At 47.3% G+C, this 68,724-nt stretch overlaps 7 protein-coding genes across 8 annotated transcripts; 2 read left to right on the top strand and 5 right to left on the bottom strand.

Moving 5' to 3' along the window:
* Positions 1-11,336: 11,336 nt before the first annotated feature.
* Positions 11,337-19,991, bottom strand: LOC149278753 (glucagon receptor-like). Its single transcript, XM_089501821.1, has 13 exons — positions 19,938-19,991; positions 19,598-19,694; positions 19,292-19,399; positions 19,026-19,147; positions 17,792-17,898; positions 15,923-16,076; positions 15,535-15,688; positions 15,349-15,409; positions 13,166-13,235; positions 12,756-12,844; positions 12,522-12,660; positions 12,356-12,397; positions 11,337-11,618 (listed from the first exon to the last, which is right to left on the bottom strand). Exons 1-13 carry the CDS (start codon positions 19,989-19,991, stop codon positions 11,337-11,339), a joined length of 1,479 nt encoding a protein of 492 aa, XP_089357947.1.
* An 11,528-nt stretch (positions 19,992-31,519) lies between these two features.
* LOC149278752 (mitochondrial dicarboxylate carrier-like) lies at positions 31,520-35,993 on the bottom strand. The gene is made up of 11 exons (XM_089501828.1): positions 35,904-35,993; positions 34,417-34,536; positions 34,108-34,222; positions 33,784-33,832; positions 33,450-33,491; positions 33,274-33,317; positions 33,048-33,118; positions 32,284-32,376; positions 32,004-32,081; positions 31,776-31,832; positions 31,520-31,621 (listed from the first exon to the last, which is right to left on the bottom strand). The coding sequence occupies exons 1-11, from the start codon at positions 35,991-35,993 to the stop codon at positions 31,520-31,522; spliced, it is 861 nt and encodes a 286-aa protein (XP_089357954.1).
* A 2,487-nt stretch (positions 35,994-38,480) lies between these two features.
* On the bottom strand, positions 38,481-40,495 carry LOC149278751 (large ribosomal subunit protein bL12m-like). Its single transcript, XM_089501820.1, has 5 exons — positions 40,437-40,495; positions 39,751-39,928; positions 38,940-39,017; positions 38,708-38,845; positions 38,481-38,597 (listed from the first exon to the last, which is right to left on the bottom strand). Exons 1-5 carry the CDS (start codon positions 40,493-40,495, stop codon positions 38,481-38,483), a joined length of 570 nt encoding a protein of 189 aa, XP_089357946.1.
* Positions 40,496-42,395: 1,900 nt separating this feature from the next.
* Positions 42,396-49,332, bottom strand: LOC149278750 (hepatocyte growth factor-regulated tyrosine kinase substrate-like). 2 transcript variants are annotated; one of them, XM_089501788.1, is made up of 21 exons: positions 49,296-49,332; positions 48,826-48,910; positions 48,316-48,391; positions 47,930-48,022; positions 46,977-47,100; positions 46,664-46,716; positions 46,479-46,547; positions 46,234-46,358; positions 45,916-45,994; positions 45,559-45,657; positions 45,270-45,365; positions 45,151-45,189; positions 44,899-45,042; positions 44,551-44,764; positions 44,219-44,391; positions 43,742-43,882; positions 43,480-43,660; positions 43,268-43,395; positions 42,894-43,004; positions 42,623-42,740; positions 42,396-42,484 (listed from the first exon to the last, which is right to left on the bottom strand). In XM_089501788.1, exons 1-21 carry the CDS (start codon positions 49,330-49,332, stop codon positions 42,396-42,398), a joined length of 2,274 nt encoding a protein of 757 aa, XP_089357914.1. The 2 variants fall into 2 exon arrangements, with proteins under 2 accessions (XP_089357914.1, XP_089357916.1); XM_089501790.1 differs by having other exon boundaries at positions 42,396-42,497; positions 42,645-42,740.
* Positions 49,333-49,597: 265 nt separating this feature from the next.
* LOC149278749 (ADP-ribosylation factor-like protein 16) lies at positions 49,598-51,148 on the top strand. The gene is made up of 5 exons (XM_089501819.1): positions 49,598-49,672; positions 50,157-50,210; positions 50,292-50,408; positions 50,641-50,756; positions 50,977-51,148. Exons 1-5 carry the CDS (start codon positions 49,598-49,600, stop codon positions 51,146-51,148), a joined length of 534 nt encoding a protein of 177 aa, XP_089357945.1.
* An 858-nt stretch (positions 51,149-52,006) lies between these two features.
* On the bottom strand, positions 52,007-58,278 carry LOC149278748 (transmembrane channel-like protein 6). The gene is made up of 18 exons (XM_089501817.1): positions 58,248-58,278; positions 57,863-58,009; positions 57,434-57,539; positions 57,209-57,287; positions 56,841-57,095; positions 56,100-56,290; positions 55,802-55,946; positions 55,003-55,158; positions 54,661-54,833; positions 54,462-54,543; positions 54,174-54,271; positions 53,993-54,088; positions 53,548-53,623; positions 53,028-53,161; positions 52,765-52,941; positions 52,590-52,668; positions 52,237-52,362; positions 52,007-52,033 (listed from the first exon to the last, which is right to left on the bottom strand). The coding sequence occupies exons 1-18, from the start codon at positions 58,264-58,266 to the stop codon at positions 52,007-52,009; spliced, it is 2,166 nt and encodes a 721-aa protein (XP_089357943.1). The 5' UTR covers positions 58,267-58,278.
* A 2,218-nt stretch (positions 58,279-60,496) lies between these two features.
* On the top strand, positions 60,497-67,263 carry LOC149278747 (transmembrane channel-like protein 8). Its single transcript, XM_089501816.1, has 13 exons — positions 60,497-60,547; positions 61,684-61,740; positions 62,111-62,218; positions 63,824-63,963; positions 64,275-64,455; positions 64,821-64,972; positions 65,176-65,296; positions 65,574-65,671; positions 65,894-66,077; positions 66,376-66,506; positions 66,599-66,757; positions 66,976-67,054; positions 67,159-67,263. Exons 1-13 carry the CDS (start codon positions 60,497-60,499, stop codon positions 67,261-67,263), a joined length of 1,566 nt encoding a protein of 521 aa, XP_089357942.1.
* The last annotated feature ends 1,461 nt before the right edge of the window (positions 67,264-68,724 follow it).

Here is a 68,724-nt window from a genome sequence, read left to right as displayed (position 1 = left end):
AGGGTTAACATACGAGTGCCGTTATCAGTATCCTTATATATGTAAAATAGTTGAGTATCTCATCCAGATGGATGAATTTTCTTTTTTTTCTATTTATTTATTATAGTCGAAAGTGTTTGTCACACTCAGACATGTCTAAACCCAGGTTACTCCTTCCCCGGGGGAAGAAACTGGGAAAAGTCCGTACTAATTGAATGATCTCCAAGGATACTGGCCCTGATATAACGTGTCCTAAAAAGATTTTCCAATCTGTGAGAAATTCTCTGAATTACCAAGGATACAGGACACATCAAGCCTCCGGAACATAGAACCACGTTCGTTGCCACGCTGCGATGTCAATAGGTTTTAGCTCATAGCAAACAAACAAACAAAAGCTTGCATATGCAAGTCCTCTTCTGCGTTCGATCATTTCTAGAAAGTATTTCTGATGCCCGGTTTGCTGGTCACTATATAAAGTCCTAACTCTTAGGAATGCCAAGGAATTGCTTAACCCATTGTCTTTTAGCTACATTGTTCTAAGTATATGCGTCCCATTGTATATTGTCCGGTTGGTCAATCCCAACTAAAAAATTCTAAGATCAAGAACTTTCAGAGCGATTCTGAAGATCAGTTGGAGGTCCTAAATCCCTTCTAGGACTAATCTAGGTCTACTAGATCGTGATAACCTAAGGGGCAGGTTTTTTCCAGAAGCTCGGAAGTGAGTTCTCTCCTGTAGCCCAGTAGACAAGACCCTTCGTTGGGCATTGGTTTGAAACTGGAGTTGAGCTGGACTTCTGCTTTACCAGGTATCTCCTGCTAGCCCAGTTTCTTAAAGAAGACACGTTCAATAATCTCCTGAAGCCCAAGTCCCGAAAAAAAGTAAGTGCTCTTCTAAAAGCTTAGGTTCCAGCAGAAGGTAAATCCTCCAATGAGTCTCAGCTTCCAACGCGTGGTTCAACAGGCTTAGGTTCTAACAGCGTCTTTTTGTGATGGAGTTTAGGTCCCAGCACAAGCTTAGGTTCTATCAGAGAGTGAGTCTGGGTTCTAACAGCGTCTTTTTGTGAATTATCGTCTTGACGTATAAAAGAGGTCTCCTCGATTATCTTGGCCTAACTGTGGTAGCCTATATCTAATCATCGTTGGACCTTCTTATGAGGCGGTTTTTGTTTTTTTTTGCTCTGAAAAATGCATGTTCTATAGCAGTTAGATGAGGTGTTTTCCTTGAAGACGTGAGTTCTTCCTTGAGTAGATGAACTTAAGTTCCAGTTGCCCCCTTTACTGGAGATCCTCCTTTTTGTTTCCACACAATAAGCAAGTATACTTTATCATTATTTTACACGAAAGGCAAGCACTTATCAGATAATGTACCTGGTGGGATTGAGACATGACCTGCGGCAGACGCCCTACACCGATAATACTGATGTCTTCAGAACTTTTGACCCCCCCCCCCGAACAATCCACTCATTTCCCAGATTGCGGTCCATAAAACTAAATTAGATTCTCCCTTACAAGCTGTTTGGCTGCGGGCTGATTTAAGACCTTCAAAGCTAATCTATGGACTCATAACCCTTCACACAAAACATTAAGCTCCACTCTGAGCCGTGAATAGTGAGCTCTTTCTCTGTTTGGCTATACGGTGGGGTATGTTTATTATCATTGAAGAATATTTCCCGATGTGAAAGTCTTTGTTTAGGTTTCATAGAATGTGTGTGATCCATCTTGGCTTGAAAGGTGTTTAATTCCCAGCCGAGTCTGTACTATGTTGGAACTATTACTCCGGACGGAGAACGAGGAATACATTATCTACAGAAGAAGGATCTTCTCTAGTGATCCCCAATTAGTAGAAGGTTCTAATGGTTCCTCAGAGCGCAACCAACTAATAAAGATCTTCAGCGATTAGTTCTGTCGTCTAAAGATATCTGAATCTTCAACTAAAACATCTGAACAAAGGATTATTTTGGATTTGGAACAAATATATATTTGAAATCATAAATATTTTTCTGTTGCTATGGTCAGTTTGACGTTCCAGAATTTTTAAATAGCCAAAGATGTAGACTTTGATTCCGGGGACTTCCTGGCGACTTCATGACCTACTATAAAAAAAAAAAAAAAAAAAAGCAACTTTTCCTCTTAGGGAGAACTTTTTGGACTTAAAATATCATTTCAGTTATTAAGTGTTCCTACTTTCTATGGGCCACGTAAGGTTGAAGGGTCTTGGTAAGAGGTTTAACGTGATGACCTCTACTCTTCATCACGTGAAACCACCTGGCACCTTACACTGTACCGGAGAACTAGACAAATTAATTGGTGACTAATTAGAGTGAAATATGGTAGATAAGACCTGTTTTTACTTTTGGAATTTGCTTAGATAAGAAGAAAGACAGGTGCCAAGGAAAAAAAAAAACGGGACAAGCCTCAAATGGTGGAGACCAAGACCGAACCGATGACGTTAATGTATTTTCCATTGGGCGACTTGGAGAGTATATTCCTTTTACGAAACGTGACTCATAGGGGAAGTCTTATGCCTTGACTGAGGAGCGATAACCGAGTCAGAATGCACCTTTAACAAAGGAGGAACGACCCAGAATCTTGAAAGAGCTACTTGCGGTGTAACAAGGCATGGTTTCGCGATAAAGGAACCACCGATTGCGAGGGAGACGCCTTTTGTTGGTGGAGGAAGCACACGTGTTCCATGGAATTTCTAAAGCCTGAAGACCACGTAGAAGTATGATCTTTTAGAATGTTTTCTTTCACACACAGTGCGATACGTTGGTCGCCAGTCTGGAACCTGGGACTGTCAAGTAATCTGGAGGACATTCTGATTTTCCCAAATGTGAATTCTTGAAGAGTGGGGACCAGGTTTCTTATGCATCCGAGATGTTTCTCCAACGTCGACCATCTTGATTCTTGTAGCCCGTCCAAAGAGAGACCTTCCCAGCCTTGTTTTTGTCGGTTTCCAAGCCAATCAAGTAGCCAACCTTCAGAGCGTTAATCCATCTGGAAACCGTCTCTGTAGGACGCAGGCAGAATAATTACACGTCTAATTAATTAGTATGTGACAATTATCAAGATTAGCGAGTTTGGTTTTGCCATTCAGGGGGAGGCAGCTTTGCGAAGAATACAAATGACCCAACTTTTTTTTTTTTAGTTTAGAGTTAACCTCTTGTTTTTTATATGTGCAAACAAAGCCCAGTAACCCTTTGTATTCCAATCCATTGCTGGCCCCTTGAGGACACAGAGGGTTAAAAGTAGCAACTTTTGTATGTGGTGCAAATATCAGTTGTTCCGAGTGAAATATTAACCGGTTATAACTTATTAAAGAACAAAAGTAGCTAAATTTGTCCCTAGAGGAAGCTGGGTCTGAGAATGCGTTGCAGCAGGTGGAATCCGACAGTATTAACCAGAAGAGTAGCCAAGCTAATTATATATTGAAGGATAAGACGCTAGGGTGAGAGTATCTGAATGTTACACTGAGGTTTGTCCTTTCCTAGAGACGGGCATGTAGGAGCGCATGTTCACCTACTAAACCATGACATGGCACGTATATGTGACTGCTCAGCCACCTGGCAGAGACACCAGACCATAATCCGAGACCCTTCTGTCTCGCTGCACAATGTGACATCGTTTACTGTAGTCCTGTAAAAGTGAAGTGGAGTTTCAATGTAACGTCCGTGATAAGGGAATTGAGGGGGGATAACAATACGGGGGGCCACAACTATTTTACTGATATGGCGGAGATCACAAAGACCATAAGGGGGAGGAGCAGGCTGAACAGAATAAAGTGATGGATGAAGACTCTTTGGATGAGACAGCTGGAACATTACTATTAAGTGTTGGAGGTCTCCTAAGTCATCCAGCATCAACTGTTATAGTGCTCAGCCTTAAGCAGAGATGGCATCCGCCATGGACTGTTGGGGGGGATCATCGGCCATGGACTGTTGGGGGGGGGGGGGAATCATCCGCCATGGACTGTTGGGGGGGGATCATCCGCCATGGACTGTTGGGGGGGGGGGTGATGCGCCATGAACTGTGGGGGATCATGCACCCACTGCAATAAGATTTTGTCTTTCATGTAGGCTTTGGATTTTTAGACAATGAAGAAAATCTAGATTCTGGTGCTAATTATCCAGTCTTTTTTTTATGTGTTTAATTTGAAATATAGTACGAGAAAGACGTCGCAGCCAGGGTTCTAAAGCCTTGTGTTGGCCGAAGTTCAGCTCTACAGTAATAATAACCGGATCTTGGGACGTTGGTGCGATTTTTGGAGCACCTGGCAGCGTTAATTGGGAAAAACTGTCTCGGCTAATCTAGGATTTGTAAGATGCTGTAGAGTTTGCGACGAGGTCCTAACCTGCTGTAGATGTGGAGACCGCACTCGTTGAGGATTCACTTCAATCCTGGTCAAGTATTGGAGGCTACGATGCTGGGTTTAGTGAATAGCAGAGAGCGTAGGAACCCCATAACTTCCAAATATTATTCCTCATTTCATATTACACTGTGGACTCCGATATTTCTGGACAGAACTCTCGGTACCCCGGGGCAGGGCCGGAGGTCCTCCTGAACCCTGATGACACCAAGTCCTCTCGTTGAAGCATAAGTAGGCACAGGGGTATTGCTGAAGGGCAGTTTAGTGTGACCCCTGGGGCAGCTACCTTTCTTGCCGCCTTATTTCTGGATTATTTTTTGGGGGGGGCTATGGTTACTTCAGTGGTTTTTCCACCCCAGAATATACCTATACATGACTATTTAAATAGGGGCAGGGTGTAAAAGCGAAAAAGAACACGATAACCCATCTGGCGTAAGGTAAAAAAGACTACAATCAATAAATAATGGAAAAAAGTGTATCAAAGTTCTATCCTATAGCGATAACATCCCTTTACGACAGAACATTACCTGGGTAATTACGCCGGCCGAAGACGAGGGCTTTTTTTTTTTTTTGAGGCACTTAGAACGTTTCCGGTTATTTTTGTAGCAGATGGATGAAGAGAATCCTCGTTTGTCCTTATAGATAATTGAACGTAATTTGATGGAGAGAAGATGGACGTCGGCGAATGAAAGTGAAATTATATACTTTTTACAACTTCCTGTTCGCTTGAATGCGGAGGGCGGCCATCTTTAAAATAAATTAAGTTTAACGTGTTTGTTAAAGCGATGGCTTGCGGAGGGAACGATATCTCGTGTGTTCTGTCACAAGCAAGACTTTTAGATGCGATGTGCACGACCCTCGACGCCAACTGGTTACCAGTGCGAGTTTGATGGAGTGTACCTCCCAAGTGTCCTTGTTTAAGAATGGCAGTCCTTCTCTCAGACCCCTTTGCCCTTTTTTATTCCCAAGAATGTGCATAGAAACAGCAGGGAAATGGGTTAAAAAATTAAAGAAACACCCCAGCAGTCACATGTGTGAGCGTGTGTGTTAGTGTATGGTGTTAGCATGTGTGTATGGTGTTAGCGGGAGCGTGTGTGTTAGTGTATGGTGTTAGCGTGTGTGTATGGTGTTAGTCTATGGTGGGAGTGTGTGTGTTAGTGTATGGTGTTAGCATGTGTGCATGGTGTTAGCGGGAGCGTGTGTGTTAATGTATAGTGTTAGTGTATGGTGTTAGCGTGTGTGTATGGTGTTGGCAGGAGCGTGTGTGTTAGTGTATGGTGTTAGTGGGAGCGTGTGTGTTAGTGTATGGTGTTAGCGTGTGTGTATGGTGTTAGTGTATGGTGGGAGTGTGTGTGTTAGTGTATGGTGTTAGCATGTGTGTTAGTGTATGGTGTTAGTGGGAGTGTGTGTGTTAGTGTATGGTGTTAGCATGTGTGTTAGTGTATGGTGTTAGTGGGAGCGTGTGTGTTAGTGTATGGTGTTAGTATGTGTGTATGGTGTTAGCAGGAGCGTGTGTGTTAGTGTATGGTGTTAGCGTGTATGTTAGTGTATGGTGTTTAGTGGGAGCGTGTGTGTTAGTGTATGGTGTTAGCGGGAGTGTGTGTGTTAGTGTATGGTGTTAGCGTGTATGTTAGTGTATGGTGTTAGTATGTGTGTATGGTGTTAGTGGGAGCGTGTGTGTTAGTGTATGGTGTTAGCGGGAGTGTGTGTGTTAGTGTATGGTGTTTTAGCGTGTGTGTGTATGGTGTTAGCGTGTGTATGTATGGTGTTTAGCGTGTGTGGATGGTGTTATTGGGAGGGTGTGTGTTAGCATCTGTGTATGGTGTTAGCGTAGGATTAGAGAAGACAGATTCCATCGGGAGTGGTTTCCTGCCATTGATTGGCTACTTCAACCACCCAATCAATGGCAACAATCGTCGGACCACTGGGGAGTCAGGGAGCTGCAGCTTCTACTTAAGATAAGTACTTACACCTGTTTTACTCACCTATAAATCTACTCTATGTAATTATTACCAGACGGTGCAGGTAAGGCTCAGCTGTGTGGTGCGAAGCCCTCTGGAGGACCCCCCCCAGGGTTGTGTTTTTTTGCAGTAATTGCCAGCAATAGCTTAATTTTATTTTGTGAGCCCCTCGGGAAGGCTTTATCTGCGTCGCGTGAAACCAAATACATCGCTTAACAGTCATCCTGCCTGAATTCGATCAGACGTAATACGGCCTCGGCGGCTGCAAGCGCCCATCTCCCCAGCAATCGATAAGAAAGCGGTTAGCCTTTGTGCATCTCCTGCCTTCTCTAATTACCCCTTCCTGCATTATTAAAGAGAACGGAGGGCTGGTTATAACCCAGCCAACCAGAATGAGACCAAGAATAACCATGATGCCAACTCTCATCCTTTTTCAGCAGTTTTTTTCTGCTGCTATGGCAACATCTTTTAACTAAAAGTGCTTTTCCTAGGGTAGAAGTTGCGAGTCCATAAGATATCAACGGGGCAGAATTTGATAAAATTACCCAATTTGTAGGAATTCTAAAGGATTGATTAAACTGGGCGGAGCATGGTGGTTTGTGGGTGGTGCCACACCTCATTCTTGACGGGGGGGGGGGGGGGGTTTGCCCCTGCTGATCTATCGGTCTATTCTGCGTGTAGCTGTAGGACGGCTCTGTTTAGGCGAGGAGGTTTAGCTGTCGTCGGTTAATCCCCGCGCTGGTATAAATTTACACCTCCGTCTGGATAGTAACGCAGTAAACGAGGCGAGATATATGGCCTTCAGCGGAAATGTATACACAAAGATCCCAGGAATTCCTCCCCAGTGCGTGAGTATGTAGGACGGTCGTATCTAAAACGCCATAGAATGTGAAGCCTTGAAAGCATCGCTCTTGGGCTCCAAAAAGGGCCTCTTATAGTCTAGGGGTGTGGTTGGAGGCGTGGCCAGGGGTGGGGCTTTACCATTTTTTTTTTTTTCTATGACTTTGAACCAATGTAAGACACATAGAAGAAGAAATATATTTTATTTACGGGTTAAATGTATAAAGCCATTCCTTTTTAGGGCCGTAGAACCCTGCGATACCTTCCTACCCGGCAAACATTCAGAGCACCTAGAAAAGAGGGACTGGCCTAACTAAACAGGGACACTTAGAAGGTATGCTCCATCTTTTAGTAGGCAAGCAGTCTGTGTTAAGGGATGAGAAAGCCCTTGTGCCTTTTTTGGGGGTAATTCTGCATAATTACATGTAAAGACGACATTAAATGAAAACTCCGCTTCTATGAATGGGGCAGAATAAATTATTGGGGAGGAATAATCGGGTGAATCAACCGCATTCTTCAAGGTCGTCTCATACGAGAGCGACATTTGATATGTGAAAGGGTGATGCCTTTCTAGATTGTTCTAGCTCTTAATAGTAAAGGGAGATTGTATTCAGCTGTGATACGTGTTAATGGACTGGTATTCGACGGTGTAAAGACCTCAGAGGTCCCTTCTTTGGATGACCTCGGAAACGAGTGGATCTCCTGGCACGGACTGTAACATCTTTCTCATTATAGCCGCTTTTACAGTCTAATCAGACATGGCTGAGCCAAATGGACGTTTCCAACGATTTTCCTTAAAAGCCGATCGATATGCCGTATTCTCCTAGAAGAATAAAAAAAAAATAAAAAAAAAATCTGCGCCCATTGGAGCTTCGCTCACCAGCCAATCAGCACGCTCCGTTCTGCGTCGGTCGTGCTCAAAGCCCCCTTGCCCCTCCAAAGCATTGTACCGAATAAACAGTGGATTAACGTCCGCTGTCGGTATATACAAGAGCACTGACAGCTTTTTAAACAAACCAAAGACTGAATATCCGTGACTCGGAGAAAGTCGGAATTATTCTCAAAGAGAAATAACTTGGAAGGTCACCAAAAGTGTTAGATCAGGGGCTTCGCTGTAATGCAAGGAAGTTTTACTTTACTGAGAGGGTGGTAGATAAGTGGAACAGCCTCCCAGCAGAAGTGGTAGAAGGTAATACAGTGAGGGTATTAAACATGCATGGGATAGACATAGCTCCTGAATCTGAGACGAGACCGACGACTGATTAAGGTTTGAGCCGGCAAAGTCTGTGTCTCTATCCGAGAGAACTTTTATAAATAATCATGCTTTAATTTAATACAATTATTATAAAATAATAAAATATGCTTAATATAATACATTATAAAAAAAAAATGATGCTTAATATAATTAAAAAATGCTTAATTTATTATAATACAATTCTAAAATAATGTACGCTTTATTTTAATATAATTATAAAATATGCTTAATTTATTATAAAATTATGCCTTATTTAATATAATAAAATAATGCTTAATTTAAACATATTATATATTATTAAATAGCTTACTTGAAATAATGATTAAATAGTAATAACCTTTTCATATTTATTACTATTTTTAATATATAATCTAAATTATTGGATCATTTTGGATAATTTTTCTGTGCCTTTAAGTTATTTTTACACGTTCTCGCTCGTCGTCATCTGTCTTTTCTCACCCTTCCCGTCTTAAAGCGTTTCGTCCGCCTCCTCGCTCCATCAAACCCCCCCCCGGTTCCAACGCTTGGACGCGTCTGGGGTTCTCTCTATTTTAATGGACGGAAAGACGCGTTTCTCTTTAACGGCAGATCAATATTCCATTCTTTGCTAGGAAACCAAATTATTATTCAAATATTTTTCTCGACCCCTTCCTCGCGGTGAACGATCGATGTTCCCATAAATACCGCAGCTTCCCGTTTCCAAGGAGCGCCGCTCCTGTTTAACGCAAACGAGAGATCACACAGATATGGCGGACAGAGCTTCGATTGTTGGGAAGACCCGGGGTCGGCAGCGGTCTTATCTTATATAATGTTACAGGTCTCTGAAGGAACCGTTAAATTCCTTTACTGTACCATCCTCTACCATTTCTGTCTGCGGAGAGGCTGGGCTACTTATCTACTACCCCCTCGGTAACGGAGCTCACGGATCTGAACGTTCCATAGCCGTACTCAATAACAACACGGACACCATGAAATCCAATCCGCGGAGAGAGATGTTTATTACCAATAATCTGCAGGATAACCGGATTTTCACATAGAAAACGGAATATTATATACTTTCATATATACATATTTACATTTAAGCACAGGTCGTACGGCGACTAAACCCAAAAAGGGCAGATTTCAACCCAACGCCATCGGACAATGCAAACGGTCAAAAGTAGGTTAATTTAGTAAAATACGGGCGATGCTCGAACGCTCGGGGTTGGATAATCCAACTTTTTTTTTTTGGCTTATTGGACTCACTTGACCACTTTCGCTGTCGGGAAGAAGGTGCGAGGTGATTGGAGGAGTCCTAAAGCAGCACTGAAAGGGTTACTCAGACCGAGGCTTTAATACAAGCCAGAAAGGGGTCACGGCCAACAAAAAGGGGGGGATGGGGAGAATTCTGTGATTTGGACCCGGCTCAAAACAGTCTTTACAGAAGCTACTTCCATGGTGACTGAATTTACATTTAGGAGATAAAGGGATTGGGGGGGGGGGGGTTGGGGTTATATTTGAGTCGAGCCAGAAGTGGGATAACAGGACTAATGGGGGGGGGGGGGGAACGAAGAAATTTTTAGAAAACTTCAAGGGGATGTCGTGCAGAAATGGGGGGGCTAGGGGCAGGGGCAGGCACCGACATTGCTTATGGTGGACGTTTCCTATAATTAGCGACCAAGTTCAAGGTGCGGAACGTTGGAAAGGCTGGTTGATGCGTAGATGGACCTTCAGGATTATTATATTCCCATCACGCGAAACGACCGTACAATGCGAGGCAGAGACTGGAAAATATATAAAATCACGAGAAAAGCACTTACTTTTGAGAAAATACTCTAGGATGTTATATAAGTTGTTATATAAGTGGTTGGAATCGATATATCTACAGCTATAGGTTGTTGAAGAGGGGGGGTTGTAAATTTGTAACGGATAAAAGAAGAGCGCTCGTTATATCTGATTATCTTGGAGCAGGTAAATACACAGACCCAGCGCAAATATTCATTAATAATTGACCATGGCCAATGACCCCAGGAGCAGGGGCCGGAGTCTGCACTATGTATCAGGGGGGCCGGAGTCTGCACTATGTATCAGGGGGGCCGGAGTCTGCACTATGTATCAGGGGGGCCAGAGCTGTGTAAGAACAGGGTGTATGAGGACTCTTTCAGGGTAGGATTTGGGATGCCTGGTCTTAAGTTGGTTCCAGTTGACACCAACGTGCTTACCAACGCCCAACGTTTTCTGGAGGTCCAGCAGAAGTCACTGAGATCTACTGGACACCAGTAACGTGTAACATTGTATCAGTCTGAGAAGATGTCGGTTACACAACCGCTGTACCTCAACCAATGAGGAACACCAACCCATGGCTCTCCACAATTTGGTGGTCTACAGCTTAATTTACCCCAAGTCTGTATCGTAGTAGTTGTAGTTCAGGTACAGCTTGTGAGCCATGGGGGGTGGGATGTCCTCGAAGATATGGCCAAAAGTGACATTGACCTGTGTTTTCATGCGCCACACGTGTTTTCCATCTTTCATCCTGTGCTTTTGGAGCATGTGCTGGGTATAGAAGTCCAGAGCAGCTGTTTGTTGACCCGGCCAAAGCAGATAACGGGAAGCCACCATGGTGAGGATGCGCAAGGAGCGGGAGCCATGTCAGGAGGGTGTCCAGCAGACAGAACTGGGGCTAAAACGTGTTCTACCATAGATGTTGCTTCCATAAGGAAATTATTATTATTGTCTTGTATAGCGCCATCAAATTCCATAGCGCTGTACAATGGGGTGCCCAAACAATGTCCCCACGGGTTTGAAGCGATTAGTTTGTGGCTTCGCAACGGAATGTCTCGTTTGCTAAATTCACCGTTCTAGCTGTTTTCTTATTTAGGCACCCGATCCTTCAGCAGCCGCCTATGGGCCCGGCTCTCTCCAGTGTAGAGGAGGACTCTGCTTCCCCGTTCTGGGCTCAGAGGACGTTCTCCACGCTGTCCGGATACTCGAAGCTGAGTTGTCTGTCGCTCAGTGTTATATTCTCGGTGGTGCTAACGCCTATCTTATCGTGATAGTGCATGCCGGAGCAGTTGTTTGATTTCCCCGTCCCGTTGGTACAGCTGCCGACCAGTTTATGTTTTTCACAAACACTGCCGGTGCCAGCACGGGGCGTCTGGCTGTAAGTGTGCTTATATTCGTCTTCGATGTCTTTGCCGAGTTTCCAGCGCTTCCATTTCTTCAGCAGCTCGGACTGGACCTGTGGCCAGATGGAACACAAGGGCTTTAGAAGAAGGTGATTAATCACATGCTTTGTAAGAACCCTTGAAAGTGATCCAAAACCTGGCTCAATAAAATATGCCCCAATTTCTCCTGCACCCACAACTGCTCACTACTGCCCCGTCCCCGACACCGCATTACCTCTGAACCCAGCCCATTCTTAGATACTTCCCCCCCTTTCCCATAATTGCCCGTAACTTCTCTATTCCATGTCCATTCTAAGGTCAAAATGTCCTTCTGATGGATGACCCTCCGTCCGCTCCACGGTCCCTTATTACTTTTTTAGCATCCTCGGCAGACACCATTCCCTGTCCTCTCCCTCCCATCGCCAGTTCAGACACCGCTCCCCCCCCCCCGCGTTTCCATTAGGGTTTGGCTTGAGACTTCAGTATATATATATATATATCGTTGGGTAAATACTAATACAGATGTTCGGAGCAGGAAGTGGAATCCGTGGAACAAGTGACATCTCTGAGCTATGGCATATGTCGCCGATGACAAGTTAAAGTGACAACGACAGCGAAGACGAATACGCTCCGCAGACACGGAAAATATCACGTCCTCCCAGCGAGCGGTGGAATGCGACTGCATGACTACATATAACAAAGAGGTCACCGTGAAGATAAAACGGCTCGGAGCCAAGAGAAATGAACTGCTCTACGTCTTATCGGTTTCCCACTCGGGGCTAAAGATCCAGAAGAAAATGCCGACACTTACCTCCTTGTTGACAAAACAGTACAGCACAGCGACCAGTATGCCCTGCGGAGAACGTCAAAGAAGTCATTATACGTTCACGTCTTAAAGATGGACTCTCTCGGGGTGAGGGATGGGAGGAAGGAGGGCATTAGGAGGAAAGACAGATTAGAAGTGGCGTGGGACTCACCTGGAAGGAGCTGAGGAAAAGGTCAAAGAAGAGTTTGACCAGACGCATGGTCCCCTGTGCGTTTTCATCGGTGAGAAGTGCGAAGACCACCTCGTGAATGCCCAGCAGGGGGATTAGGGTCAACGTAGACCTGGCCAACCTAGAAAGACGTCACACACCTTAGCTCAATCGTTTCCCGCTCTTCGATGTCACGAATGGTCTGTGAGACCGCGAATGACCCTGCAAGCCTCTCACCTGAACTTAAAGTCTGTGTACCTCATCTGATGAGCTCGCATCTTGGACACCAGAATTTGAATAATCCGGATGAAAATTAAGAAATTTATCTAAAAACAAAACAAAACAAATTTACAAACTGGAGGCGTGTAAGTGTCTATCACACCCACAAAAGTCTTTATCATCAAAAATATGACCTCCCCTCTAGTAAAATCACATCAAACAGCATGTAGCAGTAGACCAGGAGACACGGGCATCAAGGGTACCCGGCGTACTTCACTCTACAACGCCGGTGGTCTTGTGTATATACATTTTGTCCATTAAAATAACATGAAATGGCAGAAATACAGCGCAGACTTTGTAAATGACTATCGTAGATGCCATTCCACTTGTCCAAACGCTACTCCATCGATGATGTATTAATGACGCACCAGTATGGCAATGAATACCGGTGTCCTGAGAATCCACCAGTAGGCCATGTTATTATTTGTGACCCAGCACCTGAGATGTAAAGAAAGAAGGAAAAAGATCTGTTACTCAATGGAAACATTTCTAACCCAACCAAGAACGTCCAATGGCCAATCCCCCACTTGGGATGGACTTCACCAATGAGACTTGGTCAACATCTCCTTAAACATAATGAGGTGCCTATGTCTGAACTAACTCTTTACTTTTAGGAAGTGGTCCTTAAGTTATGTTTGAGACCTCAGGGTTAAGCTTTGCCCGTTCCTGGCCATCTTAACGAACAAGTCCTCATCAAAACATATCTGCCTTCGGATTCCACCACAAGTCTTCCTCATGGAAAATATGTAGTTTGGGTGAAGCTGCTACAAAAGTTGAAAAGTCTAAACACATAAACCATTTCTTATCTCCAGAGGTGGAGGAGATATAAAATCCTACCAAAACACTATAAAATAACCATTTTCACTTTATAAACACTAATATTCCTCCGAGTTCCAGAGGGAAGGTCTCCCCAGCCCTAGCAGCCAAAGCGTTAAGACGTGCTATCTGAACATCTGGCTCATCTCCAGAGCTCCAGGAAATTGGTTGATCAGTGTAACAGAAGGTAATGAGTCTTATCTAGAGCAGCGTCTAGATAAACAGAAGTCATTCCACGTGAATGGAGGCATGTGAGCATCGCCTGTTTACCTTTTTGTTAATGTTATTACAGCTAATTCTCTCCTGTTCTCTTTCTAGAATCCAGAAACCCCGAGAGTAAGGAATCTGGTCAACAACATCTAAGATGATACGTTGTTTCCAGAAGATGGGATCCCAAGCCTCGCTCATAAAACCACAATTATACGCTAGAGATCAAAAAGGTAAACAGCCATTGGTTCTCTCGTCTCCTGTACCCGGCAATTCCTATTGGCTAAACGGTCACGCAAATATCCTAAGAACCAATCGGAAGCCGGCAAACGGCCCCGTCCACATTGAAAAATGGCGGAGATTAACGAAGTTCTGAATCCCCCTGAAGGCTGCATCCTACTGACTTGGAAAATATATATTTTAATATATTATAATAATAAAAATGGAATAAAATGCGGGTATTTTTATTCTTGTTTGAGACTAATTTTTTTTTTTTTTTTTAACCCTATGTGCTCTTTAAAGCTAACTTTAAATACTTTGAAGCTGTATATATCCTTTTAATCTTTATAAGGGTATATTAAGTTGCTGAGCGATGACCTCCGGTACATATAGGTTTTCAAGATGTAAACAAAAAAAAGTGTTATTGCAGAATGTGGTCTCTTAATGCGTTTAACTGACACAGATCAGCATGTCTCACCCCCCACGTTTCCCCTCTCGATCTGCACTTTTTGTTTCCGTGGAACGAATGCGGTCGGTCTGATAAACATCGTTCTTGAAAGTGGTTTACGAGCCGCTCAGCAATCAGACCACTAATGCACAATAATTTATTCTGTCCGCAAGTTATCTAGTTTTATATATAATTATACACACAGAGACACACACACACACACACACACGCTACCGCTCAAAAGTGTGGGGTCACTTAGAAAAGCAGATCATGTCCATTAAAATAACATAAAAAAGGATCCAAAATCCAGCACAGACAGGGTTAATGTTGTAAATGACTATTGTAGCTGGAAAATGGAATATCTTCATAGGAGTGATGGGAGGGATAAAGGGCCTCTGTACGCTTGTGTTCCAATGGCCCTTTCACTCCCATCACTCCTGTGTTCCGATGGCCCTTTATCACTCCTGTGTTCCAATGGCCCTTTATCACTCCCATCACTCCTGTGTTCCAATGGCCCTTTATCACTCCCATCACTCCCGTGTTCCAATGGCCCTTTATCACTCCCATCACTCCCGTGTTCCAATGGCCCTTTATCACTCCCATCACTCCTGTGTTCCAACGGCCCTTTATCACTCCCATCACTCCTGTGTTCCAATGGCACGTTCTGTCCAAGCTTAAGTTTAAAAGGCTGATTGATGGTTAGAAACTCTTTTGTAATTATGTTACAGCCAGAAATGTCCTCGTTTTCCATGAAAGTGACCCCAAACTTGTGAACTAACATGAAACACGCATGGGATAGGCATACGGCTCCTGAATGTGGGCCGTGACATTCTATGCACATGCAGGTGATGAAGGACTTACGCGTCTTTTTCATACGTGTATTTCACGGCCACCCACGGGACTATGAAGATAATCGGAGCACCTGCGCGGGGGGGGGGGGGGGGGGAGACACCGGTTATTAGGCGCGAGTGAGTGAATGATGCAGGAGAATCTCCCCCGCCTGGCATGTACTCGGTGCTCGTTACGACAGTGAGAAGTGACACTTACCCCAACCGATGCAGACGTAGAGGGCGAAGTAACTTCTCTCCGAGAACACGGCGAGGACGAGCAGGTTGTGCAGATAAATCCCTTCCACCAGTAACCAGCAATAATTAGCAATCACCCCATACTGCATGAGGACCGTAGCCACGCGGCACCCGACCTGGGGGGGCAACAAGCCAGAGTGAGCATAAAGGGGTGGCATAAAGACACAACGGTGGGGTAATCGGGGTGAACTAAAATGCTTCTGAAAGAACTCATACGGAACAATATTGGCCAATGATCAAGGAATTTAAATTAAAAAAAAGAAAAGTTTAGAAATAAAGACACTACTTGTAAAGTCTGTTTACCGGCTCTGCTGGGAGGCAGATCATTTAGTGCGAAGGCAGACTCTCACCTCGTTACTGCGCCAGCGCTGCACATAATCATCGTTAATCGTCTCGTTGTAAATGGTTTTCAGGAGGGAGTCAATCACGAGGACGGACACCGCGCGGAGAATGAACGAGACAAACAGGTTGATGTGGATGTAGTTGCGCATGCAGTGCAGTTTACTGTGGGGGGGGGGAAACACAGAGCCGTGATCTCGGGGTTATCGGGAACATGAATGAACGTCCACGTTTGGGCCCCAAATCCATACTGCCCCTTTTTCCTCCCCGATGCCCCCCTCTTTGGTAGGAGCTCAGGATGTTTGCTGGTTATCACAGGCTTCTTACAATGTTACGTTTATAAGCAGCAAGAAATGTGATAAATAAATAAAAATACATTTTCAAAACAGATAAAGCCCCTTGCCCCGTAACCACGCCCATAACCACACCCTCTTAAAGAGACACGCCTCTCTGCCCCTTTAAATGTCGGCGGGGACGGATAAAGGAACGGGGTCTGTAAACATGGGGTAAGAAGGGAGAGTGTGGCGGGTAGAGGAGGAACAACCTTAAAGTGAGCCTAGAGAGCACTTTGATCTATACGCATTTGCTATCAACTTGGCCCGCACGATGTATAGGCTAACACCTCGTTCTCTCCAGGGCATTTAATAAATGTATTTTCCGTACAGCAAACTATATAAAATTATACCATACAAGCATAAAAAAAGGGGAAATACTGTAAAAAGGCAAAAAAAAAAAATGCAGAGAAAACGATGCGTGGACGTGAAAGTCGTTGCTAATGCGGTTTCTGCAGACACAGGGACGCTACTGGGTGATGGATCCCCCCGAGGGGACTCGGAACCAGAACAGCCAGCCAAGGGGCAACTATTAAAGAGGTCTCGTGCTAGCAATGTGCTGCTGCAACCGACCAGATTAACCCTTTAAAGTGCAGACAATGTTATGCATAGTATACATAATAATTATTGCGCCAAAGAAACACAGATCAGAGCAACAGTGCCTCTTATTTTGAAAGGCTGGATGATGGGAATTGTAGTCCAATGCAGCTTGAGCGCCACTGCAGTGCTCAACAGTAACATCGCCGTCAAATCAAATAGAAAAATGGGTAAGGGTGATAAAGGACCTTCACGGATCGGGGAAGACATCGCTGTCTCCCAGTTAATAGTGTCAGCATATCTAAAACCCACTGTAATTGCAGCTTCCCGGCCGGCTAACTGTGATGGGAGTTATAGCCCAACAAAGCAGCTGGAAAGCCTCAGGCTTCTGATACACAGCCGCATGCATCCGGGTGCTGCCGTTATTGAATACAAATGAATCCCTGTCGGGTAACAAAGTTGTTTCTGTTCTGTGTCGCAACCGGCTGAGAACAGGCGAAAGGTCCCTGCTGAACAACTACGGTGGGGTTAATCATACAGATGTCTCCGCTGGGGCAACCGGCGGGCTGGGGCAACCGGCAGCTCTTACTGTCCTCAGAACACCAACGAATGCACATGGCCATAGAGTACAACATACGTGTTCGCTTAAAGGAACCCAATTAATGTATTACCAGTAAACATATACAGTATATATTGTTAGCAGTTGGACTGTATGGCTGTATCGAGGTATAGATGAGGTCTAAGTGAACCGTACACATTACTGCTGGAGGGGTACTGGGGCAGCTGGGCTGATGCCAACATCCAGGACCAGATTCCCTATAAGGTTCGTACCAATGGCGGTGCATTATGGAGGCTCCTATTGAGCCAAAGAGGGAGGGGCTCAACCCCATGCCCACCCATTTACATCCCATAATCATTGGAACCAATGGGACGTTCAATGAGCAGGAACATTCCATCGGTAGCTATGGTGATACCAGTAACTTTATCAGCCCACTACATCCAGGTACTCACCTGAACCCCACGAGGATCGCTAGGGCCAAAATGAGAGCCCCCAAGGACACCGAGTATCCCACAGTGTACATGATCTTAAAGCTGTTATACGTCCTCCCGTATTGTTCCTGGAAAGCAGACAACGGATCATCCAAAGGAAATTACAACACTTAATGGCCCCCAAGGGCAACCCACTGCCCCCTCGCTCCTCTTTATAGCTCCTACTTGCCCAACACCAACTCATATGGCCACTAAACCCACGTAACCTCCCCTTCATATCGGTGCCCACCCTGTGCTGCCCAACAAATTGACCCTTTTCTACCCTCAGACCCCCCCCTGCCCATCGCCTTGTAACATTTTGACGCGTTAGATGTAGCTAAATGTTACCCCAAACAGTTTCAACCAGGTTCTACCCCATCCACTCATCTACCCCCCCTCTGATCTCCCTTCAGAACCCTGCAGATGCCAAATGTATTTGTAGATTGCCCCTGGCATGGCTCCTTCTTCACAACCCACCCATCATTGTCCAGAATTCCTCAGACTGACATCTTCTCTCTTGGCAATTCTAGGACGACCGCCCCCCCCCCCCCCTTTTCCCCATCCCATCCGATTGCCGACGGCTGGGAATTGGCAGCCCTGCTCAATGTATCATTCCTATCAGATCGACTCTGACATTGACCCCTTAGTAGAGGAAAAGTCAGATGGAGCAAGAGGGACAGGCAGGGGTATGGCGGCGGAGTGCGGCTCGGAGATAAACACGGCTGCGGTTTGTTTCTTAATGAATTGCTTGTTTAATTCTGCGTGTTCTGCTTTTACAGGAAGTAAAGACTCAAAACGGTTTCTTTTTTGGCAGCTTCACAATAAAAACGCAAAGCCCTGTACCCATCAAGAATGACGAGCGGCAGTGAAAAGGTCACGGCACGGACCCCTGCACCCATCAGAATATTGGGACCTGTACCCTGAGCCCTTGACCGTGCCACGGAAGGCACATGAAACACAATGAAAGAGTTTTGGGGCCCTCAGAATCTGGAAAATGGGGCCACACCTAGAGGATCTGGGTACTGGAATAGATTTGTATTGTTGGGACGGTAGTTTGAGGTTTCCTTCCTTTGTGGAAGGGTGAGTGACCACTGCAGGCAGAAACCCTTAGCTGACCAGAAACCAAAGAAGTGTCTTTCTCCTAAAGGGCTTTCCAGAAGCATCATCTACACTTTGGGACCCATGTTGGATTAAACAAAACACATACTCAACAAACCTGGTCACGCTGGTCATTTTTGTCCAACTCGCACTCCCTAGCGTCACGAAGTAAGGTTCCGTTCAGCATTGGCTCCCACTGCCCGTCCGGTCCACAGTGCTTGTAGACAAGGCCGTGCTGCACTAAGAATGGGGCAAAATCATTAATACTGTAAATCAGATACAGAAGAGGCACCTGGTTTAGCCCCAATCAGCAGCCCTTGCTGTAGAAGTCCCACCACCTCTGGGAGTAGATCTTAGCCTATTGTATTTCTGGTGGCATCTTACCTTTCTTATACCAAGGCAGGTACCAGGGACAAGAAACGTTGACTGTGGTGTTGGGCATTGCGTCCGGCCAACAAGAGAACTTGTCGAAGGTTCGATTACAGACCAGGCCTGTGGGGACATCCAAAGACAGCGGGACAGTGAGTGTTTGGAAAGTTGGAATCTAAACCATTGATGGCTAATGCTGGCTCTACAGCCGCCGTGGCGTACGATTCCCATGAAGTGGAGCGCCATTCATTGGTCATCACTGGTGGAAGCCCATCCAGCTACAATGTATTGGAAGCAGAGCTTGGCATCCTGGAGATTTACCTGTAGGAGGTGGCTCTATGGACATGTTGTGTTGGCACTCCATCTCATACTTCCTCCAGCTTTCTATCAAATAATCCATGATCTGTGCAGAGGGAGCCTAAAAAGAGAGCACACATCTCACGGTCTCAAAAATGTAGAAACACACAAGACCTGCTCACATTCTATCTAAGAGGACGTTGTCACTTCTTCAACCAAAAGAAAGATAACTAAAATACATCCCACTGCGGGGAAACCTTCCATAGGTTACAATAAGCAGGTCTTCACAAAGGACCATGGTAAGGGCTTCCACTAATGTAATGTTGATACCTCCGAGGCATTAACACATTAAGAGCTCAAGTACCTGGCACTGGATTATCAGCACCCACAGAACACGGAGGAGGAGAGGCCGGGGCATCCCGTAGCGCTGGAAACCTCATCTGGAGAAGTTTGCGGTCCCTCTTTATAGCGTTTGCGGAATGGGCAGATGCTGCGGCGGGACAAAGAAAAAGAATTAATACACTACGACTTTCCAAAAAACTTGTAATACTCCACATGATATAAAAAAATCCTCCTCGATTCAAACTGGGAGGTTTCTACAGAAACAGCGACTTCGCTAAAAATGTTCCAAATTCCAACCGGCTCTTGGAAACGGGGCAGTTGAGGCTTCTAAAACCCCCAGCCCTGCTTTGCTCTCTTGGATGAAGCACTTAATGTAGAAAACTGACGGCTCTTAAGTGAGGAGGAACGAGAAGGTGTCATCAGCTCCTCACCATCCATGAAGGATGTTTTGTGTTTCTTTGGGCTTAGATCAGAGACTCGTTCCTGGTCATTAATAACCCACGTAACCCAACTGTTGACAGCCACGCTAATGTCAGGAATATTTCACGCTCCCGAACAAGGATTTGCTGTCCGTGGTTCACACGGAACAGCTGCTATCATCCGCAGCTCAGCTAGGACCATGCCAGTCAGAGACGCTCGTTAGCAATAAACAGGGGCTGTCTTTTTCCACGGGGCAGAAAAAACGGAGAACCTCCTCAGCGCCCTATTTCAGGAGCTTACTCATAAGCAACATATTCTGGGTCGGGTTTATTAACGTGAATCGGTCACCATGGAAAGCAACTGCATCTACAGCGTACATGGCTATTAAGGGTTAATACCGAGATAACGGCACACACGGGGTGGGCAACGGACGAGGAGAGAAGGCAGAACGATGACATCACACAGAATGCATTTTGTGCTCTGATTGTGGTCGGAACACTCGATCCCCATAACCTCAACGGCGACCCAACTCAAACCCAACGGGGAGCCACCGAGCGGAGGAGAGCGCGTGAGAGCAGGTCTCACGGGAAGGAAACCCAAGATACATTCTGTACAGAGACTCTGGACTCATTTTTTTTGACCCATTAAGCTGGAAAGTTATTTCATGTAACCGCAAAAAGAAAAAAAACATATTTCTAAATGTTACTCTAAACATTTATACTTGGTGACAGTTCTTGGAATGGAGGCATCTAAGGAAGATCGATGGTAAGCCTGGGAGAGCTGGACCCTCTTCTTCTTCTTCTATACCAGGGCGTCTTAACTTAATCTCATCGTCACATTGTATCGCGCTCGTTTAAATGTTTCCCTTAATTGTCGCGATGGAACTTGGTGGAACTCGGTTAATAAACGTAATGTCGTAGGGATGGATAAAGAGATATAGCGTTAGGCTGGAGGTTAAAGGTCCCCCATGGCTAGAGTGAGAGGTGGTCCTGGCACTTTAAGTCCAGCGGACGGCTGATGACCTAAGTATGGCCGCAGTCCAATGTGCTGCAGATCGGGCAAGTGTTTGGTTCTGTCGGCCAGTGGCCCACTTGGCAGTTGCCCAGTCCTGGCCTGCATGGAAGGCATCGTCCCACTAAGACGTGCCAGGTATTGGAGTCACAACAAGTCTACCCAAGAGAAGAGGAGGCTACAAAACAAGCATGTCAAGAGGCTACCTAAGAGGATCTCTGTAGGCCACGTGGGCTACGAGTCGGTGGTGCTGCTTGCGCGAGGATTTTAATCTGATTTGGCCGTTGTGACCGGTATTCGAGGGGGACGTTGGCTCTGAAATCTCAGCCCAAAGAGACTTAGATTCTCACGAAACAAAAGGAGCCGTTCATTAGGCAGCCTAAACCCTCTCGCATTTTCACGCGTAATCCGGAGTCTGTTAAACCCGGACACGTAACGTTCCTCCAACTCACTTCACCCCCCGGGGGCTGCATTCCTGCACCGGATCCGGCTAGATTCGGAAACCGGTACCTGCAACCAGAAACGTGGCCTTAAGGTTCTGTTCCACATGAAATAAAATGTAATAAAAAATGTGGGCATTATCTACTAACTCGGTGCCGAGACCCCATCATAACGCTGCTTGTTATAATAGATAACGCCTTATTTCGCATACAGATATTCAATGAATGCGCTAAATACTAAATAAATATGAATTCGATTTCTTTTTAAAAACCGGACCTAACCATCGGTTTATCTGAAGCGTTCCGCTGCGTACATCGGCCCCCAAATGACTCATTCAGCTCCGTGTAAAAGCTCTATAGAAGCAAAGTCATCAAATTAAATTGGGCAATGGGGGGGGGTTCATACGGGGGGGCTACAACTAGAGTGCTTTTCTTGCACCCTTTATATGCCGGATTGTTTGGAATCTGCCCCCACTTAAGGTTAGTAGAATTAGAAATGATCCCCCCCCCCCCCCGATTAGAATTTTCAGTCTGAATCTCCGGAATAATCCCAGGATCAGGCGGCTACCTCTCCCGAAGCGCGCAGGAAACATTTATAATTGCTGGATAATTGGAGCGTCTGCGGCACGGGGTGCGACCTGTGACCTCCGAGTGACTCGGTATCAGAACCCAAAACACTCGCCCAGGACACCTATAGAGCGCCCCCCCCCACCGGAGCGCATTCCACGGGGATTACAGGCGGGGGTGGAGGTGACCCGGTCCCTCGGCAAAGCCAACTCTAACCGTGCGTCCAGTCCGCAAACTCATCAACACCCACAGAAAAATAATTTCAACATACCAAGTGTCCCTGCATAGGTTAACCAGTCCCTCTTTGATCCACAAACCCCCGATGCCCTCTTTCCTCCTCTGATGCCCCTCTTTCCTCCTCTGATGCCCCTCTTTCCTCCCCTGATGCCCCCTCTTTTCCAGGAGCTCGGAATGTTTGCTGGGTACGAGGGGATCGCAGGGTTCTACAAACTTAATTGTTTCAATAAAATGTTTATAAACAGCACATTGTGAGTTTATTTATTGTATCCCGTAAACGAAATCCATCATTCTACTTCAGAATATCGTTATCAGTCCCGCCGCGCCCAAACTCACATCCCCTGACACAAAAATGCCTCTCTTTTTGGCCTTTTTAAATGTTGCTGTGGCAACTAACGCAGCCGTCCAATCAGCAGGAACCCTCCGCCGGTTGCCATGGTTATAAGACAGCGTCCCTGATCTTGCGCCAGACTCGCTTTTCACACATACCCCCTGGGGATGCCGGTGTCCCTTTAATGACAATATCCGGCCCATCGCCAAAAACACAATAATCAGCAAACTTAACACGGCGCTTCGTTTCTAGATTCAGGTGCGCTGATAATGATGGGAGTTGTAGTTCAGCATGGCATAGTATTAACTCCTATTACTAACCATAGCTGCCAAGTGTCTCAGTTTATGAGGGACACCCTCTCTTTCGTCCCTATATCCCTGATGCCCCGCTTTCCTCCCCCGATGCCCCTCTTTCCTAGGATCCCAGAATGTTTGCTGGGTATGAGGGCATCACGGGATCCTAAAAGCCCAGATAACGTGTAAATTCCCTGTTTCAATAAGCCAAAAAAGTATCATTAAAAAAAAGTTTAGGTAAAGCCCCGCCCCCAGCCACACCCCTAAAATAAATATGCAGCCAGGTAAGATTTGCATAATTTATTGAGGAAGACGAGGAAAACATTTCCTAAACAGAACAAAAGGGACCATTATACCCGCGTTCTTATTATTTATAAAGCGCTGGCGTTCTGTGTACCGGGAAGCTGCATCACGTTAATAAAAAGCGAGAGCGCTTTAACACACTGGAAAGCGTACAGGATAGTCGTCTGGTCCCAAGAGCTGACAGTTCTATTTTATTTTTTAAATCGAGCAACCAGTTAAGTTACCTCGTAAATAATACAATCTGATAAAAATCGGCAAAAAAATTCTAGGACATTGTTGGGGCAATGCCTTGCAGTACACGGGGCAGCTGTCCCTCTTACCTAATGGAAGTTATGACTGTGTGTGTCACAATGACTGGGGTGTGTTTCTATACGTGTGTCACACTGTAGCATACATGACGATGCCGTGTGTGGGTGTGTTTGTGCCGGATCAGTGTGTGTCCTTAATGCAACACTGCTGGGCGCGTGTCTAGCTGTGCCGCACGCGTGTCTAGCTGTGCCGCACGCGTGTCTAGCTGTGCCGCACGCGTGTCTAGCTGTGCCGCACGCGTGTCTAGCTGTGCCGCACGCGTGTCTAGCTGTGCCGCACGCGTGTCTAGCTGTGCCGCACGCGTGTCTAGCTGTGCCGCACGCGTGTCTAGCTGTGCCGCAGCCCCGCACATGCCGAGATCTCCACGAGCCACAAAGTTGGGTGTGTGTTTGTCTAGCGCCGTATCATCGTGTGTTTGTTCCGTTTGTATAACGTCCGCAAACCCAAATGTAGAACTTCCCTGCGTTCTCATCTACACAGCCGGAGGGGGTGTGTGCCGGCCCTTAAACGGTTAATACGAGCAGGCGCCGGCTCTCGAAAGCTCACGGTCTCTGGGAGGCTGGCGTGTGCCGTGCCAGGGGCCCCGTGCTTATTACACACAGAGTACACAGACATCAGTAGAAAGCGTGTCACCAACGACGTCATCGACGGTCACTAAATCAGACCGGGACGCACGTTCTGCGCTCAGCACCCTGGGGGGTCCCATGAGAAAAAGAGACCCTTACCCCGACCCGACTGCTTGTGACCTAAATTACTGAAACACGTCACCGGGGGTGCCCCCCTCCCCCCCAAGCACCGGGTGATGGGGGCACTGAAATCTTGATGGTATCTCGTGTACTTTGGCGTTCCAAACTCCTTCAGGAGCAGCAGGAACCATAAATCTACGGGATGTACTCGGTATCATTATGCACATGCACCGCGGTACACTGGTAACGAGTATCCTGGTCCCGTGATATAGTAAGACCCCCTTTAATATATCTCTGAGGGTCTGCAGGTGATGAAGTGATGTTTTAGGTCTCCAGAAGTCATACTCTGTACTTCTATATGCAGCAGGGTGAGCAAGGAAAGCACGGGTTATACGTTCTGGAGCAGAAGGTGACCATTTCAAGGGAGACTCTAAGCAGAGAACCCTCCCAACAAACAACCCAGCGACCCTTAGAGAGATGTAATAAGAATGCCTTTCTGGTCTAGCTTTTGTTTTCTGGATTCCTGCACTGTTTTTTTTGCCCAAATGATTGAATAGAAAGCATGAAGCGCGTGGAAAGTTCTTTACAGAGGAGGGAACCTGTAATATTTGAACACGGGAACGAGAGATCTGCGTGGTCGGCAAAGTTCAGGGTCAGGCGATGTGTAGCAGGCAGGAGTCTAGAAGCCGTGCACAGGTGAAGAAAAGATGTGAGATTTTGGAAACTCTGGACAGGTGGAGAAGGAGATATGAAAATTATCTGCTTGGTGCATGTGGACAAGGTAGATGTAAGGTTCTAGAGCCTCTGTACAGGTGGGCAGGGGAGATGTAAGGTTCTAGAGCCTCTGTACAGGTGGGCAGGGGAGATGTAAGGTTCTAGAGCCTCTGTACAGGTGGGCAGGGAAGATGTGAGGTTCTGGAGTGTCTACAGGTGGGGAGGGGGAGATGTGAGGTTCTGGAGCATCTGTAGAGGTGGGCAGGGTAGATGTGAGGTTCTGGAGCCTCTGTACAGGTGGGCAGGGTAGATTTAAGGTTCTGGAGCCTCTGTACAGGTGGGCAAGGTAGATGTAAGGTTCTGGAGCCTCTGTACAGGTGGGCAGGGCAGATGTGGGGTTCTGGAGCCTCTGTACAGGTGGGCAGGGCAGATGTGAGGTTCTGGAGCCTCTGTACAGGTGGGCAGGGCAGATGTGAGGTTCTGGAGCCTCTGTACAGGTGGGCAGGGCAGATGTGGGGTTCTGGAGCCTCTGTACAGGTGGGCAGGGCAGATGAGAGGTTCTTGAGCCTCTGTACAGGTGGGCAGGGCAGATGTGGGGTTCTTGAGCCTCTGTACAGGTGGGCAGGGCAGATGTGAGGTTCTGGAGCCTCTGTGCAGGTGGGCAGGGTAGATTTAAGGTTCTGGAGCCTCTGTACAGGTGGACAAGGTAGATGTAAGGTTCTGGAGCCTCTGTACAGGTGGGCAGGGCAGATGTGGGGTTCTGGAGCCTCTGTACAGGTGGGCAGGGCAGATGAGAGGTTCTTGAGCCTCTGTACAGGTGGGCAGGGCAGATGTGGGGTTCTTGAGCCTCTGTACAGGTGGGCAGGGCAGATGTGAGGTTCTGGAGCCTCTGTACAGGTGGGCAGGGCAGATGTGAGGTTCTGGAGCCTCTGTACAGGTGGACAAGGTAGATGTAAGGTTCTGGAGCCTCTGTACAGGTGGGCAGGGCAGATGTGGGGTTCTGGAGCCTCTGTACAGGTGGGCAGGGCAGATGAGAGGTTCTGGAGCCTCTGTACAGGTGGGCAGGGCAGATGTGAGGTTCTGGAGCCTCTGTACAGGTGGACAGAGTAGTACGAGGAAGTAGATGTAAGGTTTTGGGGGATCAGTACCGGTGACGGGGTCTTTTGTAGGAACTGTCGAAGGATCCACCTTACACCCCACAGGAACGAGAGACCGTCTCTATCAAGTTTCTGCTAATGATGGAACGTAACAGATCACTATCTAGAAAGACAACACTAGAACAAACCTAGAACATTCTATGTTTAATATAAATCTAATCTGTTCTCTGTATCAAATGGAAATCCATCTAGATGCCGATCATCTCCTGTATCTGGAGTTACACCGGATCCCGGATCCCAGACCTGTTTAGGCAGAGAATTGCAGAAACTAGAAGGTCTCTGCGGGATCAGTTTATCTAACGAGCGACATTCACCAAGATCTCGATCACACCAAATATATTACCCCCCCCCATACCTGCGCGATTCATTCCTAGAATACATCGTTCTACTCTGATCTGCAATGCAATCGGTTCCTAGAAGAATGAGGAATACGGGGTAGATCACATTGTGACAGTGACCTATTACAGCACGGCAAATGCATCTTTTGTAACGTAGAAAGTCCCAAAAGACTTAGGGAAGAGGGGAATACACCCAGATCCCAACCAGATCTCCACAGGGGATACACCCAGATCCCAGCCAGATCTCCACAGGGGATACACCCAGATCCCAACCAGATCTCCACAGGGGATACACCCAGATCCCAGCCAGATCTCCACAGGGGATACACCCAGATCCCAGCCAGATCTCCACAGGGGATACACCCAGATCCCAACCAGATCTCCACAGGGGATACACCCAGATCCCAGCCAGATCTCCACAGGGGATACACCCAGATCCCAGCCAGATCTCCACAGGGGATACACCCAGATCCCAACCAGATCTCCACAGGGGATACACCCAGATCCCTGCCAGATCTCCACAGGGGATACACCCAGATCCCAGCCAGATCTCCACAGGGGATACACCCAGATCCCTGCCAGATCTCCACAGGGGATACACCCAGATCCCAACCAGATCTCCACAGGGGATACACCCAGATCCCTGCCAGATCTCCACAGGGGATACACCCAGATCCCAGCCAGATCTCCACAGGGGATACACCCAGATCCCAGCCAGATCTCCACAGGGGATACACCCAGATCCCTGCCAGATCTCCACAGGGGATACACCCAGATCCCCGCCAGATCTCCACAGGGGATACACCCAGATCCCTGCCAGATCTCCACAGGGGATACACCCAGATCTCCACAGGGGATACACCCAGATCCCCGCCAGATCTCCACAGGGGATACACCCAGATCCCCGCCAGATCGCCACAGGGGATACACCCAGATCCCAGCCAGATCTCCACAGGGTAGCGGGGAATACCCCCAGATCTCCACAGGGGAGCGGGGAATACCCCCAGATCTCCACAGGAGAGCGGGGAATACCCCCAGATCTTTTTTTAGATAATGCTGATAAGATAAAGATCCCAACATAGTTTGACAGAACAGCAAAAACATTTAGATCCCGGTTAGATCTATTCAGGTAACAGGGAAGCATCCACTAACAGCCCCCAATACAGCATCCCTGACTCACACTCACTGCACCCCTCCTTCACAGACTCCAGCACTCACTGCATTCCTCACACTCACAATCTCCAATACTCACTGCATCGCTGACCCACACTCAGCTTCTAATACTCCCCACATCCCTGACTCATACTCACAGCCTCTAATACTTACTGCCTATCCGACTTACACCCACAGCCTCTATAACTCACTGCATCCCTGACTCACACTCACAAACCTCCAATACTCACAACCTCCAATACTCACTGTATCCCCGACCCACACTCAACTTCCAATACTCACAGCCTCCAATGCTCACTCACAACCTCCAAAACCTCCAATACTCACTGCATCCCTGACCCACACTCAACTTCCAATACTCACAGCCTCCAATAATCCCACATCCCTGACTCATACTCAGTACTTACTGCCTATCCGACTTACACCCACAGCCTCTAACAGTCACTGCATCTCACACTCACAGCCTCCAGTGCTCACCGTATCCCTCACTCACACTCCCAGTACTCAGAATCCCCCCATTCACAGTACCCTTCAAATGGGCTAACCGTTCAGCACCCCGGTCTAAGTCCTCTCTGGTGCTGCGGGGGCCCCAGACGCCCCCCTGCCCCGCACTCACCCTCTCCGGCCGCATCCTCCGCTCCGAACTGAACTTTCCCAAACCGGAGCCGCTGCTCTCCGCCCACTCCGTGACGTCAGAATAAGACCACACCCCCAGCAGGTGGCAGCGGCACGGAGGGTCGGGGACTCGGTGAGCCCCAGGAGGGAGACGAGGCGCCCCGGGGGTCCCAAAACCCTGACACCGGGGCAATGAGGGGTGCGGATGGGACACGGGGCAGAAAATGGGGTCAAATTAGTCACTTAAAGCATGAAGAGCCCCCCATTTGTGGAGATTATCGGGTCTGTCAGGAATCTATACTACGGCCAATATAATCCAAGATACCCCGAGTCCGCCCCACGGGGTCAAATAGGACAAGAACAGGAGAGGGGGATGCCCCAAAATGCAGAGATGCCCCGGGGTATAACGGGCTGGCAGAGACCACGCGGAACCAGAGCGAGTGATAGGATTCCATAAATCGGCGCACAGAAAGGATCCAGTCAGGGAGTAAATTACTCTCAAAGGTTACTCTCTGCTCCCCCGTGGCTGCATGTGGAATTGCAAACAACATGAAAACTTAGAAAACCCTTTTTCACCAAAAAAAAAAGTCTTATGTGGCAGATGGTGGATCTGTTCCCAAGCGACAAGGGCCCATTAACCCTTTCACGCCCACGTTCCCCTAGCAGGATCTTATACCCGGTGGGACTGCAGCCGCCCCCCGATTCCCAGAGGAAAGATCGGGAGCATAGTGCAGGAAAACATGTTTTTTTAAAGCGCCGGCCGCGTGCCGTCATTCCTCCTCTCCAGCCGGGGCCGGCCCAGGAGCGCATTCTGCAGCCGGGACCAAAGGTCACCCTAGTTCTAGGTGGACCTGCCAAACAGTGCCGGGGCGCAGTCCGCCGCGGACCATCCGGGCTACCAACGGCAGACCTGCTCTATGACCCCGATTTCATAACCGAAGCTGTAGTAGTCACCGGCCGGCTGGCACAGCCGCTTCCTCGCTTGCCAGAATCATTGAATAAAAGATAGCGGGTCCGTCGGAGGTTATTTTGGGCGTCTCACCCCGTCTGCTCCCCGCAGAAGCCGGCCGGTTCCAGCTTCTCGGCTCGGGAGACGGCGATGACTAAATATTAGTGAATTCCACCATTAAACGGATGCCCCCCCCCCTGCCCCAGACACCAACGCCTCGACCCACTACCCCTTTAATGCCCCCAACTGCCCCAACTCTATGGGGTCTCGTGAGTGGTCTTCACTCTCCAGCTTCTCACCGTTGAGTAAATCTACCCCCAGGAGTCTGGGTATTTACCCCCCCCCCCGGTAATTGCCCCTCCTGCGGGCTGCAGACAGGAGTTTGTTATCCGTGTAAACAGGACGTGCTTTGGTGTTATAGTGAAAGTGAGTTTTGAAGAGATAAAGTTGACGAGGGTCACCTTGGAGCGATCCCTGGGGTAACACCGAGGATCACGGCAGAGAATTTTTCAGATCACACCTCAGGCTTAACCATGTTCCAAGTGACATTTAGACTGTAAGCTCCGCTGGACAGGAAAGCAGAGTGCCATCCCGGGGTTCATTCCTTGGCTTCAATCTCGGTAATTAAAGGGGTCCCTGTCATTGTAATGGACTTAGGGCAGGGTCAGATCCATCCGGACTGGCTACTAAATACCGGCACGGGGGCCAGCGCCCTGCTTCACCACTACGGCCCGGACACATTTACCCGGAGAGAATGGAAAAGACTCAAGGGGGCTGAAGGAAGGGCCAGTTTTGTTGCCCTCAAACACACAAATGGGGGGGTGGAAAGAATTACAGAACTAAAACTTTTTAAAAGCCCCCAAATCAGGGTCAGTCTGTTAACCCCCAAAGTGCCAGAAATAAGGTGATGCCTTCAGAACAGAGCATGGAAAAGCAGTGTAGACGCTGCGCCCTCTGGTGGACTTTATCGGAAGTGCAGGCAAAGCTACAATGTATAAAGCACAATGTCTTTGGAATGTTGACTTATGGAAGGTTCTTTTTATTATTATTATTATCATCATCATCATCAAGGAGCATTTTATAAAACAAACCAATAATTCTAACGTCTACATTCAAGGCAGAGTTTAAGAGACGAATCACACAAAGTTACCTTTCCACTCGTTTATTTTTTCCCCCCCCGATTAATTTTACTAAATTTTCACATTATTAAAACTTGTAAATGCATTTTCCGTTAGCACCATATAGGTGAGTTTCATGATACTATATTACCGAAATAACATTAAACCGTCCTATGACGATGTCCACATTTCCTATTAATTCCATTAAAAAATACAAAAAAAAAATAATTAACCAATTACAGTCCATACAGTTAAAATAAAGGATTTACGAGCGTAATCAGCACGTCACGTATAAAGCGGGGAGTGTGAGAAGGGCACGGGGAGAAGGCAGACAAGACCCAAAACAACAAAAAGCTCACGTGCCAAAAGCTTTGATTCCAGCCATAATTCAAAGATTTTTTTTCCTCTTTATATATGAAATCGACAGTGTTTTTGTTCTATAGAATACGGTGTATTTTAGGTGTTTTTTGGCTGCTATATAAATGCACCAAGGCTGTATCTGGGCATTAAACTGCCCGCCTTGATGGAAAACCAACACTTTTGCCAGTTTATATGTTGGTTCGCATTCAAAACATATTACCTGGAAAAGTAAGGAATTACTCAAAGACTAGGAAAGGAAAAAAAAAAAAAAAAGAAAGGGAAAAAAATATATATTTTTTCCAGTTTCCCCAGTGATTAAGAGGTACTTAAAATACTGACGATGCTCCTCGCTTAGAAGTTTGTGCACATCCTGAAGGTTGGTTAGACGTCTATGTAAGAGGAATGGCTAAGGGCTAACTACGTTAACTTCTTCCCTGCCGGACAATAATAATGGTTTCTGTTAATCCCGTCAGCCCCCCCCCTCGCATAGAAGTCCCTAAAGCAGCCGTGATTCCAATCACAAGTGGTCCTTGTGTGATGCTGGATGATGCAGCATTGGAGGACGTTAGAGGTCCGGTGGTCCTTATGCCGGGACCCTGATCCCAAAGTACTTCCTCAGCTGCTCCAAGAACACAAAGGTCAGAACAGTATGTGGAACCAGCCTGATCCCGGCGGGAACGAGACCCTGGAACAGAGAAGGGGGGGGGGTGACTCGTCGGGGTTCCCTCGAATTGGTCGCCTTAGAGGGAACACTTCTGATAGCATCGGGGAGGAGTCGCTTGGGCAAGCAGACCGGCGTACGGACATAGCCCAGAACCCATCACCCTCCCGGATCTTACCTTGTAGAAAGCCAGCGGTCCGAGTCTCGCGGTCTCCACAGCGCAGTGAACGACACCCTAAAAAACACACCGGAGGGCGAAGAGCGTGAACGCTAGACTCTAAACACCGCGGCCCGGCCCAGTAACGTCAATGAAACCCTACGCGGGGGGGGGGGGGTAAATATCACCAGGTGAGTCCGGGGACACCTGGGCTCTATGGGTAACGGCCAAACAGGCTACGATACTCACTCTATATTCTCCTTTGGAATTCATGAGCCGCGTCTTCAGGACGTCCAGGGGCTGGCACAGGAATGTGGCACATCCGCCCTGCAAGAATAAAGATATTTCACCCAAAGATCGCATTCGGAACGAAGACGGAAGCCATAATCCAAAAAAAAAAAAAAAAAAAAAGACGGGGGAAGAGCACAAGCAGAATGAATACATAACAACCCGATACAATGTATCTCATAAAGAACGGCACGGTGTTGGCAAAGAAACGTAACATCAGAGACCACAATCAGAGACTCACGGCAATGGAGCTGGCCAAGAAATGGGTGAGGATGTTGTCCTTCATGAAGCCCGTGGTCAAGACGAGCTGTTTGGCCTGGTCATAGCACGCCAGCTGCAAAAGAAAAACAACTGCTCGTTGATATAGCGCCGGCATATTCCACAGCGCTGTACAACGGGAATTACAAAAGGGATGCGGGCAGCATGTCTGAGCTCCCGTGATCCAATGGCATGTTGTGTTAAACACAACATGCCATTGGAACACGGGAGTGATGGGAGTGATAAAGGGCCATTGGAACACAGGAGTGATGAGAGTGATAAAGGGCCATTGGAACACAGGAGTGATGGGAGTGATAAAGGGCCATTGGAACACAGGAGTGACGGGAGTGATAAAGGGCCATTGGAACACAGGAGTGATGAGAGTGATAAAGGGCCATTGGAACACAGGAGTGATGGGAGTGATTAAGGGCCATTGGAACACAGGAGTGATGGGAGTGATAAAAAGCCATTGGAACACAGGAGTGATGGGAGTGATAACGGGCCATTGGAACACAGGAGTGATGGGAGTGATAAAGGGCTATTGGAACACAGGAGTGATGGGAGTGATAACGGGCCATTGGAACACAGGAGTGTTATGAGATGAAAATAGGAGTACATGCCCCAGATCAGGGCATAGAAAGAGTTAGACTATGAAGGCCAAAGGGCAGTGGGGTTTAAGCAGAAGACTACGCTAAAAGGTTAAGGGGCAGATGGGATTAGGTGTGGGGGGGGTATATGTTTTCTTACCTGCCCCACGGTCACTAGCGCTCCCCTGCTGGAGGCCATCGTGGCTCCTGAGAACAGCTTCCTAAAGCCCTCTAAGGGGACAGAATAACAAAAGCAGATCAAGGCAGGGGCTCAATTTGTGCAGCTCTAGCCATTACTGCAGCGACACTCCTATTAATCCCAGGCAGCCCCACAGCACACAGCAGCTTAACATACACAGCGCCCGGGTCACTAGCGTGCCATTTACCTTCTCGGATGACTCTGTACATGCCGTCCAGGGCGTGAGCGTAGCTAAAGAGAGAGTAACGGGAGTTACAACAGCGAGAACGTACAGCCCGGCGGGTGAAGGAGGCGCGCATGCTTTCACGGGACAGCAACACGGCTACGGGGGGGCCGCAGCGAACGCGCCGTCGCTCGTCTTACTTGCGTCTCAGATGTGCCGGCAGCTTCATGTCATTCTGCATCCTGCAAAAGAGATCCGTAACCTCAGAGCCGGCAAACCGTTTAGCGGACATGAACCTGGGCAGAGCCACGTCGCCCCCTGCTGGTCACTGCGAGAACTGTGTCGCCCCGGTCTATTCTTCTCAAGGGACTTATTTACTAAACGTGACACCGATGGCGTTTTATGATCTAAGGCCGGGATTACGGCGACTCCCCCCTTCGCACTGTTTAGTTAACGGGCGACATTAGGTTTTGCCCCTCCGCAGACTCTGGGCACTGAGACCCCCCCCCCCCATAACTCACTGAAGAGACTTACCGGACGTTCACCATGTCGGCCGGCGTCCCCACAAATCCTCCGGTGAAGCCTTCAAAGAAACGAACAAAGTAAACACGAGACCCCCGATTTCCAGACCCCCTTTCCCCGAATCCCGAGACCGACAGCTGCCGAGTGAGACTCCGACGGACGTGACCTTGCGGCAACTGCTCCACGCGACGTTATATTTAGTCCTCTCGCGTTTTAACACGGACCCCAACGCATTGCGGGACGCTCTTGTCGGCTAATTACAGTTAATTATACGCGTGGCGCCCACGACGGGGCAATTAACGCCTTCCTCCTGCCCCCACGCATTGAGCTCCTTACCCCCAAACGCTCCCAGAAGCACCTTCTGATAGAACGGGAGCGGCCCCTTGTTGTCCTCGGCGAGTCGATCTCTCACGGTTTCATAGATTGCGAAGCGCGTCAGGGAATACGTGATCTGCGGAAAGCCAATGGATTCGGATTCATTGTGAAATGAAGGGGTTAATGAACAGAGGCGCTGCGTTACCCGGTGGGCTCGGGGGGGGTGCGGTCAGCTTCACGGCTTTATTCGTCTCATTGCCAGCACACAGAGGGTTAAAGAAGGTGGCGTGGGGGTATCGGATGGGGAAGCGGGCGGAGAGGGGGTCTCACCTGCCTGAAGAGGGACGCACTCAGACCGTTGTACAGAGCAAAGAAGCCGTCGTTCCGGATAACGGAGACGGCCATTCCGGTCATGCGCAGCTTCACCTCCTGCTGAGTCTGGAGATGCACCTGGTCAGGAAACAGAAACGAAGCGGGCGTCACGGGATGCGGAGGGTTAAAAACGAGGGTTTCACGGGACACGAAGGGTTACATAACACGGTCGCACGCAGAGCTTTTACTACGGAGCCCAGAGAGCAAAGTGCACTCCCCGCCCCACAAACATGCGCCACATGGGATAGGCATATGGCTATGATGCAGAAGTCAACTGAAAAGTCAATGAAACTGGGAATCCCAGAATGACAAAAATCACAGTTTTTCACCCAGTCTTGATCCGTAACCAATGCCAACCCCGACCCGGCCCCCACAGCCCCCCTGATTTAATAAAAGTAACGTTTAGAAACTGAACGCAACCGCGGGGAAAAACAAAAGCACAGAGCGGAAAAAAAACGAGTCCTCATCACAGCCGTGCCCCAGGCTCACAGTGTCCTCCAAGCACCCCCGTCTCACACATGGTATGGCCCAGGACTGGTTTCCCAAACATCTCCCTGCTCCTTAAAAACCAAAGACAAACCCAAAGGTCACGGAGCTGGGGGGGGCGGCCTTCCTTAGGGGAGCCGAGACGAGGGCTACACGGGGACCCGCCATGTAACAGACGTGTTCTCCTAACACAGCGAACGTCATATGTATACGCGCACACGGACATTCCACAGACTCATTCTATATCCCCATCATACTAACCAGATACTCAGAACCTGCCGGCAGATCGGCCCCCGTCCGGCCCGTAAAGACTCAACCCTTAATCAGTCGTTGGACTCGTCTTAGATTCAGGAGCCGGATGTCTATCCCATGCATGTTTAATACCCTCACTGTATTACCCTCTACCACTTCTGCTGGGAGACTGTTCCATTTATCCACCACGCTCTCAGTAAAGTAAAAGGTCCTTACATTAAATCTAAGCCTCTGGCCCTATAGTTTTGGATCGCTGGGTCATTGGGTCACCCTCGGGGGCCACCACTGTGACGGGGCACAGACACCCCGTAGCTAAAGGCGCAGAAATACTTTCCTTGACTTAGTTTTTCTAAAATCCACCGTAAGCAGGTCCTGCACACGCATGTTCTCTACATATAACCTCTATGACCTTATTTACAGAGTCACTCATCCATGGCCAGCACACATGCATCATACAGCTACTGAACTACAACTCCCATGATCCCCAGCCAGAATTTACCTACCAGCATGACAGCTGGACACACAACTGCTTGACCCCCCCCCCCCGCACGAAATACCCCTCATGCATACACACATGTACTAAGTACCCCTCATGCATACACACATATGTACTAAATACCCCTCATGCACACACACGGCACACAGATGCCCTGCCCCCGGGTACATGCATGCCAGTCAGGGCATGTCACACACATGTGGCCCGTCACCTTGATCAGGTCCAGCGGGTGGGTGCAGCAGGCGGCCCCGCAGGAGGCCAGACCCCCGAAGTACCAGCGGGACACCCTCTGCTCCGCCATGGCGTACGAATCGTGCCCCTCTCCGGGCTCCAGGCCCAGTATAGGGACCAGGGAGGGAGGAGCCAGTGCGCTCCAGCATCAGCCAATCACAAGTAGCCGAGTACCGAGTCACGCCCACTCCCTCCCTTGCCCTGCCAAGCCAGGAGAGACTGCTACTTAAAAGGGCGCCGCCGGGGGTGGGCCCCACAGTCAGACGTGTAGTGCTGAGCTCATCCTGACTCGAAGGGGGTGAAAGATCACCCGTGTTTGTTACATTCAGCCCCGCGAGCAGCAAAGTGACCTCTCTCACCGGTCCTCGCTGCATGCAGGGGCCCTAAGCATTAATCTGCTGCTGTTAGGGCCACATCGACATGCAGGGGATGTGAAATGCAGTGGGGATGAGCTGCACCACTGCGTATGCAGGCGATGCAAAATGCATGATGAATGAGCCTCATTGCATTGCTTCTAGGCCGAGTGAAACGCAGCGGGATTCATTTTCCATACTACAAATGCACCTGTGCTGAGAATGATGGGAGTTATAGACATTCTTCCCCCTCAACCTGCTTTTAGAGTGTAAGCTCACAGAGCAAGGACCCCTTCTTCATGTTACAGCCGCCTGCCGGGTATAATGCGAAGCTGCACACGTGTCACAAGACAAGCATTTACCGCAACCCGTGATCCATTAATAACCCGATTAGAGTCAATCCGGAATCTTATTGCCCCCCCCTCTCCAGATAAAAACCCCTGCGCTCCGATAAGAGCTCCCCTCTCCATCCTGATTGCCCATTTGGATCGACGGTTCCGTAGAACTTTCTCCCACATTTACCCCAATTTCCCTCCCCCACATTCAGCGCCATTTCTTTTTTACTCTCCAATTTTCTATGCAATGAAAACGTCACACGGGCTGAAATCTCCTTCGTCTTCCCATCATCTCCCGACGACCCCGACCTCCATTCCCGGTTTCAGAAACCTCATCCGAGTATCTGTGTGCCTGCATATTTTCTGTCCAAGGAATAGAGGGCAGAAGCCTGCGGCCCTCAGGGGCCATAATCTGAAACTAGTAACTGCATGGGATATACACATGGCTCCTGAATCTAAGACGAGACCAACGACTAGACGGGGGCCGGACGGGTTCAGGGTGTTTGCAGTGCTTATGTTGTTCTTCCTTTTATGAGACGCATCACCTCCGGCCCGCGGGACGATTACGGTTATCTATTTTCTAAATATCGACCTGCTCTCTGCTGCGGTTACTGGAATAACACACAAGGTTACGACGCAGTAAGACTAGAGGGACCGGACGGATGGGCCGACAGCCCCAATACTCGCCTTCACGCGATCTGTAAGGGCAGCTCGTAACAAACCTAAGGCATGATTCGCTAAGGACGCAGCGCGTGTACGACGCATCTCTGATCGCATTTTACTCGGGAAACTGAGTAATATTTTGCTTTTAGGGGTACAAGCCTTTTTTAACAAAGGACGCACATATTAGAAGAATTACGGTAATAAAACAGTAGAAAGTGTACGCTGCTTGGGCACTGAAAGGGTTACTCTTGCACAAGAAACCCTTGGATTGCGCAATAGGATAGAGCCGCAGCAGCGGGTTATCAGTCATACGTGGGATTATGACATCATGACGCTCGCCTACGGATCGGAGACACGGGGAGGTACGGCATGGAGGCCCTGCAGCTCTGGGTGAAGCGGAGTGGAGTAAAGGCCTGCCGGAACTTGTTTTTCAGGCAGTAGTCACCCCCGTAAACACACAGAGAACCCAGCGGAGGTGGGAGAGGATACGTGCGCAGCGGCCGACCCGCTAAACGCTCAGGTCAAACATTACCTAATAGATTCATCGTGTGATGTCACCAGCCCGTTCCCTGCTCCGCTACGAGGTAATCGCTGGTTGCGACTCTCTGTTCGTGTTTCCCGGATTTAGGGCTGAAGCTGCGTTATGGTAGAGGTAGCTGTGGGGTAAGTTCTAGAACTGCCATCAGACTACAACTCTCTTAACGCACAGCCGACCTCCTAAACAAGAAACGAACAGCCGCAGGGGGTCTGGAAGCTGCGCTCCGTCCCTGGGACCTCAGTCAAGAAGGGATTCTGCATGACGGAGCTCTTTCATGGCAGGTTTCACAGACAGACGGACATCGTAAAGCCCGGGGCGGGAGAAACGGACGGAGAGAAAGACGTTTGATCGGAAGGTAAACGCGCAGGGAGCCGCCTCGGGGAAAGAGTTTAATGTATAAAACGAGATTAGATAGAGTGACATTAAACACAATGATAACAGGGTGAAGCGCTTCAGGGGCCAACGTCCGCGGATGGAAGGTTGGCCCCACGGTGCCCAAACCAAGCCCCACCCTAAGAGGGTGTTACCACCATGACATCATCAGGTGAGGCCAGAAGAGGAGAGAGCATCTCCACGCTGCTTCCGCCGTGTCCCCCCCTCGAACAAGACATCACGGGGGCCACGGGTAACGGCCTCGCACAAAGAGAGTCTTAAGCAGTCCGGCAGCTTTATTCCAGCACGACTTTCCCTCCCGCCGCCTCCAGCGCAGCCTTTATCTTCTCAGCTTCCTCCTTGGAAACATTCGCCCTGATTTCTTGAGGTAGAGACTCCACCATTTTCTTGGCCTACGAAGGATCGGGGACAGAGGTATTAAAAGAAAGGAAAGAGATCACAGAAGCAGCGCAGGTGCGAGCGGACAGCCGGGGGTCTCGCTTCCCGCCGACGCGTTTCTCACCTGCACCAGGTTCAGCCCCTGCACGCAGTTCTTCACTTCCTTGATCAGTTTGACTTTGTCCACGGCGCTGACCTCCGTTAGTTTCACCGTGAAGTGGCTCTTCTCCTTTTTCGCCGGCGCCTCCTCCTCTTCTGCCACCTACAAAACGACCCCAAGAAAGCCGTCAGCTTCAAAGTCTGCATACCGGCCACCCCACCCCCCCGACCCAATAGCCCCCCTTCTACCCGTTTACCTGCGCGGGTGCTGCCGCCATTCCTGGCATCATCGCGCCCACCGGCATCATCCCAACATCCGGGATCTTTAGCGTTTTCTAGGAAGGAGACAGGGCTGAGTCAACACCGCACACGCAAAGGTAGGGAGACACTCACAGCGAGACAGACACAGGCATTAGAGAATGAGCGAGTGACAACTAACAGAAGGGTAGGAAACTAAATTCATTGTTCCAAAACAAATGGACCAAAAACAAAACTAAAATCATCTTAATCGTTTTTGGCCCATTTGCACAAAGTCTGGCATCAAATGCCGCTCATGGGGGAGACGCAAAGGACTTAATTACCAGTTTCTTGGCACATTTAGTGTCAGCCTGTCTGGTCGGGCCGCACGCAGTCGGTGTTATTACAGCATTGGGCACTGGTCAGGAGAACAAAAGTTCCCATTGAACAGCAACGTATCGAAAATATTACCTGACTGGATGCTTTATTTTAATAAATAGTCCTTATAAATGAACCAATAGAACACAAAGGGTCTTAAGCAACGGCCCCAAGTACAAGGTCGCCATGGCAACCAGCAATTGCTTCCTCACGTCTAGGTTTCGCTGCTATTACCAACGAGCTCCGCACACAGCTGGCTTTTCCTTTCTATACTCGGCTGATATGAAATATGACATCAGTGAGAACGCATCATAACGCAAACCCACAGGCCGACTCCTCCATCCGATGAAGTTCGCCATTTTTAAATCTGCGCCTGGCTTTGTTAGTTTAAAGCACTTTGGAAATATAAGCGATAATACGGGGCGGGGGGGGTGCTCTGCTAATAAAACCCACCTTAAGCAGCTCGTTGAGGTCAGAGACCTCCAGCAGAGTCAGAGCGGCAATCTGATCAACCAGCTGCTGGATTTTGGGGGGGTACTGCTTAGGACCACTGTCCAGGGTCGGGGAGGCCACAGCGTCATTCCTCAATTCACACGACGTCCCGATGGGTCTCGCTGCGGATATTTCCAGCCTAAAAGAGAAGAAAACACCCAATATTGGATCTAAACGGATATCCGCAAAGCAAGCGGTGGAGATCGTTCATCACACGGCTAATGTTTATAAAGAAAAACAAACGTTTATGGACATGGAACACAGGAGTGATGGAGGGGGTGATAAAGGGCCATTGGAACCCCTAGGGCCATAAGACACCCCCCCCCCCATTGCTGCATTTGCTCCCGGTAAGTTACAGTTAATTCTCTGCTTGAATGCAGGTGACTCAATTAAGTGCATCTTTAATAAATGACAAAGTCAAGGTTTACATGAGGTCATTTGGGTGACACATTTGACTACATAGTATCTGCAGGATGTGCCAGGAAAGGGTTAATATTTAAAGAGGGTAGACTGATTAGTAAAGTTCCCCAAATGTGATAACGCCCGGGGTATACGTGGGGTATATAAAGAGAAAACACTAATTCATTCAGGGACCCCATTTAAAGCTATACGGTGCGAGGGAAAAATACCCCCCCGGGGTATAATACCGGCAGGCGGAGGCGGCAGCGGCCCGCAGTCTCAGGCAGCACCGGGCGGCAGGGAACATGGCTGAGCGCTTTCTCCGGGGGACGCGTTACAGGTCAGGGCTCCACTTCCCACTCTGTCACCGGCGACAACACATGGAGTCCTCCACACTGTGACCTACCCAGGATGCACCGCGACACCAGTGCAACAAGGACAACTTTATAAAGCAAGCAATGCACAGCTTAGGAGTCGCTCGGGAGTGACGTCAGCAAGCTCCCCTGCGCGCAGCGCCGCCATGTTTCTGGTGGAAAAAGTGAACAGATCCGGTACGGGAGCGAGTCTGTACTGTTAGCGACACTTTTAAAGGAACAATCTGTTTATTTTTTAATGAAAAATGAATTTTTAAATAACATATCCAGAGTCTGTTTCCGTACACCTTTTGGCTAAAATATTTTTTAATATGTAAATTCCCATATTTTCAGAATCAAAATGAGTTTAATTGCCTTCTGTCATCCCACGAAAGCCAATCAGCTTCCTCCAAAGGGTAGTAGTGTCACTCCTCCGAACAGGAAGTTGCTGCTCGACTGCTCCTACGGCCTACGCAACGTGGGTTCTGCTGGCTTCATACGATTGCTTACAAAATTGTATTTGGGTTTGTAAGAGATCTGCTTCAGACGTTTATTTATCTCCATAAAGTTATTTAAACTCAGACTAACCGGATTTAGATCCAGATCCACGGCGTGGCGGCCCAATCTGCTCATCATTGTCCCACGCGCAGACCTAGACCCAGATACACCTTGGAGACTCCTACCCTGAACATATGGCATGACATTCATCCATGTAATGGGCCAAAAGTATCATATTTAAATAACCGTACAGATGGGAGACGTCATTTCATTATTGTTTATTATTTCACTAATAAGTATCGGGGCACTAAGCCATAGATTAATACAAACAGCTGTGCATCCCTCGCATACAGACTGCGACCGTTCACATCGTACAATCACAAAAAGCCAGCAACAACGCAAAGGGGGCGATTGGACCGGAGTGGGGGCCGAGTCCACTGAATCGTTCGAGTTAACCCTTCCCTGCCATCGCACCAGGAAGCCAAAGCCGCATTCCAGAGTTTTTATATTACGGGCATTACGCAAGACAGAGAATATACCGGGGGTAGACATTTAACCCCTAATGAAAGAAATCAAAGTTTTTTTCAGGTGGTCTAAGAAAGTTAGAGGTTAGATAAGGAAAACCAAAACGTATACAGCGTGCTTGCAGATATACGGCACGGTATGCAAATTCCATATCAGTTAATTTGCATACAAGGCAGCAATGCCGGTGTCAGGGACAGAATTACTTTCTCTCTCCTGCGCTGTAATTTTAGCAGCTATGCTTTACATACACCCAGTTTTGATGTGCGTCCTTTCAAAAGAAGATTGTAAAAGGAGACTCAACATTTTAGAGCCAAGCGTCTGGTTTAGGAATATATTCACGGAGACAGATTATTGGGGGATATGCGACAGGATCCATTTTTTTTCTCCAGTAGGAGTCGGGCTACGTCCCGTCATTCATGGAAACGAGACCAATCTACACGTCCTATACACAAGATGCTGCCTATAAGGCCATCTAGGACCTCAGCGATGGGAACCGCAGCTCTACAGCAGCAGTTAAAGAGCGAAGGATGGTATTAATTGATAAGACGATTGCTCGTGGCTCGTCTCTCCACATAGACATCAAGAAGCATTAGGATCTGTGAGGCGTGTATTAATACAGCTTATGCTAAAAACAACCCCAATGGGCGGACTGGGTGCGTGGTGAACGGTTTTTATACTACGTCAGCACCGTGCGCTAGAACGGGATCGGGTCGTCTCAGGCAGCGGTCACATCGATGTAGTGTATTGCCGGGGCAGGTTACATGCTACACATACTGGGGAAGGGAAAGCGGCAGACAAGGATAGTCGAGCTGGACATGTTGAAAGGGACGGTCAATCAAAGGAGATTAGCTGGGCTTCACTGCTGCCGGGCCCGTGCTGTCCGGGTGCCGGCGGCTGCTGCGGAGGTTGCTGCTGGCCGGCTCCTACTGGCATCTAGAAGAAGAAGAAGAAGAAGAAGAAGAAGAAGAAAGACAGTCACTAGAGACTCGTGCCTTATGTTCCAGTAGCCCTGCCTAATGCATAGTAAAAAAAAAAACAGGTAAAGGTACAGCCCGAGCACAGACCTCCGCCAACACCTACCGGCTGGTACATGGGCTGTTGCCCTCCAAGGAAGGGTTGCTGGGAGGGCATGTTGCTTAGAGCGGGGTCTTGGCCAGGAAGCGTGGACATGAGGTTCTGAAAAAGAGAATCATGGCAAAGATGTAAGGACCTGCAGCATTATATGGAGTCCAAATAAATAAACAGGGAACGTGGCTCTGGATGCCAATAACGTAGAGAAAGAGGAGAAAAAAAAAAAATGGTGAAGCGGTAAACCATTACTTTTCCTACCTGCATATTGTACGGCGGGTAATTCATGGAGACATTCTGAGCTCCCATGTAACCCATGTTTGCTGCTGGAGGATTCTGGGTCATTGGCGGGAGGCTCTGGGAGGCCGCATTCTAAAGGACACAAAAGCATAACCATGGAGGTCAAAATATGAATTCAATGAAACTCAAAATACCGTCCATCATCTTACCACTACCTGCTCCCACGTGAAGAGAGTCTAGATATGGATCCCTGTTTCAAAGGGCCCTAAAATGTAACCCAACCCTCCAGTTTTCTGATGTTAAATGCAAAAAAAAAAACCCCAAGATGCAAATAAATCAACTACCCCTTCCCACAAGTAAGCTTCTGCTTCCCTGGCCGCCCTGCTCACACTCACCTGATAGGGCTGTGTTGGCGTGGGCTGATAAGTGGTGTAGGCAGGGTTGGTAGTTGGCACCTGCTGCCCCTGCTGAGCTGAGGGTGCGGAGCTTGCTGGATACATGTAGGCATTCACCATACCGGGATCTACGGCAGAAAGTTAACTTTAGCACCTCATTAGCCATTAACTCACAGGTCAAGCCCCAGATGGCGTAGCCACGCAGTTCTCACCTGTGCCGGCCACCTGCATGGGCGGGTAGGGCGCAGAGGTTGCCTGTCCAGGCTGGCTCATATAAACACCATGCATGGGGGACCCCTCCACTGAGCCGGATGGGCTGAACGTGCCAGGGTAGGCATTGGGGCCAGAGGGCTGGTACATAACTCCCCCAGAAGATGGCGGCAGCGACTGTAGCTGAAAGAGAGGTGCACTTAGCGATCTGGCGCTTGCTAGAGATCATTGGACACGTTCAATAGTCGTAAGACCCGTTAATACCTGCGCATACGGCAGGGAGAAGGCCGGCATCTGGGCTCGCATCTGGATGGTCTGCTTGTGCTGCTCCAGGCGGAGCTGTCTCTCCTTCTCTTGCTCCTGCAGGCGCTGGATGGCGAGCTGGCGCTGCATTTCAAGGTATTCCTGCAAACGCAAAGACTCGGTTCAGATGGGCAGCAAACATATCAGCCGGAAGTCAAACAGCACTGAAGAAACGGAGACCCCCTAGCTATATTTAAAAGAATACCCCATCACACTTTGTAATACACCCGGCTCCCAAAGGCATGCCTCGTTAAATGGGCAGCCTTTAAATCTTACATGCCACATGTAAGAAGCTGGACATAAAATGCTCTACCAGATGGATGAAGCAACAGATTGCACCTGTGCTGCATGTTGCCCTTATCCTGCATGACTGTGCCGCCATGCGCATGTACGCTGCACCACCAACGCATGTCACGTAGTGTCGCCGCAAACTGTTACCTGCTTCTTCTGTCGCATTATTTCCAGTTTTTGTGCCAGCTGGATCTGCCGCTGTCTCTCTGCCTCCTCTGCCGCGCGGCGCAACTTCTCCCGGTGCTCGTCACGCAGGGCATTCAGCGCTCCCCTCGCATCTCTGATCTGGGCCAGCTTGTCCTGCAGACCCTCGTAGTACACTGTGGGGCAGGACGAAGGTTACAAAATGAAGTTAAAGCGCCCACATCGAGCATAAAGCTCTTGGCACAGAAGCCTGTAGCATGCGCAACAACACATCATTTATACAATTCTGACAGTAGTAAAAACGCAGTCCTCTTGCCCGTGAACGAGATACGTACAGCGCCTTTCGTCCAGTTGGTTGAGCAGCTCCAGGAGCTGGGGGTGCATGTTGTTAATGGACTGGAAGAGGGACAGGACAGCGGAGTCGTTGGTGATGCTTCTGCCGCGCATGTGGTTGCTTTTCATGCGGTTCACAAAGGTGGTGACGGCATTCTGCAAGGCTTTCAGGAACTGCTCGTGATTCTCCTCCGATTCTCCGTTCTGGTACTGCTGCTGAAAGACACGGGGAAAGGTCAGCCCCGGCTTCGCTTACAGGGTGGTGGATACACGGGATGCCTTTCCAGCAGTGTGCGTCCCCATGTAGACAAAGCTGCTACACTAAAACAAATTCCCTACCCCACTCTTACCTCCATCACATTAACCATGCTTGTTGGCACCTCACTGGGCTGGACAACCGGCTCTGCCACTGGGATGGGTGCGGACGGAGTGGGGCTCTTTCGCACTTCTTCTTGCTTCTTCTCCCAATAGTTTCGATTTAGGTAACGGGCGAGCTATGTTTGAATTGCGAGACAGATAAATCATTGTAAAGACGGTGAAACGCGAGCAAAAGCGCAAATGCCGCAAAAACGTACACTTTTTTTTTTTTTTTTTCTCCTTACCTCTGGGTCAATTTCTTCAGCAAGGGGAGCAGAAGAATTCTGGGGAGAAAAAGAAAGAGCATTGGAGACTTTTGGATATCGGAGAAGCCCTTTCCAGATACGTCACAAGAGTTACTTACTACAACAGACGTGTAGAGCGTACTGGCCGGAGGGGCCGAAGAGGTAACAGGGGCAGGATCTGCCTTTGGATATATGCCATAGGTGTTCTTTTGCCTCTGAAAAGAAACAGGCTACAAAAAATAAGTAAAAAAAAAAAAAAAAAAAGAAGCCTTCCACAATCTCACATTGCCCACAACATAGAAGTCAAGTCCTGAACACATCCCAGTGTCTTATACGGGCGATGGTCCTTTGCCACCACTGACCCCGTGCCGGTACCTGCCCATAGTAACGGTAGTGAGTTATACTCACCATTCTCTCCTTTTCCTCGGCCTCAGACTGAGACAATGCAATTGCCAGCTGCAGCTCCTCTTCCTCTTGTAGGGCAGTCTCGTCCCGCTTGGGAGGCATCTATAGAAAAACAAAATAAGGTAAAGCGAGGACCGGCCACCCAAAAAAACCTAGCCTCATAACCTTGACTGAGAAGGAAATATTAGCCGATTTACAATCATCACATCTACAAATACATTATAAAAGCCTTTGGGAATGGAGTGGGTGATAACATATGGTGGACAGGCTGAGATCTGCTTTGTAATACACAGCCTCGTCTTACCTTTCCCCAAAAAGTCATATCTAATATGTTTTCTGACGCAGGTCCTTGTAACTCACCTGTGACTGCTGTGAAAGAGGGCTGGTAAGATACTCGGGAGGCAGTTCTGCAGTCGTGGCGGGTTTGCCTTCGCCCTTCCTGCAACACAAGATCCAATGAACAGGATTAGCGAGAACGTTTCACGGGACACGGCAGGCGAGAGAAGGAGCAGGGAGACGGGGCAAAGGCTTCGGGTGCGATAGACAGCAGGAAGACTCATAGAGAAGTTCACGAGAAGAATAGCGTGAAGTAACAAATTATGCAGTCTGGTAACCTCATCGGCAAGTGCATAGCAGACGCTCACTCAGATACTGGACCCGCCGCACGCTGGCACTCACTTGTTGAGCTGCTCATAGCAGGGCTCGCAAACACGAACTTCCTTCTCAATGCCAAACTTTGGGATGGTCGAACACTTGGAGGAACATTTCCCGCAGAAGATCTGTCCGCAGGCCCGGCAATGGTGCTGTAAAAAAGGGACGGGAAGGAGAAGTTGAGGAACACAGCACTTGGCCCCATGAATGTAAATGGAAGAGTGAAGCAGCAGAAAAGCCAATGACCCAGAAATATAAAGACCCCGACCTACCTTACGGGTCACCACCCCAAACTGGACACGGCACCTGTGGCACTCCTCGGCATCCACCCAGTCCGGAGCCTGCGAATAAGAGACATTGCTTGTTTGCTTGTTTGAGCACAGGTACTCCATCCTTCGCTAGCTGCCAGGTTAACCTCTTATACCCATATAGTAACCAGAACCTATACCAGACCCACCCGTTCGGCCGCAAACATGGCATCGCTCTCCTTAAACTCAGGGAAGTTATGACCTGAAACATCGAAGAAAATAAGGTCAGCGTCACCGCGTGTTCCACAAAACCGGAAGTTACATGATGAGTGTGAAATAAGCCGTGATCAACATGGAAGGGAATAGAAGAAAACACAGGTAGAGAACAAAAAAGTGGAACTATAACAACATTCCGAAAAAGCCATAAAAAGGGCTATATGCTGCCCGCTTCACACACAAAAACTCAACACACCGTGCGGCTAATTATCTGTAAATACGAGTAACGTCGCCCACTTTACTTACCTTCCACTTTCATGATCTGGTACGTGTCCTGAACAACCTTATACTTGGGCTCGTTCCGAAACGCGTGGGCCCACGCCTGGATAAGGTACAGGATCTTGTTACGAACGTTGGGCTCCACCTGACGCTGAAGACAAAAAAAACAGAAGAGCCGTCACATGCTTACGTTCTAGGAAGGCACCGGCATCTTAACAAGCCGTTTCAGGAAGGGGAAAGAGAAGAGAACGTTTGAGTGAAGAAAGGACCTGTTTGGGTTTGAAGGAATTTGCCTAATCTTCATGTGTTAGGTGTCAGAGGGTATCATGAGCCCAGGAACTGTATGAATGACACAGCTCACCTGACTAACCAGGAAGTTGTGACACAAGGTCACATGACTCAGAAGCCCGCCCCCTATAAGGACTTTCCAACGAGGTTTACCACCCCCAGGAAACAAAATACAGACTCTGGGGGAAGGGTTTGCTCGGGACACACGGCTGGGGTGGACATAACCAATACTAAAGCAGATCTCCTAAAAGCAGAGCAATTTAGGAAAACTATCACAATGAAACGCTCTGGGCAGTTGATGAACCCCAACTCACACTTATCCCTTTGGCTACCCGGAGGACTGTGGGGATTGTAGTCAATCAACAAAATCTGGGAAACAAGCGTAACATCCATCAACTCTTCATCCCTGAGTTGGAGGCACATTCACTTTTCCACGGGTAACATTGGGTTAAAAAAAGGCTTAGCTCTTAATGGGGGGGGAATGCCCATGTTTTTGGTGGTGGCTGTAAAATCAGAGGCAGCGAATGGGATCCGAGAATACTTGGCAATCCCATAAAGCAATTCTAAGGAATAATTAAACTGTGAAAAACGCGCAGACGGCTGGATCGGTGTTTAGAATAGAAAACATAACAGAGTCCTTACGGCCCCCAGTTATAGGGAGAAGGTTTGGCAGTTTCCTATCCGTCGGTTACCTTCTGCAGTTCTTTCAGTTCCTCCATGGTTAGCTTGTTGGCCACCTCATCGTGCACGGTCTGCCCACAGTTCTTCACCACAGACTCCAGAACCTGCATGAAACAAGATGTGTTCTCAGCGATATAACACAGGAAGACCCTCTTCTCAGTTCTAATCATCAAAGCAACCCTAACGAGTTAGAAGGACAGTCAGCAGTTCCAGTAAATGAGACATAAGCCTGCTGGCCGGGACAGTCCGGGATCTGCTGGCGGCTATAAAAACCGTACCTTGCCTTCATAACAAACAGTGAAGTCAAGGAGCTGAAACATCTCTCCAGAGAGTTCTCCCTTTAGTGAATAGACCCATTTCTAACAGCGAGTCTCAAGCCACATTTCTGACATCTCACCTCCAGGGCAAACAGAGCCACGTGCGGGTTCTTGTCGTTGACTTTCTTCTTGATTGCATTCACAGCATACTTTGCTCTGAAACACAAGACACAGCCTCATCACACCTTTATAGTTTACCAACAGCTCGATGTCCTCCCCGGGCCCGTCCCTCACAATGATACACGATACACTATAGACCAGGGGTTCTCAAACTGCGGCCCTCCAGCTGCTGCAGGACTACATCTCCCATACTCCTCAGCCAGCCCCTTAGCTGAAGGAGCATTATGGGAGATGTAGTCCTGCAGCAGCTGGAGGGCTGCAGTTTGAGAACCCCTGCTATAGACCGTTAATACAGCTCGTTTATTTAATGTGATTTAATGCTTGATGAATCATAAACCGTCTCCGGCAGCGCGGCCAACAAAGATCCAGGAGGACATCTGTCTCAGAAGTTACACGCAGCGGAGTTTCCTTTAGCCGAGGTCATCGGTGCAAACAAAACTAACATCAACAGACGAAGAGGCAGCACTTACTGGGTGTCTCCCTGCCGGATCATGTCGCAGATCTGGATAATGGACTCCCAGTCGGTCTCCAGCAGGAGCTGACTGGTTGCTTTATCTACAAAAATGAAAGGGAGGAAACCATAATAGATCTCTTTTTGACCAAAATAAGAGAAGAGCGAACAGAGGCGAGAACAGAGGTCTCAGGGGTGGAAAAAAAAACAGGCCAGGCTGTGAGATTAAGATTACAGGTGTGGGGTTGGGGAGAAGTCTGGGAGGGAGAAGTTTTGGGGGGGGGGGGGGTATATAGGTTTTTGGGTGGGTGGTCTAGAGGTGGGGGCAAATGTCAGACTAGGGTGTGACGATCCAGTCCTGGGGGTAAATGTCTGGGAAGGTGGGCTTAGGTCAAGGAGTTATATGTCACTTCACCCCATGTCACGACCCATCTGGGGTTCCCTAATCCCAGGGGTAGCCCGGGACAGCCCATCATCCCCCGTCCTCACCGAGCAGCCTCTCAAACGCGCCGGCTCCTCTCCCCATCTCGATACCGGAGGCAATCGTGACACAGACACCGAAAACAAAGCTCCTCTTCCGCTTCCGTCAAAGCTGTCCGGAACCAGAGGGGCGGGGCTACTGGAGCCGGGAGTCTCCGGAAGTGAAAGGATGTCCACACTGCCAGCTCCTCTGCCCTTGGGCGGGGACTAGTGGTAACCATGGAGACGTAGGAGCTGTAAGGCGTACAGATGTGCACTTATACCCGGTGACGTGTAGAGGGACCCCTAGTCCCTGAGCGCTTTCACCCACCATGTGTCTGCTCCTGGGGGCCCCTGGGGTCGGGAAGACCTTGCTGATGAAGAGGCTTCAAAATATCCTTTTAGAAGTGGGGCATTTAATGGGGTATTTGGGTTATTGCATTTGACGCATGCATGCGCCAGGCTGCGGCGCTCCCTGTATTGCGGTGCGGAAGCAGCCATATGCCCAAAGCAGGGTATAAAATCCTACATTACGTCTCATGGTGTAAACGAAGCGTCGCTACCAATATATGTCACGTCACCTCCAGCTCTACCTACATCACACGTCACTGGTGTCATGTCACGCTTCACCACACAAACATACAATCTGCCAGCAGATTGGCCCCATTCGGCCCCCGTCTAGTCGCCCGTTTCTCCTGCTGTAAAGACTCAAACCTTAATCGGTCGTTGGTCTCGTCTTAGATTCAGGAGCCGTATGTCTGTCCCATGCATGTTTAATCCCCTCACTGTATTACCCTCTACCAGTTAAGTTTCGTTAAGGCCATCAGAACCTTATAAATACAGACCTTCCCGTCTTGACTTTGTGGATCTTTAACCTTTCTTCTACCAAAGCTGAGCTCTAAAGATTCAGAAGACATGATGGACGTGCCACCCACCCAGCCCACGGTAAGTCCTACGGAAACGGACCGCTCGGACACTCCTCGGGAACTTTTATGTCCTGGTGAAGCTCGTTGTGATTTGTTCTAGGTTGGCACTAACCTGACCGACCTTGCTGTCCACCGGACGAGGGTCACCGTGCGAGAGGTCGGTGGGTCGATGGGACCGATCTGGCACAGTTATTACAGGGACTGCAAACGTGTGATGGTGAGCGCGTGTTCAGGGACGGTCTTCTTATTTCTTGAGCAGTATCTCATACCTCCTGGCTTCTACTCACTTGGGACAGTGGGGGAAGGCTGATGCTTGGGAGGTAGAGCGTCACTCAAACTGGCAGCACTACTTCTCGGTTCAGGATGGAACCACCGTTAATAGGTGGCCTTTCTAGATCTCTTCTGTCCGTATTTATGAATGATATCTCGTTTTCTCCCTCTTTTTCTAGTTCGTAGTCGATGCTTCTAACCCAGTCCAGGTGTCCGCATCCTGTATCCAGCTCCTGTCTGTGCTTTCATCTGATCTTCTGGCCTCCGCGTCGGTGCTCGTCATGTTCAATAAGATGTAAGCATTTTCCTTAAGCTTAAATGGAACCGTCAATGGATTGATTGGCCATAAACCTTTTTTCCTGGGGTTAAAACCCTTTAAAGGGGAACACTATTACGTACCCCAACCACTTTCCACCACGTTGGAAGGCATGGAATAAGCTCCACTTTAATTGTGTGATGCTGGCTGTCAAATAATGTCCCCTATTGTCATTAAATATGCCTTCTCTTAATTGCAGGGACCTGCCGAGCTGTATGCCGCTCGTAGAACTTAAATCATTGTTCAGAATGGATGACATAATTTCCTGTGCCAAGCAACCAATCACCGTTCTGGAAATAAGTGCCCGCGATGGCACTGGATTGCAAGACATTCTACGGTGGCTGCAGTCCTCACGTGACCCAAAGACTTAAAAACAAAAAAAAACGTAAATCTGAGCTTAAAACTATTAATTTGCACTGAAAAATGTATTTGTCTAATAAAAGTTGGTTTGTGATCAATAAAAGCAGTGAAGAAACAATGTTGCAAATTGTAATACATTTATTAACAAATAAAGTTGCAAAGAATTGAAAGATGTAAAATGAATGGCTGATAGGGTGAAGGCATCCAGGTGCATGGCGGGGACATCGACGACGCTGTGAATAAAAATAAAAGAATATTCCAATCAGTCGATTCAGGACTATTTAAGGGTCCCGTTCGAAGGTTTGGGGTCAAACTGTCCTTGTTTTTGTCCATTAAAATAACAAGAGCTGGAAACGGCAAATCTTCATAGGCGTACAGAGGTCTCTTATCACTCTCATCACCCTTTATCACTCTCATCACTCCTGTGTTCCAATGGCACGTTGTGTTCGCTGATCCAAGTTTAAGTTAAAGTGGCTAATTGGTATTATAGCTAGAAATTTCCCTGTTTTCCATGAAAACAGCTCTGTGATCTAAAACTTCTGAACCGTAGTGTGTGTGCTCACATGGTCTCGATGAACTCACAGCCCCCCATGTGTGCAGACTTGTGTCTTTGGTGGCCGATGCCAAGGGCTATGCTGCCCTGGGGATGCGTGTAGACCTCATACATTTACAGGCTCCGGCTTACACATTCCAACAGTCGGCTCTGGGGCAAAAAAATCATTTTATTGGATAAATAGGGCAATACAAAAAGTGGTTCTCGGACGATCATACATCCTTTTGTCGTCTGTCTCTTATGACGCTATGAGCTCCCTTTAATCTTTGGCACATTTTTCTTTCGGCGTTGGACTAGCTGCTATAAAGAAGACGCATCAGGTCTTTCCCGAGGTAAAGTATTCCTGCAAATACACAAGAGAAACCAGATTATCCAATCGCAACGCTTAAAACGTCGCCATCTTGGAGGTGGCAATAAGATCAACCCCACTTTTTATCATATATCGTATGGTCATTTTTGCCCAAACCATTTTCTGCCTATGCCCACCCTACAAACATCGCCTTTAGTGCTTCTGGTGATGGTGTGGATGGACTATTGTATATTCACATAGTTCTCATCTATATCAAGAGTGGTCACCTTTGGCTGGCCTGGTAGGGGTTTCCGCTGGACGGCGCTCTTCTTTTGGTACACCGAATGAAGTCTTCTAATCAGAAATCGCTTGTCCTCACCTTCCTACAACCGTAAGGAGATGAAGAGCGTCAGACAGGAGGCAGGGCTCGGTTAGGACTGCCTAAAGGGCTCTTTGAGACCATTGGCATGTAGCATGCCATGTGTGCCAGAACTCAAAATGGCTGCTCTAGTGCCATAAGGAAAAGATGAAACCCACTCAGGGCTAGCACAACAGGGCAACCAATGAAACCAACTGCGCCTAGTGACTACGAAACTCAGGATATACTCACATTTGAAATCTGCTCCTTTAACAGTTTGATGATCTTCCTCTGCCCGTTTACTATCTGAATATGAAAGTAAATTACAACCCTGGAGAGAGCGGAAAAAAACACAACTTGAGTTAAAAAGCTTTGAGGATCGAAGCGTCCCTTTAATTATTTTAAATCCCCCCCCGGCGAGACTCACAGCAAGACTCCAGTCGCCAGGTAAATGAAGAAAGTATTTTCCCATAGGTAGTGATGGACCCAAGTGACCCAACTCAGCCGGGGGTCGGACTTTTCTAGTTCCCGGATATAAAACTTCCCAGCTTGGTACATGGTCCCGAGAAAGCGGAAAGGGCCGCAGGTGTCTGACGGCTTCACCCTACGGTAGACGACGAGGTTTTATACGGTAAAAAGATAGGGCTGCTGGAGAGGAAGAAAGGAGGACAGAAGGGCAGGGGGACTTACGACCACACGGTGTAGGAGAGGAACACAGCGGCACCGAGGAACGAGGGGAAACAGAGGAGCGTAAGGAAGGTGGTACTCATATGCGAGGCTCTCCATGGCTTCTTAGGGGAGCGACAGTTCCTCATCAAACTGGCCTGTAGAAGGTAAAGCACAGGCCATGGCTATGAGGCGGACACAGTAGGAACATGGTCTTACTTCTGTTAAACCAGAACCAGTACGGATATATTCTGCATGGAGTCACCTGTATTCAAGCAGGGAATTCAGCTGTGACATAGCAGGGAGAAAGGCACCAATTGAGACGCCCAGATACCATTAACCAGATAGAATAGAATATGAAGGAACGAGCTCTAGACTGTGTGACCTCCTGGGAATCTGCCCATCCAACCCTGCGTAAAGCCCTGAGTGTTTCCAGGGGGCAATTTTATATTTTTTAATGTTAATAAAACAATTAAATGTCAAGTTAAATACATAGGGTTTTAAGGCATTTCTTGAATGCATTTCATATCTTCATGCATCTCACCTTCTTAACGTAAAACAATAGCAACAGCTTCAAGGTCTGGACAACTGGGATGAGAGGACAAAAGAGCACGCCGAGCCTAAAACAGATCAGGAACAGGTGAGAAATTTTTTTTTACAAGAATCACAAGTCAGGCTTGGAGGAACCTTAAAGCGTTTTCTTACTGATGCCAAGATATGGTTTCCGTCTTTTATACCGTTTCACGTCAGTATTAATAAAAATGTTTTTCGCATTGGGGATGGGTTTGCGTTCTTCTAGATTAGCACAAAAAAGGAGATCTTTGAATCCTCTCGTTAAAGAGTTAAATCTCCAATCTTGACACAAACTGAGGGACCCAAACACAGGGGATGCATAGTCATAAACGTATGTTTTTGAAACCAAATCTAAAACACCGGAGGAGCCGTAATGTAGAGAAAAGTATAGGATGTTAGGAATATTAGAACCTCACCAGGCCAGGGTCTGCCCGTAGATAAGCTCCAGGACGTTCCTGGCGATGTCAAACTCGGTGCGGCACTTCTGTTTCCTTCTCTTTTCTAGAAATATCCTGCCATGGAGAAGAAGTTCAACTGATTTTGGTAGAATGCAGGAATGTGAATGTACGATGGCGCTGCGGGACGGGTGACACTTACCTCCATAGAAGCTCTCCAAAAAGAGTGTCCAGAAGAGTGAAGACCAGATCCATGATCACAAACCGGTATAACTCCTGTCCTACAAAGGTCTCCCAGCACTAGGGGGAAAGAGAGAAGGTAAGAGGGGGATTTGACAGCTTTAAGGAGGTCTTCTGGACAACGAGGTCCTCTGAAGTTGACTATGGTTGTCTTGCACCGACCAGGCGATGCATATGGAATCTGATGTTGATACATTGAGAACTTGTTAGATTTTGTAGTGTAACAAACCATTGGCAGCAGGTCATTTACCTTGTTCTCCAGATATTTCGTCTTTTGACTTAACCAGTGGTAGCAGAGGACCCCAAGGATAACAATCTTCAGCATGAGGTTCCTAGAGGAACCCGGGAAGGCGTTAAAGTTTGAAAACAGAGGCATTATATATTGAGCAGCAGATTAAAGGGTTCAAATCATGTCACGTTAACACAATGTGGTCCATTTAGGTCCATACCTGCAGATGGCCACATAGACCTCCAGCATAGGGGAATCCATCTTCTCCCAAAGCCCCAGCCCATGATACACATAGGGCAGTAGTAGATTAAATACAGATACTGCCAGGGGTAGCAGTAAAAGCATGGCCTCCACTTCTGACTCCATTCCTGTTTTAACTCGTACGCGGTGGTCCTGAGAGGAATAAAACCCTGCGTCAGATTTACAGTGTTCCCTCACCTATGGGTTTCCAACCCTTCCTGGTCACCCGGCTTCCTACCCTTATTTTAAGTTAAAACCCCAGTGTCGTCGCCAGCCGTCTTGACGGTGCCTTTTTTTTTTTTTTTTTTTGTGGTCTGCTCACCTTGTGTAAATGTTCTGATAGAACATAAACGGCCAGCGCTGACCCCAACCAGCTGACGACGCACAAAGACCAGGAAAGCACCGGCACACAGATGCTTTTAAGCTTCTTCCTGATGTAATCGGGGTGTCCGTCCTGCAGCTGATCGCACAGCATCTCCTGAAACAACAAAACGTCCGCCATTAACGGATCAGGACAATCCTGGAACATTATCTTATTGCCCTGATAGCATAATGCAGGGGTTCTCAAACTGCGGCCCTCCAGCTGCTGCAGGACTACATCTCCCATAATGCTCCTTCAGCTAAGGGGCTGGCTTAGGAGTATGGGAGATGTAGTCCTGCAGCAGCTGGAGGGCCGCAGTTTGAGAACCCCTGGCATAATGGACTTGTTGCAAAGTCAATTTTAAGTAAAAACATAATAAGTTCCTTTTAGTTAATTTCATTGCAGGGCTTACATGTTAAAAGAAACGTGGCGTATCCCTTTGTTGGATACAGGTAATCTACATGTGCCAAAATACTAGTAATATATGCAAAAACAGTTTAAAAAAAGAACCAACATGGATCGCATCTGGGTGTACCAAGATGGCGGCCTAAATAGGAAATGGGGAACACCTCAAACCATTCCAGGCCTAGGCTTTTTCTGTTTACTTCCTCCTTGAGGAGTTGTATCCTACCCATTTTGTTACGTAAAGTGGATATATATATAAAAACGATATATAGTTACAGTAATATTTTAACAAAAAAAAATCATAACAGATATATTCCATAACTCGTCATAGGAGCGTTCGGACTTTGTTCCTTACTTTGAGCTGCATGTGGATATTCTCTCGTTGTCTCTGCACAGAATGGATACGCATCACCTTAAAGTCCCAGGAACAGAAAACCTTAAGGGCCATAACCCCTGAGAAATATCCGACCCGGAAACTGTCGCCAAAAGAGCAAGACATCCTAAAGAAACAAAAATTAAAAAAAAAAAAGGAACCATGATTTATGATAGAGATGAATAAAGGATAGGAGAAAAGGAACTTTTGGAATCAAAGGAAACGGGTGTTAATTATGACAAAAGAGGGCAAAAAAAGATAGACATGACAATAATCGTACTGGTAAACCAGGATGATGCACGTGCTGAGGAAAGTGACCCCGATGGTGTAGAGGTAAGCCAGCGGCATGTGGTAGGGAAGCCAGGTTTTGGTGGTGGAGCACATGGAGGAATTATACGCAGGAGGACATCCATCATTCAAAGTGAGGTTGCTGTAGTATCCATAATACATAACTGTGCCAGAAAAATAACCCTGAGAAGGGACAGAACACAAATACATCAAAGATGTACACCAAAGATGGAAGGTGGCCATCATGTCATCATGAAGTCCCCAGGTAGCTCCTGGTGGCAGCTCGATACGTCAGGCTAATTTTGGACGCCAAACGGATATGACTCTCTAACGATTAGATCTTGCCCTCATACTCTTGGTAAACGTGACAGACAGACCAACGACATCCTGGCGGTCAAACAAAATCGCTAACAAACCCAGGAGAGAAAAGGTAGACTCAACCCTCACTCAAGTAAAACTCCTTGGCGGCTGAATTTGTCTCCCTTGAGTTGAACTAGTTGAAGGGGAGTTGTCAACGCATTTTACATCGTCCTCGGGATCTGAGTGAGCATGCCAAGAACTTTACTTCAGCTACGTGGTTCTCCCAATTTTCTCTTTGTTTTGTTGGGTAATTCTTGGACATAACCAACGTTTCTCAAACTTTGCGAATAAACCTTGGAGCCGCCATTTTACTCATGACCAGACGTTCTAGATCGAGACAAACAGTATATGTTATAAGAGAAGTCACGCTTACAGCTCCCGTGAGCAGCTCCAGACTGGTGAAAGTACGTGGATTGGTAGACACGCGTGGGTGCGCGGCCTGCGGTGTCACGACCAATAGGACGCACAGGAAACACATGAAGATATTGAATCCCAGAAGAGTTTTCAAGAAGAGAAAGTACGAGAGAACGCTGGAACCAAATCGCCCTCCGATCTGCTTGAGAGAATTGTGCCAAGGACGGAGGGCATACAGCCCTGAGAGACAGGACAACCAGCAGCGGTGACTAGCCTGGGGAGAAAAAACACCATAGGCACATGGTTTTAATATTCAATTAATTACTGTTACTTTGGGAGATGTCCGCCCTCGTTACGTTTCATTTCCCCAACATATCCATATCTCACCATGGCGATGCCGTCTCTTATTTGGCTGCAGCATGGGACCACGTTCCTTTGCCTCCACGTTCCTTCACTTGTCAACTGCCTGGGAGAGATAACAGCTAGGAGAAAGGGGGTATGGTAGAGGAAGCTATAGCTTGGGGGTATTTGGAAGGGCATTTAATTGTGGTACACGTACGGGGCGTGCTGGTAATTGTGAACGAAATGGTTCGCATGTGCCAGACTCCTCACCTTAACTGTCTCTTCACTTGAAGGCTTAGAGGAAAACTCTTTAGCAGGCGGGTTCTCTGGCTCCCTGGGGTTCTCTGAAGCTCAGACACCAGCAATCTCTGTTGTTCTGTTGGAAGAGGTACAAGCGGGGGGGGGGGGTCATACCTACAGTCTCTTGGGGGAGTAACAAAGGGGTCGGAGATCCATACCGAAAAAGGGATCTGTTATTCACAACATGGTTTTTCGAGTGGCGACTATGATAAAGTGGTCACGGCAGTAAGACCTGTCTACTTAAATTGTGATTTACTCCTAAGTCATAGTGACCTCATGCACGGAGACAGTTTAAAGCGCCGACTTAAAGGGATTTTATTTTTATTTATTATTTTCATGTCTTGTAAAGGCATTGAGTATTTAGGAGCCTAAATGAAGTCTATATACCCTATACCTTACCCTCTTCTCCATCTTCCACCTCCTCTCTGCATCGCACACTGGGCCTCGACCCATACTGCAAATTGTAGACGGACGGACGTTTCTTCGACCGTCTCTTTATCATGGTTCGATTATAATACTCGGAAAGCATCGTCCCCTTACATCGTCCTGTAGATGAGAACACAACAGAAACGGGGCTCATTTATAATTGGGTCATCTGACGTGACAACCGGACTTCCAGTTCAGTGATCTTCTGAGCAGAGGCATTGTCCTGCCCATGACCGTTAAATAAATATCTGCGGTTAAATTGAGAATTCTACCAGAATTGTATCTGCCAGTCCAAGCATCTAGGAAATAAAGCGGCACATGCTGGAGACCAGCCATTATAGATATACGTTAGAATTACCAATTGTCCGGCTTGGCATGTCCGCTAGGATTTTCAAGGTGGCCAAGTGATGATCATCTTGGGTGTGACGTGCGTTCCCTGTGAGAACAAATGACAGCATGACAAACATACCATCAGCAGGATAACAGAATCCCAGTGTCTGCCACACAACACGATAACTACACATGCAACACAAAGATGATGTACGGAGGACCACTCAAACCAGAGGAGATTAGGGTCCATCCAGCCCTGCAGATTCTCCAGTTCTCCCACCAACCATTTTCTTTCATCTCAACTAAGAATTTAGAAGCCCCAAGTTCCTGCCAACCTTGCAAATCCCTGAGCTCAACACAAACCCAACAATGAACTCAGCAGGATGGACATCTCATTGCCAAGACTGTGATAGTCACCAGGTTCTCTTTATCTTCCATGACACAGAAAAACCTTATCCTTTCTCACTGAGCCTCTCGTAGTAGATCGACGAAGCGAACATACTGATGGCTTTGGCAGAACCTTGTTTCCAGTTTGGGGAAAGCTTTTATCCTTTTAGATAAATGGGTTTTTAGATGGAGCGATTTCTACCTACCCTTTCTGGAGGACACTAAACATCTAACATCTTTAGACATGATCTAAGAAGATTCCAAGATCTCCTTCTGGTTCTTCGCCTCCACCACCATCGTCTTGCTATCTTTTTGGGTTGCTCAAGACACCGTTCCCTGTTTAATTATGAATCATTCTAAGGCCAACAGTAAATGGGGCAGCTTGCGGCTCCAGAGGGTAGAACCTAAGGAGCTGCCCAAGGAGAGACAGCACACTGCGTGCAGCAAGTACCTGTTTGATTAATTGGTTGAAGTTCGAAGTCTCTCCCGCGTTCTACATCTCGAATAACACTGCAGAAGGAGTCGTGCACATCAAATTCATCACAGGGGCTGCTGAGAGACAAAAGGGGAACCACGTAAGTAACGCCTGAGGGTCCAATCGCACACGCATCCCACCATCAAGTATACAACGTAGAACAAGGAACAACTCTAGGTGTTTAGGGGGTCTAAAAAAACATTTAAGGGTCCCCTAACTTTTACATGAGTTATCTAAAGGATAATTATACATAAAATGTGGAACTCAATACCTACAACAATAGGATTCTAAGAGGAAGACGTCTATCACCTGAAGCCAACAGGGTCCCAAGCAATGGCTTAATGTGTTGGCATGAAACACTGGATTATAGTGCAGCCCTGGGCACGGTGAGGAAGCGAACGCACAACGACGCGGTCAGGAACGCAAAATCACATGGACAATAGAAATCAAAGACCGTGAACAATCAGTTCAAAAGTTTGGGGTCACTCAGCTGTTTTTATGGAAAACAAAGAGATTTCTGGCTGTAACATAATTACAAAAGGGTTTTCTGAGGATTAATTAACCTTTTAAGATCAGCGAACACAACGTGCCATTGGAACACAGGAGTGATGGGAGTGATAAAGGGCCATTGTAACACAGGAGTGATGGGAGTGATAAAGGGCCACTGGAACACAGGAGTGATGGGAGTGATAAAGGGCCATTGGAACACAGGAGTGATGGGAGTGATAAAGGGCCATTGGAACACAGGAGTGATGGGAGTGATAAAGGGCCATTGGAACACAGGAGTGATGGGAGTGATAAAGGGCCATTGGAACACAGGAGTGATGGGAGCGATAAAGGGCCATTGGAACACAGGAGTGATGGGAGTGATAAAGGGCCATTGGAACACAGGAGTGATGGGAGTGATAAAGGGCCATTGGAACACAGGAGTGATGGGAGTGATAAAGGGCCATTGGAACACAGGAGTGATGGGAGCGATAAAGGGCCTCTGTACTTCTATGAAGAGATTCCATTAAAAATCAGCCGTTTCCAGTTTCCAATAGTCATTTACATAAATTTCTAACATTCTAACGCGGGTTGCAGCACAATCAGTAACACAATCGCTGGGTAAATAAAGCAGCGCTTTGGGCAATAAAAATCAAAAATATATGTATATATATACTGCTACATATTTGGAAACCGGGAAATCGCTTACCTGCTCTCGTCCTGGACCTCGGGGATATCCAGCAGGAAACCGACGGACATGGTGACACCGCGCCGGGTCTGTGCGGAGATGCTCCTACCTTGGGGGACATTAAAAAAGTGAGAGTTAAAGGGACAGAAGAAACACTAGAGGCAGACAAAAAAAGTTAGTTTCAGGGCAAATAACAAAGTAGCGACAAGTATCAATGAATGACACGCATCCCCGTGTATAGATGTACCTGTCCGCCGGGCTCTCTCACACCATCGCCAGCACTTTGTACAGGGTATGGATCAAACACAAATCCTGCTTCTGTGTATTAGCACTACAAGTGCCCCCTATGCACCCCTCCCACTTTGGTTTGTTCCACAGCCCCAGGGATCTTGTTTCTGACTCTACCATATCAGCATAAAAGGGCGGGGGTGCCCAAGAGGCAAGTTTGTGATCACGTGACCCTTCAGTCACTCCCATTCAACCTGTCCGGGCAAAGAGTCGCTGACACACTCAGACGTGTGTGTGCGAGCCGAGCGAAGGAAGTGACTCACCCCGAGAGTGTAACACACAAACACGCACTATACACAGCCACTGATACAAATTGTAACATTGTTACTTCCATGCAGTCTTCTGCAGCCCCACCAATGAAGAATGCATATTAAAGTATATACGTAAACTTTGTGCTTCGTCCAATCACATCCCCTCGATCTTAGGACCCCGGGGGACCGGAAAAGAGGCAAATGTGTATGGAGGGATTCTGCATCTGCAAGGGGGACACCATGGGCATTTAAAGGGACCTCTCCGCTATCGTATGCATTACATAGTGGCTGAAGTGTCCCTTTAAATCAGTGATTTCACACAAACTCCCCATTTTAAGTATGCATCATACAGGGCCACTCAATCCATTCCTTAGATCTTACACCAACAGAACAAGACTCTCAAGGGGTCCGTTCTCTCTAGGCTGCTCTGATTCAAAGAATTTGGAGCACAGACTGGATGTAACGTGGTTTATGACATCACTGCCCCCAATACTGACTTCATCCACCTTTTCTTCATCCAATGTATCATGGGTATTGGGTCATTTTTCTAGACATAACCTTTTTTTTTTTTGCTTGGTCCCCGTGGACAATAAAGTCTTACCCTTAGTCTTGTCTAACCCTTGATTGTTGGCTGGCGCTTAGGTTTGGATGGCAGATCCTGTTTCAGGCATCAGTTACGTGGTTGAGTGTCTTCCTCCATGTCTGATGGGGTCAGATCCTGGGGGTCCTTTCCCCCGTCCTTCGTCCTGTGTAAGAAGACACACACAGCAGAGCGGGGAAGCTGCCTCTGTTTACTTCACTTGTGGTTTCCTGTTCATGCAACAACTTTGCATCTCAGTTTCCGCATCTCAACCTCGTTTAACTCCCTCTCCTCCTTTATTGTCTAAAGAATCTTCTCAAAACAGGAGGACACCGTACCGGGAAACCCACCGACCAGGAGACGCAAGTCAGCGGGGGTAAGAGGAGTATTTGTTATTGTGGTCATTCCAAAACCTTAGAGACACCTGAAGCTGCAAGAAGTGTCCTCCTACTGTTTAGAATGAGCGTCTCATCCAAAATGTATCAACCTACAGAAGAAAAATAACTAATAACAATAATATATTAGGGAGGTAACAAAGCATCATGAAAATTACTTTAACCCTTTTATCAATGAATTCTTCTTCTTCTTTTTTTTTGCATATGTCCTTCAGAAGGCCATTACGGGACTTGTTCCTCAGAAGCGGAGGAGATACGTGGTTTTGGACTCTTGTCGTAGACCGAACAGCAGAACTGAAGCTTTTTTATTGTCAGTGAAAATACCTTCCTGGTATTTGTAGGAATGCGTCCAGCAGAATGAGGGGAACTCTGCAAAGATGGAGATCAAAGGCCAAACACGACGACCTCCGACACCATCCGGTATCAATGCAGGAGAAGCGGAGGCTGAGGTGACGGCATCCAGTAGAACGCCTGTTCCATCCAATGCCGTTCTCCTCCCAAATTAAATCCAGATTTTATGTTGTGTACACCGTAATAAATACCCTACAACCTCATTCGATGATGTCATGATACAATTTGGGTGGTTATTTTTTTTTATAAAGTGCAAATTTCAAGAAAAAATTCTTATCACCATAGCAACTAATGAAAAGGACTGCACCCTTCCTTTTGTTGATATGGCAACCCCAAAATTGTGATTGAGTGATCGATCTGTTACAGGGAAGGGATGCAGATTAAGAACCCCAGCAGGACTTCTTGGGGATCGTTTGGACGACGCGTGAATCTCAGACTCGCGAGGGACAAAGGACTTCAAATCCTGACGGCTTGCAAACTGTGGGAGAGAACGCTGATCGAGATAAGTGGTAAGAGCCACTCCACTCAATACGCCACTCCACGACCCCACACCTTGCCACGCTACCACTCTCTATTTACCAAGGCTTTGTGGTGCCATAAGTACCATAAATTTTTTTGCCATTTTTTATCCATATGTGGATTAAGATTCCCCTTTTTTGTGTTCCCCCCCCCAAAAATAATAATTATGAATGCTAGTATGTAAAATACTTTAATATTTTAATATTTTTAATGCGTCTAGGCTCCAGAGGTTATAATTGTTATATGTAGTGCTAGTGCAATGGAATGCAAGGGCATTATTATTATTTTTTTAAAGTTTACATTTAAAAAAAAAAAAAATTGTTTTTTTTAATGAAATATAAAAAAAATTAGAAATAAAATAAATAAAAAATATGGAAAGAGATCCCTTTATGGATGGCTCATGCATCTTATGTTTCCAAGTGATGTCACAATGACATCACAGAGCTCATTGTATTGTTTATTTAATTTTTATTTTTTTGTCATTTTTATATATATTTTAAAAAAAAAACACTGTTTTTTTCATATTTTTAAAAAACTTTTTTTTCCCTTTGGGGGAAGTGGTGGGTAACCTATGACATTTCATTTCCCATCATGCTCCGCAGGGAGGTTCGGCTCCGGCATCTGCTCCTATTTCTCGTTCCTGCGTTCCTTGATCTTTTTGAACTTCGCTTCCCTTATTTTTAATTGTGGGTTTCTCGTTATCCCAACCCTCTCCTTCACCGAAACCGGAGTCAACCACTCAACCTCGGGTAAGAGGTATCAATGTAGCTTAATACAGAGCATCAATTGAATATATGGGACAGGTTCCTACCAAAGCTGATCTTAAACTGACTACAGGGGGCGGGGGCTTGTAGAGACAAAATGGATGCCTACATGTAAGTGTCCAATGAGATTGTTACAAACATTTTTTTGTCCTGTTTAGTAGATGGACCCTGTGAAAACTCTCTCTCTACTTACCAAACATCACCGGAGGGCACCTTATTTAATATTTTTACAGGAGAAGTGAGTCCTCGTCCTTTTGTATTTTCCTATTTCTATCTCTTTTCTGCTTAATGATTTCTTTTCCAAGAGAGACACCTGTCCACCCATATGTTCATAAAATGATAAAAAAAAAATAATATACATAGAATAACCGCACTCACGCGTCAGTAAGTGTCACTCATTAAGTTCTCCATCTATTGCAGGGTGTACTAAAGAACTCATTGCTATTCTACGGGCATTATACCGACAGAACGGCAGATGGGTCTTTGTTTAATATCCGCCTGGTGTACGTTCTCCTCCCTCTCATCTATCTGCTGGCCTGCGGAGTTTGTCTTTTACGCTGGTAAGATCCCGCTAAAAGTGGGCGCTTTTGCTGAGATCCACCTTTGTTTCGTTCCATATTGAAAGTCTAATCTTGAACCTTTAAAGGAGCTTAAATGCTTCCATATAAAAGCAAAATAAACTAATATTGGGTTGCTTCTTTACACATTATTTTTATATGTATTTATTCCTTTTTTGAGAGTGACCCAACGGCCTGTCTAGATGCCTTCACTTACACAAGGGAGGCATCTCGACTGACCTCTGGGTCCAACTCGAGTGTGCCAGTGGTGGACAATGTGCATGTTCTACCCACAGAATTTTCTTTGCTCGCAGTTCAACCACAAGTCTAACTCTGAGCTCTTTCAGGACCGTGCAGGGAATTACAAAGAGGAGGGTGAGGACCCGAGATTACACGACCCGTATCAGCGCAAAAGTGTTTTCAGGATGGGACTTTTGCGCCAGAGAAGAAGACATGTCCACCCTGAAACAGCAGAGCCTGAGCAACGACATCAAGGTCTGCATAGGGGTTTGAGGAGGCGTGTATTGAAGGAGCTTTGTTGTCACTTCTGGTTTGCATCTTTGTGTCTTTGGTGTCTAACTGTGTTTCCTACCCTTAGTCTCACCTGGCAGAGGAGCTCTGGATATTGGACATGGAGGGACAAACTGTTTGTACAAGAGTCCGTGTCATTGTCGCACGTGTGCTGATTAACTTTATGATCTTAGCGCTACTGGGTGGCGCGTTTTACTCCATTCATCTGGCAACTGGGATATCACAAGACTATCAGGAGGTAGTAGGACCCCAAAACCCCCAAGCCTTGACTTAAATGATGGTCTGGCCTACTATGACTAATGACCTAAAACTCATGCTTTATCCTTCAGAAAGAAGTGGCTCCTGCTCTCGGATTAATAATTCAATATCTTGTCCCTATTGTCATCACCTTGGTCCTTCTTATCCTGCCGCCCATCTTTATGTTACTAGTGAAGTTTGAGGGTCACTCACCCAGTGCAGAGATTACCCTGACCCTGATAAGGTAAGAAATAAGGTCTACTGCACCAGTCTTTGAAAAGGGACTGTTTTCTGAAGCAAGAAGCCTGATGATTTGCTTTCCACTCCCTATCTAAGTTCTATTTATGAATCTTTCCATGTGCCATGAAACCCATCAGGTCACACGAACCCCATGTCATTTTATTTTGTCCTACTTGATTACCCAGTCATTTATTCTTCTGCCTTTAGGTGCGTCTTCCTCAGACTGGGGACACTGGCCATATTCTTCTTTTCCTTGGCCCAGAAGATCCTGTGTCTCGGGAGCTCAGAGTCATCTTGCGAGACATGCGGCTACAATACAAACTTCCAGGTGACAAACAATTTGCTTTTGAATCTCCTGTGTCTGTGGGGGGTAACACTTTGACTGGTTATGGTATACGTGGTCTGCCTCTAGGTTATCATAACACTATTTATGTACTTACATTTTACATTTAAGGTTTTTCAGACCTGAACTCGCAGATAATTAGTTATGGGTGGACACGTTTCCCACTTGTGGCTGCAGACCGATTATCGTGTCTTCCACCCATTCCTATCCCTTAGTCGATACACACTTACAGGAGGCTAATATTCCTTTATTTGCCTCCTAGTGCTGGGAGACGTCGGTGGGACAAGAGTTCTATAAACTTTCCGTATTTCATTTCTTGAATGTGCTTGTGGACTTCCTTCTACTGCAAATGCCACGAAGGTAAGGACACTGGTCGCTCATCTTATATAGGGACTTCATTGGGTGGGGGGGGGATAACCAGATGATTTCATGGGTTCAGCAATTAGAACATCAGGGGCCTTTTCTATCTGTATAAAATGAATTTTGATAACATGGCACATTTGCTAATGAAAGGCCAGGAACCTTGACTCTCTACGCATGTTCTCTGTTAAACCTCCACATGGTTACTCTTGTCTTCATCAGGATTTTGGTAACCAGGTTGAAATGGCGTGTGGTCCTTTGGCTGGGCAAGGAGAAGTTTCAGCTTCCCCAGAACGTGCTGGACACTGTCTACGGACAGACCCTGATGTGGGGAGGTCTCTTCTATGCCCCACTCCTACCTTTGTTGAACATTGTCTTCCTCTTCATCACCTTCTATATCAAAAAGGTTGGAGATACTGTTGGCATCTTTGGGTATTAGGGAACGCATAGCCAAAGGGCGGACATCAATGTCCTAATGAAAGGAGGATGGAGATGTGAAATCCTGGGAATAATACCATAACAATCGTAGAAAATGATGTTTCCGTAGCTTAAAAAAGGGATTTTCCATTGTTAGTTTACTATTTTGCTATACTGTCCCTTCAAGCTCATAGGCAACCCTGTTTAGGGGCCATTTCTACTATGTTCTTGGACATACGGTTCCATCAGGTCCATTAATACCGTAATTTGGTCCTGTTTTCTCACAGTTCTCGCTCTACCGATTGTGTGATCCTTCCCATAAATTCTTCCGTGAATCCACCTCCCGGATCCTGTTTTATTTTGTGTTGTTTTTGGGACTTCTGACCACTTTTCTACCCTTGATCTATATGGTGACAAGGTGAGGAGGGGTACGGTGGGCACAACAAATAAATGGCTTGTAAACTGTGTGAAACCTCAAGAATCTGTCACTTAAACTGGATTCTTTGGCAGCGTCCGTCCGTCTCGATCCTGTGGCCTCTTCACCGACCACAGCACCGCGTGGGAGGTTGTCCACAACAGCACCATGTCGATACTGCCGCCTATGGCCATCACAACGCTGAGCCACCTTACATCAGATCTTCTCCCAAAATCTTTACTGATCATCCTCAGGTAATCAGGTCGTTAATGCAGAAGACTTTACCATAGTAGAAACCCTCAAAAACATATCTATGTCTTATACCTTATCCGCGCTCATCTTCACCTCATGACATCAGAGTTGGGTTAGTAATTAAGTGGTGTAACGAGTATGTCTCTTTTTGGGTATGTAGGGTACCCAAAGGTGGCCGTAGGGAGGTTAGAATTTTTAAGTGGTTTTTCCTCTTTTGTAGTATAACGCTCACCTCGTACGTCTCCCGTGTACGGCAGCATGAAGAGATCATCGAAGACCTGAAGATTCATTTGGCTCACGTAAGTTCCAGTGGGGCATTGGGAGACTTTGATAGGGCAGCAGGGTATTTAATCTACTGGATCATTATTTCCACCTCTGCGATTTTCTTTTTTGTGTTTTGTAGCAAATACAAGACAAAGAGTTTCTGGTTAGAAAATTGAGAGAGGGGGACACCCTCGGCGGACAGGAGTTGGACAACCACGCAGAAGACCACCGTGGGCTCAACTGATGCGTATTCAATATCCACATATTTCCTCCGTGTGTTATTGGGTTCCTGCTTGAACACTGGTTACTAAATAAAGGATACCTTGTTTTGTCAAATCTCTTCATTAGACCTTTTTGGTTGCAAGCAGTGGTCAACGGATACATAGCAGCTTCTTGATAGCCCAATAAAGGCTAAATATTTGGAAGACTCCTAGAATAACTTTGTTAGAATGGTGGCCGGTGACTGTGTTTTGATTAAGCATGGGCACTTCCAGTATGCCCACAATGGAACACCTAAAATTACTGGTCTTCGGCCAGTATACTGTATACTTACTGCACTAAAGGGTCTCTATAATCCACCCATTGGCACTACGTACATACAGAATATGCAACCAGACTGTCTATAGAAATGGAAATAATGGAATATTTCAGTAAAAAAATAATTCCGTTCAAAATCAGGTGTTACTGTTCCTTTAAAACTTAAAAAATAGTGTCATTGGGTGCTATCAAAAACTGCTTAATGGGGAATTCTCCCCTTAAAATTCCAACACATAAAAAAAAAACCAACTAATTAAATGCCACCTAATTATGAGTCACATAGACTTATTTATTACCAATCTATATATATATAACACAGACTAAACAGATATCAAAACAAACAACAGCAAACAAAAGCACCCACAGCTCTGGCTCTACCACACAGTCAGTGATGAGCTTCTGCTGTGGCAAAGTGAAAATCTGCCTTAGATCGCTCATTGTTTGATTGTTTGACCTCTTTTTTTAAATATTTTCGAACATTTCACTGGTAAAGTAGTAAATACATTGTTTTTTTATATTCTGTATAACTAACTACATGTCAGCAGCACAGCCTTGTAGGCTGGATGGAAGTTTTGGGCTGATAGTAAGACGTTCCTTATCTGTTACCTCCAGATAAACGAGGCAGCTAAGGCAGTGCTGAGGTCATTATTATTACTAATATGATATACATGCTTCAGTACATGGGAACCCGCATTCAGTGACCAGAGCAGAGATCCCCCTACGCAGCCATGAGAGGATACTTCATACTACTATGTGCGCTCAGCCTTGGTGAGATTCTATGGCTTCTCCGTTCTTTTCTGGATATTTAATCTAAACCCTTTTTAAAAAGGTTCGGGGATTATTAACGATACTTTTAATTATAAGTCAGCCAATCAGGAATGGGAGGCTCGGTGCATGCCATAATATATCATATACGTTCCATTGGGTTAGATTGACGGTTGAGTTAAAACACGTTAAGATGTCAGCACACGTATCTTGTGTGTTCGGTTGAATGGTGTTTGCTCATCTGTTTGCGTTGGTTTGCTGTACTGACCTCCTCTCCCGTCAACTCATCCCATCTCCGGGATCTGTGAGATTCTGCTAAAGTGGAAGACTAAGCCTTGAGCCCCCCCATCTATAACAAGATTCATTCATTGTGTTATATAGATACTTTCCATATTGTGGAAGG

Source organism: Sceloporus occidentalis, unplaced genomic scaffold (assembly GCF_023333645.1).
Source record: "Sceloporus occidentalis isolate IW3139 unplaced genomic scaffold, rSceOcc1.0.p SCAF_182, whole genome shotgun sequence".
NCBI lineage: Eukaryota > Metazoa > Chordata > Lepidosauria > Squamata > Phrynosomatidae > Sceloporus > Sceloporus occidentalis.
This window is presented reverse-complemented; position numbering and strand designations above follow the sequence as displayed.

Excerpts from the sequence above, each read along its gene's own strand:
- LOC149278753 (XM_089501821.1), bottom strand. The coding sequence starts at position 19,991 with ATGCCCCGGCCTCTCCTCCTCCGTGTTCTGTGGGTGCTGATAATCCAG. Across the intron at positions 17,899-19,025 it reads AAAATGACCAGCGTGACCAG|GAACAATACGGGAGGACGTA; the intron begins GTTTGTTGAGTA and ends TCTGCTTTCCAG. Across the intron at positions 13,236-15,348 it reads TACACGTATGAAAAAGACGC|GTGCTGGGTCACAAATAATA; the intron begins GTAAGTCCTTCA and ends TTTACATCTCAG.
- LOC149278752 (XM_089501828.1), bottom strand. The coding sequence starts at position 35,993 with ATGGCGGAGCAGAGGGTGTCCCGCTGGTACTTCGGGGGTCTGGCCTCC. Across the intron at positions 33,833-34,107 it reads GCTTCTGGGAGCGTTTGGGG|GCTTCACCGGAGGATTTGTG; the intron begins GTAAGGAGCTCA and ends GTTTCTTTGAAG. Across the intron at positions 33,119-33,273 it reads GTACAGAGTCATCCGAGAAG|AGGGCTTTAGGAAGCTGTTC; the intron begins GTAAATGGCACG and ends CTGTCCCCTTAG.
- LOC149278751 (XM_089501820.1), bottom strand. The coding sequence starts at position 40,495 with ATGTTCCCTGCCGCCCGGTGCTGCCTGAGACTGCGGGCCGCTGCCGCC. Across the intron at positions 39,018-39,750 it reads ACCTCAACGAGCTGCTTAAG|AAAACGCTAAAGATCCCGGA; the intron begins GTGGGTTTTATT and ends TCTCCTTCCTAG. Across the intron at positions 38,598-38,707 it reads AGGGGCTGAACCTGGTGCAG|GCCAAGAAAATGGTGGAGTC; the intron begins GTGAGAAACGCG and ends GATCCTTCGTAG.
- LOC149278750 (XM_089501788.1), bottom strand. The coding sequence starts at position 49,332 with ATGGGGAGAGGAGCCGGCGCGTTTGAGAGGCTGCTCG. Across the intron at positions 48,392-48,825 it reads ATCCGGCAGGGAGACACCCA|AGCAAAGTATGCTGTGAATG; the intron begins GTAAGTGCTGCC and ends CTTGTGTTTCAG. Across the intron at positions 43,883-44,218 it reads TAATGCGACAGAAGAAGCAG|GAATACCTTGAAATGCAGCG; the intron begins GTAACAGTTTGC and ends TTGCGTTTGCAG.
- LOC149278749 (XM_089501819.1), top strand. The coding sequence starts at position 49,598 with ATGTGTCTGCTCCTGGGGGCCCCTGGGGTCGGGAAGACCTTGCTGATG. Across the intron at positions 49,673-50,156 it reads TTCAAAATATCCTTTTAGAA|CTGAGCTCTAAAGATTCAGA; the intron begins GTGGGGCATTTA and ends CTTCTACCAAAG. Across the intron at positions 50,757-50,976 it reads CTCGTCATGTTCAATAAGAT|GGACCTGCCGAGCTGTATGC; the intron begins GTAAGCATTTTC and ends TCTTAATTGCAG.
- LOC149278748 (XM_089501817.1), bottom strand. Across the intron at positions 57,540-57,862 it reads GGTGGAAGATGGAGAAGAGG|AACAACAGAGATTGCTGGTG; the intron begins GTAAGGTATAGG and ends CTCTTCCAACAG. Across the intron at positions 54,544-54,660 it reads GTCTATGTGGCCATCTGCAG|GAACCTCATGCTGAAGATTG; the intron begins GTATGGACCTAA and ends GGGTTCCTCTAG.
- LOC149278747 (XM_089501816.1), top strand. The coding sequence starts at position 60,497 with ATGTACCTGTCCGCCGGGCTCTCTCACACCATCGCCAGCACTTTGTAC. Across the intron at positions 63,964-64,274 it reads GGAGTTTGTCTTTTACGCTG|TTCAACCACAAGTCTAACTC; the intron begins GTAAGATCCCGC and ends CTTTGCTCGCAG. Across the intron at positions 66,507-66,598 it reads TTGATCTATATGGTGACAAG|CGTCCGTCCGTCTCGATCCT; the intron begins GTGAGGAGGGGT and ends ATTCTTTGGCAG.